At 34.4% G+C, this 72089-nt stretch overlaps 1 protein-coding gene and 1 long non-coding RNA gene across 3 annotated transcripts; both read right to left on the minus strand.

Annotated features, from left to right (window-relative positions):
• Positions 1-37185: 37185 nt before the first annotated feature.
• LOC141716813 (uncharacterized) lies at positions 37186-41012 on the minus strand. The gene is made up of 8 exons (XR_012573377.1): positions 40762-41012; positions 40400-40513; positions 40206-40273; positions 39350-39649; positions 38903-38997; positions 38172-38707; positions 37582-37949; positions 37186-37487 (listed from the first exon to the last, which is right to left on the minus strand). It is a non-coding gene; the product is annotated as an uncharacterized LOC141716813 (long non-coding RNA).
• Positions 41013-51077: 10065 nt separating this feature from the next.
• On the minus strand, positions 51078-54213 carry LOC141718351 (EID1-like F-box protein 2). Of its 2 annotated transcripts, none has more exons than XM_074520733.1 (3): positions 54007-54213; positions 51755-52542; positions 51078-51435 (listed from the first exon to the last, which is right to left on the minus strand). In XM_074520733.1, exon 2 carries the CDS (start codon positions 52533-52535, stop codon positions 51789-51791), a length of 747 nt encoding a protein of 248 aa, XP_074376834.1. In that variant the 5' UTR covers positions 52536-52542; positions 54007-54213; the 3' UTR covers positions 51078-51435; positions 51755-51788. The 2 variants fall into 2 exon arrangements, with proteins under 2 accessions (XP_074376834.1, XP_074376833.1); XM_074520732.1 differs by having other exon boundaries at positions 51751-52542; positions 54007-54209.
• Positions 54214-72089: the final 17876 nt, after the last annotated feature.

Genomic DNA, 72089 nt, shown 5'->3' on the forward strand with positions numbered 1-72089 from the left:
TTAAAACACTGTTTGAGCTGTACGGGTTTTGATATAAGATATATAACTTGCGATAAAACATTCAATAAATATCCAAAACACATTCGGATCATAACATACAACACGTAGCACATAACGATTAGGGTTTAATGACTCAACACAGTTAATCACATAATAATACACACAATTTATCTTTATTATGATATAATACAAGCGTAATTTCTCGGTCGTTACAGAGGCCCACCCCCCGGCAGTTCCAGCTGAGAGTATTCATAATGATAGGCAGGTCTGTTTTGCAGAGCCCGCCATAATTTAGTTTTTTGAATTCAAGTTCTCCAGCTTAACTTTTTCAGTCATGTCTGTATCTTCTGTATTGTTACTTTCTCCCAGCCAAACTTCTATGGGCTCTTCAATTCGGCGTCTTTTTGGGTCGATAACTTGCAGCCCATTGTCTTCATTTGAATAAACATTTTCCTTTGTAAAAATATTATTTGAGATAATAGCATATTATCTCCAAAATTTTCTCATGTACCAAATTTTCCTCCAATCGTTATCTTTTCTGAATTAACTGCCATATCCGGTTTTTTACCGTCTTTAATGAGAACAGGAATAGTTACTGCGCTTTTTGTGGCAACAATCCCTCCCTCACTGTCAGCTGTCGTTGCTGCCAGAAAACTTGTAACGTCCCCAAATCCGGGGTCAGGAATCTGGGTCGTCACGCAATCCTTCAATCATGTGTAACCTGCATTAACTCAATAATCCAATAATTCCATATCACAGACCCCCAATCTCACACACTCAAAAGTTATAGCCTTAGAAACGACGTACAACAAGTATCATCTGTAATTAAAACTCAAATGTACTTTACGGGATCTTAAACAATTATTCGTAACCTCTACATGAAGTTACAATAATTACTACTAACATCTTATACCTATATGGATACTCTGGTCTAGCTTTAGGAGCCTCAATCTTTCATGAAAAATCAAGAAAACAAGTTAGTGATTTTCGGAGTTACTATTCACCCTCAACTTAAAACATTTTTATAAAATTAAAAAATTCATGTATGGGCATCAAATTTGGGGTGTGACTTACCCATGATATGAAAGAGGTTTGGTAAAAATTTGGTGAGTTTTGAATGAGTAGATCATGAGATATGAATTTTTCTTTCCATGGTGTTCTTGAAAATCAGCATGGTGTTTTGTGAGAGAGAGAGAGAGAGAGTTTGTTACTTCTTTAATGCTTCTCTTGGAAGATTGTATCATGTGACTTGTATATCTTCTAGTATATATCCTAGGAATAGATAATGTTGGCAAATCTTTGGAAAATTCTAGCTAGCATTCCTAGGCTTTAGCTCACTATTCTTAGCCTTGGATGATCATTCCTACATCTCTAGCTTACTATTTGATAAAGTAACCATGGTTAATTTTCTACCATGGTTAGTTAGTACGATACGTTTATTTATTCGTTTACGCGTTTGTTCGGTCGCTTAATCATTTTCGTAATGATTTCTCGTAAACGGTTCGCAGCGTAAATCCTTTCGGATTTATTCTTTATATTTTGAATTATCATTCTTGGATATAAATCCGTAGGGTTTTAAATTTGTAATTATATTATGATTCCCGTAATCCTCGATGGTTCGTGAATACGGTCAATTTTCAAAGTTCATTTTCTTCGAAAACTAATAGCGTTTACTTACACTCATTTGGTACGTATAATCACAATATCAACTCAGAATCTTAAATTAAAAACTCGTATAGAGTGTAGTCACAAAAATTTTTATTAAACCGCAAGGTTACTATTCATAAAGGTCTTTTACCGATGTCAAAATTTTGGGTTCTTATAGTCTTCCCCCCTAAAAGGATTTTGTCCCGGAATCAGTTTCGAAATAGGCGGGGATACGCTTCTCACATGACCACCTCGAGTTCTCATGTTGACTTAACAGTATTGGATCTCTTCATAAAATTTCTACTAGTACGTCAAATATATTTTCGGATACTCGTCTTATAGACCTATGACCTCTACACGTTATTCGACATACGCTAAGTCTGGTTGTAAGTTTATTAGCTTGTTTTTAATCATATGTTTGGCGTTGACGGTTAAATTTCCTAACCTTAATTCGTGGTACTGGTTATAAACTTGGCGACCGTTCGACGATGGTGCTAATTTATAAGCCACTTTTCTTAGTCCTTTAAGGATTTCAACTGGCCCAATAAATCTTGGGTTCAACATTTCTTTCCCTTTAGAATCTCATCACTCCCTCCCCGGGAGGTACTTTCAACAATATTTAGTCCGTTATTTCGTACTTTCTGACTTTATAGCTCTGGTTCGTATATCGTTATTGTTTATCCTGGGCTACTACTAGTCGGGGTCAGGAATCTGGGTCGTCACGCAATCCTTCAATCATGTATAACCTGCATTAACTCAATAATCCAATAATTCCATATCACAGACCCCCAATCTCACACACTCACAAGTTATAGCCTTATAAATGACGTACAACAAGTATCATCTGTTATTAAAACTCAAATATACTTTACAGGATCTTAAACAATTATTCGTAATCTCTGCATGAAGTTACAATAATTACTACTAACATCTTATACCTATATGGATACTCTGGTCCACCTGAGACAAAGCTGTAAGGGATTCTCCCCACAATTTCAAGTGACTAAGTCCCATTCCGGCATACTGGTTATATGTTGTGTTGTGACATTTAAAAGAAAGCAAGAGTGAGCAATAATGCTCAGCCATAATAATCAATAGTATGAAAAGACTATTAAAGGAAATTATATTACTCCGTACAAGGATACGTATTTATTCAAAGTAGTTTTCTTGGTGATACACACCTCTTTTCAAAACAATTCTTTGATTGACTTATTAGTCTGCAAATACCTTAATGGTAAACCCAACACCTAGGCTTGGGTTACGGTATTACATCTCAATTCCAATTGGAAGAATAGGAAATTCACTGAAGCCACCGCATACGATGATCAGTCGTACTGTGGAAATAGTAACCTTTTCTACTAATCAGAAGGACGACACTTTCGTATCCCGGTTATCACCCTTGCCGCATTCGGGCTTTATATGCTTCCCCATTCAGCCCGAGTATATTTTGCATACTTCGTATATCCTTCAGTACACATGGTACCTTCTCATACGGAAAATAAATATGGCAGTCTCCCCAGTCCAAGAAGTACTGGATCTCTACCCCCCCCCCCTTGTCCTCTTAAGAATCCTATCATATAGTTGGAATCATCGAAATATATCGAAGTTCCCCAAGCATTTTGCTTGTTGATAGGCACAGCTTTACCTCATATATATATATGTACTTCCGAAAGTTTTCGGAGGAAGTACTAAGGATGTGAGTTGACCGTTGTCAACAAATAAGTAAATAAGGGGGAGTTTCTTTCGAAACTATATTCAAAATATTTAAAATAAGTCGAGATAATATTCTCCGACGATTTGAAATTATTCTAATGATTTTCCAAAAATCAGGAAGTATTTTAGATCAGGTTTTATGATTTTTAAATCATAAATAAATCCTTTAATAAAAAAATTAATAATTAAATATTAATCATTAAATATTTAAACCTCGAATAGTTATACTTTTAAAAGAATATTGAAATAATATTCCTCAACTTATTTATATTTAAGTAATATAATAATCTTTAATATTTGGTAGAGTTTGAAATGAATAATCGTTGGAGAATACTTCTCCTAAATTAAATTAATAACAGAAATAATATTCGTTGTTCAAGTAAAATAGGGTTCAGGGATTACGATCTTTGGGAATAGTTCTAATAAAAGTTTGAGATATTTAATATTTCGCAAATGGACATCGAGTCCCTTGGAATAAAATAAGTATGGACTTTTAATGGTCCAAAACATCTCCGGGATGATTCCCGAGTTTGTACTTTATAAAAACTGACCGACTCTCGGTCTTATAACTATATATCACGCTCTACTATAGCGTTTGTATTCTTAAATAAAACACCTCCGGAATACTTCCGAGTTTTCATAAAATTATACTGACCGATCATCAGTCTAAAATATACTCCTCATATATACAACGCTACTCTCTAGCGTTATCGATTGAAATTCGGTAATATTCATACACCAAAATCATTATCATATCGTATGATATTATATAACATAATTCGTAAAACATCGTAAATATAGCATCATGTATATATCGACATTATTTGAAAACAAACACAACACAACAGTTTCAAAAAGGTAGGGTTTGAAAACTTGCATGGAGTCCAAGATACGTTTCCTGACTTCCTCTCGTTCCGGGTTTTCTAATCAACAAACTTCATAATCTTAATCAGTATCCCTAATCTCATCACCAACTTATATTCCTAATAAGTTCAATACTTCATAATTTTCATTATTCCGATCATAATCTTACTCTCTTTAAAAATTTCATGATTTTTAAATATTTTTAAGTCGATCATTTATATTTAAAAAGTTCGTAATTTGTAGCAGTTTTGTCGCGTAAATCCCTTTTACTAAAACGGTCATAACTTTTGATCCGTAAATCAGAATCAAGCGATTAAAGCGTCTAAATGATCCTCATAACATTGTCTATCATAATAAAGAGTTACTTTTTAAGAAACTACAGTTTATATATTCGGGAACTTCTGCAGAAACTTAAGTTAAGTTTTGTTCGTTTTAACGAGGTTACGATTACGATTCGAGTTTCGTTTACATCTTAAACCATTATACCACCATTAACAATCATCAAATCATCATCTCAACACTATATCCTCTCTATAACATCATGTTCTTGAGGCAACAATCATCAACCTTAAAACTAATTAACTAAACATCAAGATAATATCAAATCAATAATCAAAACCATACTTATATCCAAGATCCTTACTTTTCTTAAAACTTAAAACTTAAACAAAGTTTGGATGACTGTTTATACCTTTATTAAAGCTTGTAATACTTAATAAAGTCCTAAGATCCTTGATGAAGCCTTGGTCTGGCGTTAGGAGCCTCAATCTTTCATGAAAAATTAAGAAAACAAGTTAGTGATTTTCGGAGTTACTATTCATCCTCAACTTAAAACATTTTTATAAAATTGAAAACTTCATGGATGGGCATGAATTTTGGTGCGTGACTTACCCATAATATTAAAGAGGTTTGGTAAAAAGTTGGTGAGTTTTAAATGAGTAGATCATGAGATATGAATTTTTCTTTCATTAAATTATCAATTTCGGGTGTGTTGAGCGTTTTAAAAATATATTTCAAAATTTTGAAACTTGTATTTTATTAGTTTTGAAATATTTATAAAATTTAGAAATTATCTTGATATGATTTCACTGAGTTTTTGCACGCATACACCGTTAAATTCCCAATTCCGTAACAGAAAATAGGATAATAAACAAAAGAAAAAAAAGAGAAAAAACAAAAAAAACCCTAATTCTACCCCCCCTTCCCCAGCACCGTTGTAGTCTCTCTTCCATTCTTTTTCTCTCTTATTCTCTCAAATCTCTCTCTCTCTCTCTCTCTATCGACCTTATCTCTCTCGGTTTCTCCCTTATCTTTCCCTCTCTCCTCCTTCTTTCTTTTCCTCCGCCCCGTTCTCTGGTTCCGGTGAGTTCACCGCCGTACTTCTTCCTTTTTCCGGCGTCTTGTTTTCCGAATTAAGTATGTCTCGATTGTTGCCGATGTAGTTGACTGTTAATTGCATATATATATACATATAACTGTATAAATATATGTGTGGTTTTGCGGTTTTGTGTTACCTGTGGTGCTGTCGCCTCTCGAATTTTTTCGAGAGGCATGGTGGCGCGTGGTTAACATGCGGTTGCGTCTTGCCCTGTACTGTGCTGCCTTGGTTCAACTGTTCTGTGAAAATTTTTATTTTATTAATTTAATTTATTGATTTTCTGCAGAAACTCATTGATTGCGATTCCTAAAATGAAATATTTTGTGCGGGAATAAATCATTTTAATCGATGAAATTGCGAAGGATGTCCAATATAATCGGGAACCCACAAATTTTATTGTTGTCGGCGATGAGCCTCGGCGAGCCGACGGTGGACAATGATGATTTTTATCTGAGTCCTATAATTACAAATAAATGAAATTAGTGTGTAAAATTAATTTCGAAACGAAGAAAAAAATATAAAATAATACGAATAACAATAATTAATAATTGAATACGTATCAGTGATTGGGATTGGTGAATTTGGTTGTGAATTTGATCATTTCGATTGTTTGTTGTTGTGATTGATGTCGATTTGATTTCGACAGGTTATTCCGATAAACAAAGGATATGCTGCCCGATTTTCGGGAAATTAATTCCGAAAATACGGGAACGTAACCTATAATTATCGGAGACGTCAAATAACTATATATAGTTATATTATACGAACTTAATTACGGTTGAGACAGAATAATTTATAAATAATCGATTACCTGTTTTTCAAAACGATGAGTATACGCATTTTCCGAAAATAAATACCGAACCGAGTTTAGAAAATGTGAACCCTAATTGCTATGTGTATTTTAATAATACATATAAATATAAGTTGGGTTATGAAATCACATGGGTAGAAGTGATAGTGGTATTAAGTTGAGCTTAAGCGATTATCTGAATTAGGGTACTCCAACCCTGTAGGTACTAGACGGAAAACCCGAGTATCGACATCGGACTAGGAACGATCTAGTGATTAGACGTCGAGATCAACGAAGTTCCAATCGAAGGGCCTGAGTGTTGGGATCGTATCCAAAATGGGATAGTAGTTTGATGATAAAGCCGAACGTTCAAGTCAAACCAAAGTCAACTAGTAATAGCGATTAAAGCTTATTGAGGCAAGTATTCCTGAACTTGCTTTTAAAATACTGCAAATGTTTCTTCGTTCCTATTCTAAGTTCAGAATAGTTAAATGTTTTACATTTCGCTGCAATTACTCTTATTATCCACGTTCTTTTCATTATTGTTCCTATGATTCGATTGCTCTCTTGAGCAAATACCTATTCTTTCGGGTTATTTGCGAACCCTGAATTGGGATGTTATGAATTCAAAATGATTTGACATCAAAATACTCCATGGACTGGATAGTGATATTGTGGGATTAAGTTTTACTTAATCCTAAGGACCGGGACATGACCGGTGCCTTGAGATAGGCCGTAGTGCCTGGGGACCCGACTGGATCTATACAGGTAGGTATAGATCTGCACTGTATCCTGACTGATCAGCAGGATATAAGTGTGAACTAGTGTCCAGTCTAATTTGTTGTTGATTGCCATTAACGGCATTCTTTCTCGAAAAGTTTATGATTCCAAAACCGGACAAAACCCTGATTCAGGAGATGAATCGGGGAATCGTTTGTCACTTTTGGGTTTATAGTTAAAGGCTGGTGACAGCCAACGTTTATTCGCTCAACTCACACAAATAAATAGAATTGTTCAAATTGTTTAAAGATTTTGTCCGGAAATTTTCCTTTGAAATTAATGCTTGAGACTCAAATTATATACTTTCTGGGCATTTTTGGCTCACTCTTGCTTTGTAAATTCTTATTTCTTTCAAAAGCATATAAAGATAGAAGTGAATAGCTTTTGTTAGACAGCTGAAGTTAGAGCAATCTCCGCTGTGAGAGGACGAAGATGTTAAAAAAATATGACAAGAACATTAGCATAAAGGTATTTACACTTGTATGGTAGTTGTTGTGAATTGTAGAAGATTAGATTCTTATTTTATACCATAACCTGTAAACGATCCGGATTCAAGGGGTTAATGTAATATTCTTTCATTTTATGTAAAGATTGTTTAGTATCACCAAATCTTGACCCCGGATTTGGGTTATTACAAGTTGGCATCAGAGCTACAGGTTATTGGTCACTGAAATAAGAATGGGTGAGGGTAAGATAGGAGTGGTAGGCCGTACAAGATAGGAAAGACCCTAGGCATACTCATATTAAGTGGAGTTGAGTGCGAATTAGGGTTAGCAGGATACGGAATTGGTAAGCCAGGATTATTGAGGAAAGTGTAAGGCGAATATCGCAACGCTATAGGTATATTGAGTTCTCAGATCCTACAGTAATGAGGAATCGACAGATCGACGGAGACTGGGTTTGTTACCCAACTTTTCATGTGGTTTGAAGAAAAATGCAACTGAGTTTTGTGAGAGCTTCATGAGTTTTGGGTACGATTTAACTTAGAATTAGGTAGTAGAACGAGCTCCACACCGAAGGCAACCAGTTGATGGAAGCTGATGAAGAACCAACGTTGCACGTTTTGAAGGCACCACCGTTGCGAGAAGATTCTTATCACTTATCGGGAGCTGCGCAAGGAATGATATTTACCTTACTAGATATAAGTAAGACTAGCAAGAAGGTGCGACCCTATCTATAGATAGAACATCGAATCGCCTGCATGGTTATAAGCATAACGTCAAGAACGATGACAAGAATGTCAAAGATAGTACCAAATGTCAGCATTACGGTAGAATTGCGAATAAAAGGGTATACAACGGTAACTCAAAGTTTCGTCGACTAATTAATACGAACGGAATTCAAGGAGAAGTAGAGAATGTACCAAAGTGGAAGGACCCATACATGGGCATTTCTTTAATTAGATATCTCATTAATGAATCATAAGAATAGCAAGTGACTTATATGGTAATGACGACCAAATATTTGATTTTCAAAATTTTAAAATGAGATTTCGGAGAAGATTTTCTTAATCAACTTTTAGAAGATTTTTTCATGAAATGAGTTTTACAATTTGGTTTTCGAATTACTACTTAAGTTCTTGTTATTATAAATGGGAAACGACCTAAAAGAAGAATGGAATTGGACTCAGTGTTGTTAGTCCGAAGGATCAGGTAGACCCATCAACAGGGAGAAAGTTTAAAGTTCCGTGAGAAACGAACATGAATTTTGTTTAACAATATAAATAACTGAATTAACATGTTAAAACATTAATTACCCAATACATAAGATTATTAAAATTTAACAAGAGTCTAGATTCGAACGGACAGAGGATGTTTGAATGAAATGGAAGAATCTTCCAGATGATTGGAGAAGAATCGTATTTCTATCGACGAAGTTGAGGTGTGGCGTGAGAAATGGTTATTCTACGTGGCATAGATGAAATCAAAAGAAATGACTATAAATTTCATGGGAGCGCAATCATGATCGAATTGTTAAAGTATTTAGTGTGGAGGCATTTCCAGACGTTATTCCGAAGTTGTAATGTGACTGAAGCTGTGAATCTCTCATTCGAATAATTCCTGAGGGCATACGTAAATGAAGCGTAGACAGTGACCAACGGGGACCTACAAGTTCATTCTTTTACAAATACGATAGCATATATTCTTCTTGATTCTTGAATACGTATGGGCTTCTTCTATTGATAAATCGTAGGAGGCGAAAATGAAAGAAAATTTATTGTATTCCTTCTGAATTATTTCTCTTCTCAAAATTATTAATTCCTGATTGAGACAAACAGTGTTGTGGTATGACGCTTTGTCGAAATAACGAAGAGTCAGGTGGGACGCCACCTAATCATGTGTTGTATGCCATATAGTATGAAAGACTGGCCATCTTGTGTACAAATATGGTTGTCTCACTCACATCTAAATCTTCACTTATTCTTCCTTCTTTAATTTACTGATTTACAGATTCTCACAATCATTTGTTGCATCATTATTTCTTATTTAGTTTTTTAATCAAAATCATATTCACAAACTCCCTTTTTGCGTAAAGTTTGTTTTTTGACAATTTCAAAAGAAATGGAATAGTCTCGTATAGCAGATAGGATAACATGCCAAATATAGATACGAATGCAAGCCGATAAATGGTAGACATCTGCGAGCAAGGAAGAATAGATACACCGCCAATGTGAATGTGGTGAAGACATCAAGTCATCCATTTGTTCTTGTTACGAGAATCTCATCAGTATGGTAAATTACGTTAACGTGCTGCACTTCAAATCAAAGGATTGTGACGTGAAATGAATGGTTAGGGAACCGTAATAAATAAATTAGTTATAAAATAAGAAAGTAAGGCTGTATGCATAAGACAAAGAGAACGAGTATCTGGACGACAATCGAAAATCAAGGGAATTCTGAACACTGACTCAGACAGGCAAATAATACGTGAAACATCCCTTTGTCGCGGGAAGATAATTGTCGTGAAGATTCAAGATCGAAGAAATCTTAATGGCAACCAAATTTCGAACGTGTTCTTCAGGAAATTGTGAGGTTCTCTAATCTGAGTAAATAAGTTATGATAAATTTAGCACCATAGCCGAGCCAGTGACGAAAGTTTGATATGGGAACATAAGTGGAGATGAAACAATGATGATTCGACTGTGAAACCTTTTAAAAAAATGATTTGGCAATTGAGTTTCCACCAGATTGCGAAATAATGGAAACCCTGCATAGTTATTAAAAGATAAACAGATTAGTTAAGGAAATTGAGTGTGTAACGTCAAAGATAGATGATTGGTATGAGTATTTGAAGGATGCAGCATAATTCTTAAAAGTGAATATACATAATTAGTAATGACAATAAATGAGTTAAAAGAATCGTGAAATAAAATCCTTGAAAAACAACAAGATAAATTTTAAGTTCACTAAAAATATTTTGTAATATTGTGAAAGAATTGAGGAAAGCATGGCTATGTTAATCCTTGTTGGTTTAAGACCTTAGTCCAATTCAAAAGATATATGCTATCACAGTCAGATGCTGATCAGAATGATATAGTTTGAATTATGGTGAATGAATGAATTGGGTTAATGGAAGTGGATGAATATGATTGTGGACAATTTGGTTGATTGATGGTGTCGGCTTGAGTCCGACTGGTAGTCAATGATATAGGGGAAGTTCTGCCCAAATTTTCAGAAATTACCCTATGTTCAAGAATAAAGAAGTATATTGTCGTTTTTATCAGTACTCCAAATGATTGCGATCTCGGTTCTCGAGAAAGAACGTTATGATCAAACCTACTTTAAGTAATTGGTCTTTGATTCTAATTAGCTAGTCAGCACTTGGTTTAAGTGATCAGTTAAACGAGTTAATTGATTAACTTTACCAACTAATGGTTAGTTAAATGGAGATCGATTCCAATTAGATTAAGTCAAACTCTGACATGATTTCAGTCCCGAAATTGAAGCGATTAGCAATTTGAAGGAAGTAAGGGCATTAGCAGAAATTGAAAGTCTAGTAGAATTAGCAGGATGTTACTGCAAGCCTGTGCGAGGTTTTATCTAAATGTTGCGATAAACAAGAAGAGCATTTTCAAGAACTGAAGGTGTAACACAAAATAAAGAGATTTATCATCTATAATAATGTTCCAGGAAGGATTTGAATGTATACCCATGTCGAATGGCGATTGAATGGAAATTGCTGTAAAATAGTGGGAAACTCGAAAATCCAAGTATCCGATGTAAGACAGAGACTGATGAAGTCCGCATGTGAACTCAGGAAAAAGAAACGTTGATCAATGGAGGAAAGTCAAATACCGATCCGTGATGATTTAATCAAGGCTAAGAAAATAGCTACTGATAAATTCTAATAATTTTGTTAGTGAGGATTTAAACATTATAAATAAAGGCCTTCATTCCAGTGTGAACTCCAGAAATAACCTATCTAATAATGAACAGATTAGTATTATCAAGAAAAAGAAATTCTTTATATTTAAAAGAGATAATGAATAATGAGAATGAAGAACTAATGAAGAAAAGAAGTGGAATCAAAAGAATGATAAAGAATTTTTTTAAAATAATACAGGATATATGCAAGTTGCGAACGTCAGTTGTGCCAGAACTGATAGGAGAAGGAAGTGAAACGCCGATAATTGAAGATAGGGATTTCATTCAAAGAATGAATGTAAACCGGGGAAAATTAAATAAAGGTATTAGTGGCAAACTGTTACAGAAGAACGATACAATGAATCTCATATCGGAATTCTTTAGAATTAAAGTGAAGTCCCGAAGGTTCGAACGAATGATTTACCAAGGTTACCTCAAAATATTTGGTGAAATTTCTCATTGGTTACTGCACAGAGTCGAGCTGGTGTCAAAAGCCCTGTATCGTATGACCCAGTAGGCATGAAGTAATGAGTGGAGGAAACTTCAAGAGTATGGAATGAAAGAATAATGAGATCAAGAATATTACGCGTTATGCATGAATGTGGTTATAGAAAAGATGAATAGAAGTATGAAATCACGCATTGTTCATCAGAAGTTGTAAGATGGAAGTTACAATGAAGACTGTGTTTGGAGTAAGGCATGAGTATTATGAGTTCTAACGATATTATGTACCCGCCATTTCTGAGGACTACATGAACATAGTGTATACGGAGTATTTGGATAGTGTAATTATATTTATTGTTAACATCCTCGCCCATTCATGAAATAAGGAAGACCAAGCTGAACACCTGGAGATGTTCGTGCGAAGGGTGAAAGGTAGCAACTGCGTTTTAAGCTTCGAAGATATGGATTCTGGTTATAATTAATTATGAGCTCCAGTTGTGTGGTTAACTGCCAAACAGGAAAGCTCCATTTAAGGACAGATGTCTTGAGTGAAAAAGAAAGAGTGAATATCATTAAAAATATCGGGGAATAGGTAAAGGAATTTGAAAAGTTAGAAATTGAAGAACAGGTTTTGACCCGGCTTCTGGATTATACTGATACTTACTTTGTTGTTAGATATCAAAGGTGGTATTAATATAGATGATTGATGTTGACTTCAGTATGGAATGTTGTGAGTATCAAAGTTCATATTAATATCTAATTTGATGTGACAATAAAATGAGTATTATTACCAAGAATTCGGTTTTGAATAAAGTTATGATTCATCCCATTCCAAATTAATATATTTCTTTCAGATAGTAAAATATTCTCGCGGTAAATATCCTTGATAGTGATTGAAAAGAAATTGAATTATGTTACAAAGTGGTAAGTTAAGTGCAATTGCCGAGATTTTCCTTTAATTTTTAGTTTTTGAATGGATATGGGACATTTCGAAGCAGAAGATGCCATGAGCTCAGTATATCGGACGCAGATGAATGAAAAGTACGAGAGATCGATAAAAGATTCTCAAATAGGATTAGAAAATGATCATAGGCTAGACTAACCGAACATAAAGAGACATGAAAAGTAAATTAGAACAGTCAGTGAAAACAGAAAGTTCATGAACACGAACTATTAGAATTGGAAAGAAAAGAAGGTTAGTGTAAATTAAGTTAGTCCTTTGAAACAATGAGATAGATGGAACGATTGCGAATGAGTTGGTCTTGTTGTCACAAGTATAACAAGTTCATAAGACGTTCATGTGTGTATGACCAGGAAGAGTGATTTAGCTCCATAGGTATGAAATGGAGATGTGATTCAGGCTACGTGAGTAACTGATAGATTTGATGTCGGAAAGAGACCGTTGAGTGGTGATTAAAGTGATGAAACCTGAGAAATTATAAGAGAGATACTTGGGAGTTATCATGGTCTGTTCCTTAGCATGATTCTGAGGACAGAATCCTTTTAAGGGGGGAAGGATGTAACGTCCGAGAAATATTATGTAATTATTTTTATCAATAAATAATTATTATATGATTTTTATGTGAATTTTGGTGAATTATTTGATGAGTGATATTAATATTTGGATGTCTATTTTTGATAAACTTTAGACATTTTAATCTTTAATTATCCAGGATAAAATATAGATGGTTTTGGTATTTTTCTGGTAATTTTTTTGAAGTGTTACGTGATTTTATATGGATTTATAGAATCAATAATGATTATATTACGTAATTATAAAATTACTTTTTAGAATAAAAAATCGTCCCACTTCAACCGTTTTTACATTTTTACAACCCGAAACTCTTCCGAAAACTCCATCCTAACCTAATCTGATAATTCTGAACACTTTTCATGTTTTGACTTTTTCGATCCGGGATACGGTTTGACCCGTATGAGTCCCGGCGTAAAATTTTCGATACGCAAATCATTTTATATATCGATAAAAATCCGTATTCTCAAAAGACGAGACATTATTACCTTATTTTCGTATAAAGTATTTTATAGGAAACTCTGTTTTGATAATTATCCAAATTTAGTATTAAAATCGTATCGTCTTTTTAGTTACTTAGCGGCTAAGTAACCTAGTTTCGGATCTGATATGCACATATAATTATTGAGTATTAAATGAATAAAGTATGTGATGGTTCTGTCAGCCATGCGTTGCTATATTATTAATTGTTTGTGATTTGTTGGATGCGAAAATTAATTTTATAACTAAGTATCGAGCTGTATGAATTTAATTTGTTTTTAAAGTGATTTTATGGAATATTTATTCTTATAAATGTTAAAATTGTTTCGAAAATTATTTTTATTGTTTTATAATTTTATTTATTATTTTTAGGAATTTATAAAACTCAGAAATCAATATTTTACTAATTATATATCTCTAAATGATTTTTTCAATTTCATTTAATTGTAAAATCAGTATTTAATTCAAGAATGCTTCAAAAATTATGAAAATTTTATTTTATTAAGTTTGGAATATTTCGAGAATTTTAAAATTATTTCGGAAATTTTCGGATTAAATCCACCTGCAAGTTCATTCTTTAAACTATCAATTTCGGGTGTGTTGAGCATTTTAAAAATATATTTCAAAATTTTGAAACTTGTGTTTTAATTAGTTTTGAAATATTTATAAAATTTAGAAATTATCTTGATATGATTTCACTGAGTTTTTGCACGCATACACCGTTAAATTCCCAATTCCGTAACAGAAAATAGGATAATAACGAAAAGAAAAAAAAAAGAAAACAAAAATAAATAAAAAATGAAAACCCTAATTCTACCCCCCCCTTCCCCAGCACCGTTGTAGTCTCTCTTCCATTCTTTTTCTCTCTTATTCTCTCAAATCTCTCTCTCTCTATCGACCTTATCTCTCTCAGTTTCTCCCTTATCTTTCCCTCTCTCCTCCTTCTTTCTTTTCCTCCGCCCCATTCTCTGGTTCCGGTGAGTTCACCACCGTACTTCTTCCTTTTTCCGGCGTCTTGTTTTCCGAATTAAGTATGTCTCGATTGTTGCCGATGTAGTTGACTATTAATTGCATATATATACATATAACTGTATGAATATATGTGTGGTTTTGCGGTTTTGTGTTACCTGTGGTGCTGTTGCCTCTCGGAAAAGGTTCTGCGTTACCTTTGGTGATGTCGCCTCTCGGATTTTCCGAGAGGCATGGTGGCGCGTGGTTAACACGCGGTTGCGTCTTGCCCTGTACTGTGCTGCCTTGGTTCAACTTTTCTATAAAAAATTTTATTTTATTAATTTAATTTATTGATTTTCTGCAGAAACTCATTGATTGCGATTCGTAAAATGAAATATTTTGTGCGGAAATAAATCATATTAATCGATGAAATTACGAAGGATGTCCGATATAATCGGGAACCCGCAAATTTTATCGCTGTCGGCGATGAGCCTCGGCGAGCCGACGGTGGGCAATGATGATTTTTATCTGAGTCCTATAATTATAAATAAATAAAATTAGTATGTAAAATTAATTTTGAAACGAAGAAAAAAATATAAAATAATACGAATAACAATAATTAATAATTGAATACGTATCGGTGATTGGGATTGGTGAATTTGGTTGTGAATTTGATGATTGCGATTGTTTGTTGTTGTGATTGATGTCGATTTGATTTCGACGGGTTATTCCGATAAATAAAGTAGATGCTGCCCGATTTTCAGGAAATTAATTCCACAAATACGGGAACGTAACCTATAATTATCGGAGATGTCGAATAAATATATATAGTTATATTATACGAACTTAAATACGGTTGAGACAAAATAATTTATAAATAGTCGATTACCTGTTTTCAAAACGACGAGTATACGTATTTTCTGAAAATAAATACCGAACCGAGTTTAGAAAATGTGAATCCTAATTGCTATGTGGATTTTAATGATACAAATAAATATAAGTTGGGTTATGAAATCGAATGGGTAGAAGTGATGGTGGTATTAAGTTGAGCTTAAGCGATTATCTGAATTAGGGTATTTCAACCCTGTAGGTACTAGACGGAAAACCCGAGTATCGACATCGGACTAGGAATGATCTAGTGATTAGACGTTGAGATCAACGAAGTTCCAATCGAAGGGCCTGAGTGTTAGGATCGTATCCAAAATGGGATAGTAGTTTGACGATAAAGCCGAACGTTCAAGTCCAACCAAAGTCAACTAGTAATAGCGATTAAAGCTTATTGAGGCTAGTATTCCTGAACTTTCTTTTAAAATACTGCAAATATTTCTTCGTTCCTATTCTAAGTTCAGAATAGTTAAATGTTTTACATTTCGCTGTAATTACTCTTATTATGCACATTCTTTTCATTATTGTTCCTATGATTCAATTGCTCCCTTGAGCAAATACCCATTCTTTCGGGTTATTTGCAAACCCTGAATTGGGAGGTTTTGAATTCAAAATGATTTGACATCAAATACTCCACGGGATGGATAGTGATATTGTGGGATTAAGTTTTACTTAATCCTATGGAGCGGGACATGACCGGTGCCTTGAGATGGGCCGTAGTGCCTGGGGACCCGACTGGATCTATACAGGTAGGTATAGATCTGCATTGTATCCTGACTGATCAGCAGGATATAAGTGTGAATTAGTGTCTAGTCTAATTTGTTGTTGATCACCATTAACGGCATTCTTTCTCGAAAAATTTATGATTCCAAAACCGGACAAAACTCTGATTCAGGAGATGAATCGGGGAATCGTTTGTCACTTTTGGGTTTATAGTTAAAGGCTGGTGACAGCCAACGTTTATTCGCTCAAGTCACACAAATAAATAGAATTGTTAAAATTTTTTAAAGATTTTGTCCAGAAATTTTCCTTTGAAATTAATGTTTGAGACTCAAATTATATACTTTCTGGGCATTTTTGGCTCACTCTTGCTATTTAAATTCTTATGTCTTTCAGAAGCAGATAAGGATAGAAGTGAATAGCTTTTGTTAGACAGCAGAAGTTAGAGCAATCTCTGCTGTGAGAGGACGAAGATATTAGAAAAATATGACAAGAACATTAGCATAAAGGTATTTACACTTGTATGGTAATTTTTGTGAATTGTAGAAGATTAGATTCTTATTTCATACCATAACCTATAAACGATCCGGATTCAAGGGGTTAATGTAATATTCTTTCATTTTATGTAAAGATTGTTTAGTAACACCAAATCTTGACCCCGAATTTGGGTTGTTACAGTTGTTTAGTACATATGACTGGAACTAAATCCCTGTGGTCAGAATATGAGGAGAAGGCTGGCCCAATGGTTTCCTATGGAGATGGAAATGTAGAAAAACAATGGGATATGGCAATATTATCATTAGAAATGTCATCTTCTCAAACGTAGCTCTAGTAGATGGACTGAAGCACAACATGTTGAGCATTAGTCAAATAACTGACAGAGATTTCTATGTCGTGTTCTATGATGCTCACTGTGAAGTAGTTCATAAGATCACAAAGAAAATTGTTTTCAAAGCTTACAGACATGGAAATATTTATGAAGCCAAACTTTATGCAAATACTGATGGTCCTGAAACATGTCTGGTAACCAAGGCATCAGTGGATGAAAGTTGGAATTGGCACAAGAAGCTTTCTCATCTCAACTTCAATAATCTCAATGAATTGGTGAGAGAAGAATGCAACCTTGAAAATTTTGGACAAATGGACAAAATCTTAATCAGGAAAGAAGGCAAATCCTGATAAAAATGCACATGTTGAGGGGGAGAAACTTAAAACTATCAGGAACTGACAGCGCAGTTATAGGGGGGCTTTACATGGAACTAATCATGTAATTCTCATTACTAATGATTTGTCAATTTCTGACAGATTGGTCATTGGAGAAGAGATTCTTGATTTTGCTAATAATTTCAACAATGCAAATGCTGAGGAGGAGAAATCATGATTAAATTCTTGATTTTGGATTATAAATTTTATCTGAGCAAGTGATGAACAAGACATGCTTTTTCTTAAAAAGGTCGGTAATGTTATTTCTTTCGTGACTTTTTAAGTGTTACAAATTTGTTTTATTCTATTTTGAATAATCATGTTAAACTTATCATCATTATTTGTTTTATATTGGGAATAGGTGCATGTAATGAGACTTTGTTTTATTTTTCTAGATACGTGTAATTTTATGCATGCAGTGTTCATTATTACACGGTTAATCAAAGTGTCTCTTTAGATTCGCAGTAGGATTTGGCTATAAAATCACTTATCCTACTTCTCATAAACCTCATACGCTACTCAAACGTCAATCTCTCTCATCAAAGCTCAAATTATAAATCTAATTATTCAACTCTACACACATTCTTTCAAATGGCTCAAAATCAATTTTTCAGAAGAACCAATGGCGAATATCTTCCTATTTTCAACTTCGTCGATGACATGATGTACTTCGACCCTGTCAGACTCTAAATCCGAATCAGTGGTCAAGTCTTTCATCCCACGGCAGTATCTGATTCGATTTTTGATGATCTCTCATCGATGATCAACTTGAACTGCACTTCTTTACTATGGAGGTTCTTCTTGAAGAAGAATGTCGAGCTGAGTTAGCAGAGCGTCAACGCCTAGCAGCTCTAGGGCTGCAAAAGAATATCATTTTTCTCGCAGCCTCTATGTCCCGTATCTTTCACCATCGGGAGGCAAAAAAGGAGCAGGAGAACAAAAAGGTGAAGAAGGAATAGCTCTAGTTCTTAGGAGTTAGGGTTCATTTTCTTTTGTAGTCTATATTGTAATGAAATTTTTAAATATTATTAATAAAAGTTCTCTTTTCCTTATTCTCTTGTTCATAACTTATACTGTTCATTATCTTAATATTTGCATGTGTAAATGTGTGTGATTTTGAATTCATATGTTTCGTGTTTCATATTTTACATTTGCATAACTAATAGTTCTCGAGATATTTTCATATTAATGATATTGGAACAGATCAAGAAAATAGGTCTTTGAGCAAGAATGAGACAATTTAACAAAGTGTATTCTGATAAAGAAAAATGGTATTGCATACACAATGTTTAATTTTCACTTGACAATAAATTGTATTTCCTCGGGAATTGTGGGTATTTTTGTCTAACAAAATACATGACATATATAATTTTCTAAATCCTGACGCTGTGGAACAGGGCACATCCAACCCTGTTTCTGACCAAAGTGTCCATTTTTCTTCACTTAAATCGAAAGACAATATCACCTCTGGTTCTTTTCAAAAGGAATCAGTTGCAAAATTAAAAACAGTGGCTAAGACTGATGTGTCTCAAAGAAAATCAGGTATAAAGATTGTTTCACATTCACCTACATCTTTGGAGCAAAAAGGTGGATTAAGGAAGACAGGTGGTTCATCAGTAACAAAAATCAAGGAGATTCAAGAAAGAAAAAAAAAAGGAAAGTTAGAGCTGGTGTTAGGCTGGTTGATGAATCATCAAGCACTGAAAGTGATAGTGATGATCCAATTGTATTCAAGAAGCCTGCTAGACCAGTGGAAGTTACTGGTGCTAATGCAGAAGAAGACCAAAGTTTGATTGTAGCTGCTAAACCTAAGAAAAGAAGACTAATGAAGTTAGCAGAAAAGGTTCACAAGAAACCAGATGGTCTTATAGCGTTGGCTAATATTGCTCTGGATCAGGAATATACAAATCCTGAGAAATCATTGTCAACTCCTGACAGGTCTCAAGCAATTCTTGAAAAGATAGTGACAATTCCTGATCAGACAATTACTACATCTCACACAGCCGAGATAGTTGAAATTGCTAGGGAAGTTGATCTGCAGAAGTCTATCAAGAGGAAAGCACAAACTTCATCTGTTTCTCAAAGCAAGAAGATCGAACTTCAATCACCACAGAAGGGGTACAGTACACTAGAACCATCTTCTGAAAATGAAGATGCGCCTGTTAATGCCCTGGCTACACAAGAACAACCTGTTCAAAGTGTACGTGCAATCATAACATCACATCTGACTATTCCTGACATTGCTCAAGGAAGTCAAATTTATGTGGTTGATGATGTTCTGAAGACAGTACAAGAAAGGGAAGTTCATCAAAAGCACATTGCTGGATTGGATGTTGTTATCAATGATCCTATCTTTGAGGGAAGCACACAAGAACCTTCAGATCAAAGGGTTGAAGAAGCTTTTATACCTCAAGTCACACAAGAACCAACAGTTCAAAGTACTGTTGTAGCTGTTCCTGCTTCTACAGATGTCCTGATCATTTCCTGCTAAAGTTGTTCCTACTTCTACAGATGTTCTCATCACTTCTCAAGATAAGATTGAAGCAATCTTGGTACAACCACTCAAGTCTATACTAATAGTTGATACTCCTCAAGGTATAAATCATTTACACTCTATTTTATCTGATGATATGACTATGATTAGACCTTTACAAAGGAATACCTCTAGTCATATGATCACAGAAAACTCTTCGCAGCCACCTTTTATTTCTATAGGACAAACTTCTCTAAGCTTTTCATGTGATATTAAGAGAAAAGATTTAGTGAAAAACAGAATTCAAGAGAGGCGGAATTCTTACCTGGCAAAAGGAGATGTAGATGAGAGTCAGGATTTAGTTAATCCTTGTGGGGAAGCTCTGAATATTAAAAGTAATGATATGATTGGTGTGAGAAGTGATGAGATCACTTTAAAAGAACAGAGAGATTTAGGTACTCATGGTTCTTTTCTTACAGGATCTACACAGGTAACTAAGCCTTCTAAGTCAAATCTTGATTTAAAGCTCAAACGCATAGTTCCTGATTTTGATGTTAATTTAGATATTCCTGAGAAATCTTCTGGTGATCAAGATGATTCTGATGACTCTGATGATGAGAATCCTGATGATGCTATTTTGAAAGCTGGTATTGAAGCATCTAAATTATCTACTTTCGGTTCATCATCTGGTCATGTTGTTGTTCTACATCCTCATAGGGCTTATGAATGGAATCATTCTTAGAGATTACCTAGTGAGAAGATATCTATCAAATCTGCTCAGACTTTAGCTGGTCATGTTGTTCAATTGGTTTCACTACTGATATGAAAGCATCTATCAAATCCACTATAGTTTTAGTCAAAGGACCGCATTCTTCTGTCTCTGCATTCAAGGAAGATACTGTTAAAATTAGAGAAGAGCTTGATGATCTTTCTGTGACTATTCAAGGTACAAACAAACAAAGTGGTTTGCTAAAGAGAATATTTAGCTTGGAAGCAAAACAAGATCATATGTTTGAAAAGCTGATAGCTTTGGAGGCTGGTCAGAATGCTACAAATTCCAAGTTGGATGTTATTTTCTCTCTATTATAGAGTCTAGATGCCAAAAGGGGGGAGATAGTATCAAAGACAAAATGTCAACCTGAATCAGTTTGGAGGAGAAATACAAATTCTGATGATGATGGTGATGAACAAGAAAAGGAGACCTTTGATGCTGTGAAAGTTGATGTTGTGAAAGTTCAAACTAGAATTGTAATTCAAAGTCAAAAGAAGACATAGTCAACTCAAGTCACTGAGGATATATCACATGAATCTAACATGGAAGCTACTCTTGTTACTCCTAGTTCAATTCCTGATGACAAAGTTACAAGTTCTGATTCTTTTCCTGAAACTGAAAGAGTGATAGTGATTCCTGAATTTATGAAGACTGAAGAAGAAGAAATTCTATTTAGAATGGATTTACAGATTTTCTATGCTTATGTTTAAGCTGTTAATGCTGAAAACTTCAAGGAAGACGAAATGGTTTTTGACAGAGAAGAAAGGGCACAGGAAGGAAAAATCAGAATAGTTTTTGAGAAAGCAGATCAAGAATACAAGAATATTATTAAAAGATCTGAGAGGAATAGATATAGGAGTACAGATATGAAGATGTTGCAAAAAAAGAGCAGAAAGGAGAGCTCAAGTATTTCCAAAGATCAAGAACAAATACAAGTGGAGAAAAATTGTTGATCTTAATTGTAATGATAAATTGAGCTTTACTCCTAGAGGAATAAGGATGGTTGGTTTACTTCGTTCTAATAACATGGGATACAAGAAGCCTTGGTTTGTACAAGCTAAGAATCTTAAGTTGATTGAACCATTCACAAGAGCTGGAAAAAGGACATCATGAATCTAAACTTGCCAACTTAAAGTTGTTGAACTTCACACTTGCTGATAGTCCTGGTCAGGAAATAACTGTTAATCATCTGGATAGACTTGAAGTTGTGAATATTATTCTTGACAAACATGATGGTTCTGAATCTAAACAGATTATCTTACTCTTATTGCAAAATGATCAAGTTCAAGTTCTTTCACTTGATGAACTGATGATCATGTATATAAAGGAATTAAAGTACATTCACTATTTTCTAAGAGTTAAAGATGGAACTTCTAGGTTATGGTCAAACATGATTCTTGCCAATATCAGAATAAGGATACTGAATGATGGTCTATACTATTTTGGATCATATGTTCCTAAATACATAAATTTCAGAGGGCAAGAAGTCAACATGAAGAAAGGAGAAATTGTCATTGAAAATGTTTTGACTCAGAGGCATATAACTATAAATCTTGATGGAATAAAAACTTGATATATTTCAGTGGAAGACATGATGACAGAAAGAGATCAAATCAGAAATTTGAGAGTTGTTATCTATCAATTATCTAACAAAACAGAGTATGAGAAGAATTCAAAGATCAAGTTAGAAGATATTCTATTGAAAAAGATTGATGACAGAGTTAAAGCTTTTGTTCAGAGATATTGCAGAATTTATCAAGAAATATGAAGATCAAAGTCTGAAACAAAGTATGCTTTACACTACTTATTTTTTCTATCTGGTTTTTGGCACTAGACAATTCTATTAGAATTCATGCTTATTCTGTAAAGTATAAATTGGGGGAGATTGTTGAGAAATGGCTAAGTCAAAGATCAGAATCTGTCTAACGATCATGATATGATCAACTGCTATTATATGATTATCCGTTGAAAGCTTTGTTATCATCTGTTGACAATCTTTAGTCATCCGTTGATATAAACAAATGATTATCCGTTGAAGTTATAGCATATATCCGTTGATCAGGTTATCCGTTAAGAATGACTTGGATGATAAGTTAGGACTGCGAGATAAATTAGAAGGTGCTGATTTATAGGATCGTAGTTGATTTAGATATGTATGGAAAGTGTTAGAATTATAGTGTAACATATCTTGTAATTGATTGAGGACTGATTATAGTTGTGTAGTATATAAACACAGAATAGGTTATCACAATGTGGAGAGCAGAACTCAAGTATTTGTATAACCTAGAAGCTCTTAAGAATATTGTTCTTGAGAGAGTTTTGTAATAGTTTATTAAAGATCATTATAAACTGTTATTTAATTCATCTGTTCTTACTTTACTTTCATAATACATCGATTTGTTTAGTTATTGTATCCAACCCCCCTTAACAATTACTTTACTCGGAAACATCTCACTTTCTTTTCTGAGATTCTCATCAACCCATTTGTTGTGACAGTTCTAGGTTTTGACCACTGTCACGTCACGTCACTATCAATAGCTGTGTATATTCATAGCCATTGAAAGTTACCATCTACAGAATAGCCATTGGAAGTCTCTTCACTACGCCATAGATTGCATATTGCAACTTCCAACAAGTGTTGCTAAAAGCTAATAAAAGGTTGCAATAGGCCAAAAAATGGCTATTACAATGTTTTTGGGGGGTTACAATTTTAGCCGTTGCAAGAGAACCCTATTGCAACACCAGTCTGCTCTATCGCAACACCTGGAAAAATGTTATAGAAATATCCTACTGCAATTTTAACCAGTGTTGCATTAGGGGGTTAACCAATGTTGTTGTAGGTGTTTGACATTTTAAATAATATTTTGGGCCCCACTAGTGTAGCCTAGTTAGCTACATTTTAAAAATGAAAGATTGGTTAGAACCATTTATTTTATATGCATATTTCAACCAAAAAATAGAACAAGTTTCTTTATTTCGTCAATATCAACCAATTTTTACATCAATAGCACATACACGGAAATATTCATCTAACCTAAAAATACTAGTTATACACTTTACTACTAGTACCAGTATGAGAAATACTATATTTAAAACTTATGAATATCCGACTAAAAAGTGATGCATCAGTCTTGTACTTGCAATCATTTATTTATGCGCAAGAGTCTGAACAAAAGTGTTGCATCTGATTCCTTACTCGGCCTAGGCACAAAATTCAGATCAAATTTTGTAAGTACTTTGTGACAAGACTAATGTGGCCTGTTACACTAAAAGCAAACCACTTAGAAGACATCTTATATAAATAACACATTGCAGGCTATGTACTAGATGTAAAAATCGTACATTTGTAAATATGTGTATCATGTATGAACAAATTATACCTCATGGAAAATAACATAGATGAATAAAACAATTAGGAAAGTAGCATAATTACATAAACATATATACTAAAGATTAAATACATACAACTCAATCAATCCATAAATAATCTACTCTACTATAATTAAAAAACATAAATAATAAAATACACATGTATATTCAACCTTTTGTTCCCCATCGATATACTATTGTACACCAGGAACCAATCTGTACCAGAAAAAAATCAATTAGATATAAGAAAAGATAAAAAAAAAATAGAGAAACATATATACTAAAGCTTAAATACACACAACTCAATCAATCCACAAATAATCTACTCCACTACAATTAGAAAAAAACATAATAAAATAAACATATATATTCCATCTTCTGTTCCCCATCGATATACTTTTGTACACTATGAACCAATCTGTAACAGAAAAAATCAATTAGATATAAGAAAAGATAGAAAAACGGAGAACAAAATGAATTAAAAACAGAGAAAAGTATAATTAGAGGAGAATTGAAATTAATACTTGAGAATCGAAAAATATAAAAATCGAAACAACAAAAAAAAAGATTAACCATATTATCACCAAATACACAAATGCATAAACATACATACATTAATATAATATGAAAGAGGGAGAGGGAGTGAGCCAAAGAGAGGTAGAGAGAGAGGGTGTAACGCCCCCAAATCTGGGGTCAGGAATAAGGAAGTACTCAAAAATTTCTTTCTTACTTTACTTGTTGCTTGTCAGTGAAAGCTTACTTAGTCTGAAGTAAAGATAGACATGCAGCTATTCGAAGTTCAGATTTGACTGTTTGCAGCATGGGAGCAGATTACCCAAAAAATACATGGGAACAATGAAAAAGAAGATATCTCGGTAACGAAAACTATAAGAGTCATCATGAAGTTACATTAAGAATTGAATATACAGAATTAATAAAATTGTCATATCATGTTTGTTCTCTAATTAAATCATTGGGTTTGACAAGGCACTAAGTTCTTCAATTATTTCAGTCCCTCTTAAAGATTTCACCAGTTTCATCCATTCATTTACTGAGTAACTGTCAAGATATTTTATCATGTACCTTGATAGTTTATGAGTCTTGATATTCATAAATACACCATCTGGAGAAACTCTACTCAACCCTTTGGCTTTTAGTTCATTTTACCTCTTCTCAAACACCTCTATCTCCTTAGCCTTTTTTATATCATTTGCCTCCCTCTTAGCCTTTAGCCCTTGCATGCATTTCATCTCTTTCTCTTAATCTTCTAGCCAGTTCAACCTTCCTCATTTTTGTAAATGCATCCTTCCCAATCATCAAACTAATTACTCATTCAAGTTCTACCACCGAGTAATTTTCAGTCACTTCTTTGTTGAGCAAGTTGAATGTGCCATCTTTGAAATAAATTTTCACCTTTCCTAGAGTTTTTACACAGACTTTGACTATTTCTTCAGCTAATTGCTTGTTGTAGTCATCATTTGAAATCTCATCTAAAATTGGTAGAAAATGATTTTGATTAAAGCAGTTCCATAGAGCACCCATTTTAACTTTTATTTTCTTTGATTTTCTCCCAGTAGATTTGAAATGAGTTTTTATTGGTGGTTTGAATGATGGGGTTTAATCAGTTTCTTCAAGGAGGTTTGGTTGTCTAGAATATGGATTTTAAGTAGAGAGTTGGTTGTAGGTTTCTAAAGATATTTAGGCTTGAGGGTTTGGATGTTTTGAGTTTGTGTTTGGCTGGGGATTTGGGTTGAGGTTTGTAGAGTTTTAGATGCTTGGCTTATTGGTGTTTTCTTTGTATCTTTACCATCTCTTCCACTCTTCTTCTTCTCTCCATCTTTGTCACCTCATTTCTTCTCATCTTTTTTCTTAGAAGCTTCTTTCAGGTTGGCAGTACCTTTTCTAGATTGACTAAGATTTGAGCCAAAATATTTAGGTTCCCTTTTCTTTTTCTCATCATCATCATGATCAACATCTTTTGTGTGTATGTCAATTTTTGGTAGGAGGGCATCAGCATTGTTTACATATCTTAAAAAAATATTGATCATCTCAAGATCCTCTATAGTATTTACTTTCTTTGTCCTTAGTGTTGACTCAATCATCATGATAATCTTCTTATTCTTCATGACACAATGCTTAGGAATCTAAAAGTATCTGCATTTCTTGGTAGTTGGGCAGATGTAGGCCACTCTTTTGTCAGGTTTCAGATATGCCTCAGGTTCAACTAAGTGTCCTCATGGGTCACCACTTTAACTTTGTTTATAAATATGTCCAACTTTAATGCTCTCCTTGATTTGAGAAATGCTAGTGAGACTTGCATACATCTGTCAACTCCAGAATAATTTATATTGATTACAACTCTCTTCTACTTCAGCATCTTTCTGGTGACTAGTACCACTCTCAAGAAGTTTACATTGTTATTTACAGCCTTTTTGTAAGAGAAATGATTAAAATTGGGTGAGACTCTTAGGTCTTCTAGGAAGTCACCAAACTTTTTGTCAAGAGAACGGCCTTCAACTATCATTATGATTCTCTTCTCCAGTCTAACATCTTCATTTTTACTTATGAATTTTAATTTGGATTCCATCTCCTCCTTAGGCTTGATAGCAGGCATTTGAAAATCCTGGGGGATCTGTGTCCTATTAACATGTGGTGTTTCTTGAAGAGGGACTTAGAGTACACCCATGATAGCTCCCAAAGACACTCTTGTCTGCATTTGATAGTAATTTTGGGTGTCTATCAATATTTTGATGTCACTCTGTTGACTGTGAACTAGTGATATGAGTTGAGTGACCTAAGAGACAAGAGAATTGTTGGAGGTTATAAGCTCATCCACTTGGTTTTGTAGAGCTTTAATTTGAGCAGATGAAGAAGTGGATTAAGAAGGCATTGAACTGGTAGATACTCCTCCTAAAGTTTCTTGGACTACCCTTCTAATCTCTTCCATCATTAAGGCATATGGTTCATACCCGGCCTTGTATAGCTGATCCAGTTTGACCTTGGTCATTATTTTGAGAAATTTGATTCTGGATAAATGTATGAAGGGCCACAAAGGACTCTCTTAGTTGCTTTATACTGGTTTCCACAGATGTGAGATCTAGCTTGGCCACCTTATCTGTAAATTTGCTGAAATTATTCTTGATTTCCCTTTAACTAGGCAGAATCTCATCTATTTTAGCATTCACCATTTGCTTGACTTGTTCTTGATGTCTATCCATTATTTTCTCTAAGGCTTTACCTATGAAGTTGAATGTCTTGGGTTGAGCTTTGTGAATCTCTGTGACAGGATCATAAACCTCTTGAGGTGTAAGCTCTCTAGCACTACTTCCAAGAATGGTGATGTAGTCTTTTCTGAACCTTGTGAGAGCTTACTCTATGTCAATAGTGAAAAATTTAGATAACAAGCATCCATATTCCCATCTCTCTTAGCTGTATCCACAATCTTTTCTTGTTGGTCTTCAACTTCCTCTCTGTAATTAAGATGAATTGCTTGGTAGTCCTGGTTTGACATATTAGATGTGAGTAATTATAGAGCTATATTTGCAAACCCTTCTATCTGGTCTACGAATATTTCATCTACAGTTTGGGATTGAGCTTGTGTATCTTGAAACCAAGTGGTAAGAAGATGTGATCTTGGGTAAAGCTCAAAGTGATTAACACACTGTGATAACCATAGTTCCCACTGTGAGTCAAACTGTGACATCTGTCACATGTGCACCATCCACATCAACCATTTTTTTTGCTCAAAAAAAATGGTTAAGGTGGATGGTGCACATGTGACAGATGTCACAGTTTGACTCACAGTGGAAATTATGGTTATGATAGTGTATTAATCACTTTGAGCTCCATTTGAATTGGAAGGGAGTTGACCAGGTTACTGTCATGCATGTACCATGGCCTCAAATCATTGTTCTTCTTGCAAAGAACTGGCACTTAAATGTGTTATTGTACTTGCCTCCCCAGTAAGTGGATCCTTGGAAATTGAGCACCTGACTTCAATTGTTTGTGCACTTTCGGCTAGGGTTTTGAGGGGAGTTGTTCATGCATGAAAAACCTCCAATTGAATTGGAGAGGATTTGAGTAGCTCCCCCTCAGAGTACTACCCTCAAACCTTATAGTCCGTGAAGACTGTTGTGCACATGAAGGTGCATAAGTAACTGTAACCACAGGGTCTTTAGTAAAAAATGATGGAACCCCTGTGTTGGTGATAATGTCATCAAGGTCTACCTCAGCATGTAGCCTCTCACCATCCAAATGTGGGTTATGAGTGGTGATCACAGTTTCAAGAACTATGTCACTTAATTTTGGAAGAGCTTGAGAGGTCGATGCAAGCTCTTCAGTATATGAAGAAGAAATTTTAGAAATAAAATTTGATGTTTCAGAAGTGAGTGTTGGCAACTCCTCCTGAGTAAAAGAGGGAGTTCCAAATGATGTGCTCTCACTCATGTGTGTGCCTTCCAAGATTCTTCTTTATGATTTAAAGTAGACAAAATTAATTTAGAATAGAATATTTCTTTACCTATATTTTCCAAAGGCATGGTCATCCTTGTGCTCAGCTCTCCAAGAATCAGACTTCCAACATTAAGGTGTTTATCATAGGCCATTGAGTACACCAATTTATGGACCATACTTGAAATGTTGGCATAGCCTGTCTTCCTGCATGTGAATGTCCTGATAATAGTGTCAAATAAAAAGCTCCATTCTTTCCTCGGATACTTCTTATTGAGCCTGGCCAAATCAACTTTGTCATTGTAATTAATAAAGCTTATGAACTCCGAAAGTTCCTCAGAGCTATAAGCATCACCCATTCTTTCTGTAGAGATGCCCAGTGCCTTATTGATGTCAGTTGCATTAAACTCCACAACCACACCCTTGATTGTGCAAGTGACCGTCATGGAGACTGTTTGATTATCATCAATATTGGTGTGAAGAAATGCAGTATTCCAGAATTCATTGAGAACATCCAAATATAGCACAATATTCGCTGTTAGGGGTCCTGCAAGGTAAGAATCAACCACAAATTTCAAAAAGTACATGAAATTATCAAGTGCATGTGTTGGGTTAACAAAGGCTAGATAGTTGGTTCCATCCTTGGGGATTGTTGCTCATACAGTGTTGGTGTTTGATGCTATTTGATACTGTTTTGAATTTGAGTGGGTAAGTATTTGTGAGAGAGAAAGCTTGAAAGGTTTGAGAATGGTGAAAAATCACAGTAATTAAGTTAATTGACATCTCGAAAGCGTAAAGAGGGGTTATGTCAAGATGTCTGGGTATTTATAGTGTAGAGTTCTGACTTATCGACAAGAGAATAATGAACAATTGGAAAGTTATGTAGAGAAGTCACGTGGCTTATACAGACCACATGTCAAGATGTCATTTTCTTGACTCTTATCGAGAACTAGAAAGTGATATATCGATATGTTGTACAAATACCCAGTTTGTCCTTTTTGGACTAATTTATTCTAATTATATTAAAAATTTAACATATAATTAGAATTGATTTCATATCAAAAGTATTTTACTAAAACAATTTATTGAATTAAAGAAGTCTAAAATTTGAATGATAGAGAACTCCATATCGAAAAGTATATTGAGATCTCTACATCACTTGTTGAGAAGTCATGAAAAGACTTATCGAGAAGTCTATCGAGAAGTCATGAAAAAGATTTATCGAGAACTCTGTCAAGAAGTCATTTAGAGACTTTTTGACAAGTCATTTAAACTTATCGAAAACTCAGTTCTCTACATATTTTTGTTCTTACTAGACATTGTCTTATATCAATTTCTCATATCAATAATGTGAATCAATATTTAGACAAGTGTTTTTTCTTAGAATTAGAAAAATTCCAAGCTAGATTTATTTTGAGAAATAAACATACAGAGAATTCTGAAATATTTATAAATCATATTCCAGTTAATTCCTAATTAAATCAAATTTATTTTGATTTATTAAAAATTAATCTGCTGTAACATGTTAGCTGAGTTCTTGCTTTAGGATGAAGAATCTAGCATACTAATTTCACTTACAAGCCTTGTGAAAGTTGTTTAATCCAAAGGTTTAGTGACATATCAGCTAACTATTTTTCTGTTGGAACAAATATTAGCTCAATGGTACCATTTGCAGCATGTTCTCTAATAAAATGGTACCTTACATCAATGTGCTTAGTTCTAGAATGATTAAATTGATTAGCAATAACGTATATTGCACTAGTATTGTCACACATGATCGGAATCTTTTGTAACACTAGGCCATAATTCATTAGTTGATTTCTAATTCAAAGCACTTGAGCACAACAACTTCCAGCATCTATGTATTCAGCCTCAGCTATGGAAGTTGACATAGATTGTTGTTTCTTACTATACCAAGATACAAGTCTTTGACCAAGGAATTGACAGCTTCCACTACTGCTTTTTCTCTCTACTCAGCATCCAGCAAAATCTGCACTTGTGTATCCGACGACTTCAAAACCAGTTCCCTTAGGATACCACAATCCTAAGTTTGGTGTTCCCTTCAAATATCTAAAAATCCTCTTGACAACCATTAGATGTGATTCTTTAGGATTTGCTTGAAATCTTGCACACAGACATGTAGTAAACATGATATCTGGTCTACTTGTAGCCAGATAAAGTAAAGATCCAATCATACCCCTGTAGCTTGAAATGTCTACATTCTTTCCTTTCCTATCTTCATCCATTTTGGTAGATGTAGACATAGGAGTAGATGGAGGTGAACAATCCACCATTCCAAATTTCTTTAGTAGATCTTTGACATATTTTGTCTAACTAATGAAAATTCCATCACTTTTTTGACTAACTTGAAGGCCAAAAAAGTAACTTAGTTTTCCCATCATGCTCATCTCATATTCACTTTGCATGAGTTTTGAGAATCTTTGACACGGCTTCTCATTTGTAGATCCAAAGATGATATCATCCACATAGATTTGAACTAGGATACTATCATCACCAGGTTGCTTGTATAATAGAATTTTGTCAATTGTGCCTCTAGTGAATTCATTCTTGATTAAAAATTCTGACAAGGTATCATACCATGCTCTTAGTGCTTACTTCAATTCATAGAGAGCCTTTAATAATCTGTAAATAAAATCTGAAAATTATGGATCTTCAAAGCCAGGAGGTTGTTGCACATAGACTTCTTCTTCTAGTTCACCATTAAGGAATGCACTTTTCACATCCATTTGATACACCTTGAAATTTGAGTGTGCAACAAATGCAAGAAAAATTCTTATTACTTCAAGTCTAGCAAATGGAGCAAAAGTTTCATCATAGTCAGTTCATTCTTCTTGTGAGTAGCCTTTGGAAAATAGCCTTATTTTGTTTCCAGAGGCATTTCATCCATTTTGTTCCTGTACACCCAATTAGTTCCAATGATGCTTCTTTTTGTTGGTGTAGGAATGAATTCCTAAACTTTGTTTCTTTGAAATTTATTTAGCTCTTCTTACATAGCAGTTAATCCTTCCACAAGAGAGATGTTTTCAATGATGACATTCCCAATTTTCAAATTGCCATATCCCTTAGTAAATCCTTTTCTGTCATCTCCAAAGGTAACTATAGGGCCAACTTTCTCAACCACACCAGTGAGCATGAACTTTTCTCCTGTCATGTGCCTAGAACACCCGCTGTCCAGAATCCACATGATCTTTTCCTTTCGAATCTTACCCTGCATACACAGATAGATTAAGAAGACTATGGTACCCAAGTTTTCTTGGGTCCTGAAGGTTTAGGGGTAAAAATAGAATCAGCAAATAAAACCTTAACAAGCTTAGCTTTCACCTTGACTGACTCCTTCTCAGTGCTTGTCTCAACAGAGTTGTCAAACTTAGAGGCGGGAGGTACTACAGTTTTTTCATGTTTATGCTCATTACCTTCCGAGTGTTAATCAGTTTTGTGACAAAGGATACGATATTGACTTCAGACCAAAAAGGTGTTTGATCACTCACAGGAAAGATGAGAAGCTTGCTTTACAGAGAGTGAGAAAAGGTAATTTGTTCGTAGCTGACTTAAAGTCTACCTGTGATGGAGTAATGAGGTGTTTCTACAGTAAAGATTCATCAAAACAAAGTTGTCTATGGCATAAGAAGCTCTCACACATGAATTTCAAAACAATGAACTCTTTGGTAAGAGGGAATTGGTGAGAGGTTTACCACAGATGGAATTCTGTCAAGAAGGACTCTGTGAAGCAGGTGAAAAAGGGAAGTCAAAGAAAGCATCACATAGAAGCAAGGAAATGACAAGCATAACTGAACCTCTTAAGTTAATTCACATGGATTTGGTCTAGTAAATGTGTTGTCATTATTAAGGAAAATATATGCTTTACTGATAGTCGATGATTACTCCAAGTACACATGAGTGTTGTTCTTAAAATCAAAGGATGAAGCACCAGAGAAGATAGTTGATCACATAAAAAAGATTGAGTTGGAAGTGAAACTATTTTAAGAAAGATCAGATCAGACAATGGAACAGAGTTCATTAATGCATTTCTAAATGAATTCTGTACAGAGAAAGGTATTTCGAACAGTATTCAGCACCAAGAACTCCATAACAAAATGGAGTAGTAGAAAGGAAAAATCGTACCTTGGTTGAAGCAACAAGGACTATGCTAAGTGAATCAAGACTTCCTACCTACTTCTGCGTTGAAGCTGTCAACACAGCATGTTACACTCAAAATCGTACCCTGATTAATAAATATCATGACAAGACTCCTTATGAGATTATGGATGACAAGAGATCAACACTGAAATACTTTCATGTGTTTGGGGCTAAATGCTTTGTGCTAAAGGAAGGAAATGAACATCTGAGAAAGTTTGATGCTAAGGCAGAAGAAGGCATGTTTCTTGGCTACTCTCTTAAATCTAAAGCTTATAGAGTTTTTGTGATTGTTAATCAGAAGGTGATTGAAAGTCTTAATGTAACGTTCGACGACACCAAGTTAGCAAGCCTGCAAAGAGAAAAGGATTCTGAATCTCTGAAATTTGAAAAAAAAATTAGATGATCCTTTGGATGAAGAAGAACCTGAGATTGCTCGTGTTATACCTACAGTATATGGCAATGATGATCCTGAATCAAGTGGTGGTAACGGTGGAAATGGTGGTTATGATAATCATACAGGAACTCCTTCAATAACTACTACTCAAATATCAGAATCATCAAGTCATGGTGGTAGCAACTTAGGGGGAGCAGGAAGAGGATCTACAGTTTACACTCAACATCATGCTGAACAAGGGGAAACATCAAGATCTTATCTGCCTCGACAAAGAGTTTGGAACAGAGACCATCCCTTTCAACTGATCATCGGTAATCCTGACACAGGAGTGAGAACTAGACATGCCACACAGAATGAATGTCACTTTCCAGGGTTTCTCTCAGAAATGGAACCTAATAAAGTGGATGAGGCACTTGAAGATCCATATTAGGTTATTGTTATGCAAGAAGAACTCAATTAGTTTGAGAGGCAGAAGGTGTGGAAGTTGGTACCCCGACCAAAAGACAAGTCAGTAACTGGCACTAAACGGGTATTCAGAAACAAGTTAGATGAAGACGGCATTGTAACGAGAAACAAGGCCAAACTGGTAGTTAAAGGTTACTCTCAAGAAGAGGGTATAGATTATGATGAAACCTATGCACCAGTAGCTAGGCTTGAGGCAATCAGGATCTTTCTGGCATTCACAGCACATTCAGACTTCAAAGTTTATCAAATGGATGTGAAGAGTGCATTCATGAATGGGGAGCTAGAAGAAGAAGTGTATGTGGAACAACCTCTAGATTCTGAAAATCCAAATCTGGCAGACTTTGTATACTTTCTATTCAAAGCCCTCTATGGACTCAAGCAATCTCCAGGGACATGGTATGACACTCTCTCAGAATTTTTACTTGAAAATGGTTTTACTAGAGGTGTTGTAGATAAAATTCTGTTTCATAAAATGCATAAATCTGATATAATATTAGTTCAAGTATATGTTAATGACATTATATTTGGCTCTACTAATGATGATCTTTGCAAGAGATATTCTAAGCTAAGGCAAAGTAAGTATGAAATGAGCATGATGGGAGAGTTAAACTACTTTCTTGGATTACAAGTGAGTCAAAGGAAAATGGCATATTCAGTTGTCAATCCAAGTACATCAGAGAACTTCTTAAGAAGTACAATCTGGAAGATTCAACTAGGCAAAAACTCCAATGCCAACAGCCTCTAAGCTTGATCAGGACAAAACTGGTTAGAAAGTTGACATCACAAGCTATAGAGGTATGATAGGCTCATTACTATATCTTATAACAAGTAGGCTAGATATCATATTTGTAACTTGCTTATGTGCTAGATTTCAAGCTGATCCTAAAGAGTCTCATCTTATAGTTGTTAAAAGGAATTTTAGGTATCTCAAGGGGCCTCCGAATCTTGGTATTTGGTACCCTAAAGGTACAGGTTTAAACCTAGTTGGCTATACAGATTCAGATTTTGCAGGTTGTAAGATTGACCGGGAAAGTACTTCAGGAAGCTGTCAGTTTCTGGGAAGAAGGTTGGTATCCTAGTATAGAAAGAAGTAGCACTCAGTATCCATATCAACTGCTGAGGCTGAATACATAGCCGCTGGAAGCTGTTGTGCTCAAATCTTATGGATGAGGAACCAACTCTGGGATTATGGTCTATTAATGTCAAAGATTCCAATATTCTGCGACAATACTAGTGCCATAGCAATCTCCAAAAACCCAGTTCAACACTCAAGAACATAGCATATTGATATAAGGTATCACTTTATCAGAGAGCATGTCACAAATGGCACTGTGGAATTATATTTTGTACCCACGGAGGATTAAATTGCAGACATCTTCACAAAATCACTTGATGAAAACATTTTCCCTAAGTTAGTTAGTGAACTTGGGATGTTAAATCTTTCTAAATAACTAAATTAGAAGTCAGTAACTCCTCTTTGCCTTGGATAAATTCACTTGTTATTTAATTTCAATTTTTAAGGACGTGTGAATTTATTTTCCATGATTTATTTCTCGTATTCCAAATATTTGTGTGCTTGTATCTAATTGATAAATATTTTAGCACATTTATATTTATAATCTATTTAAAAATAATTTAATCATAATTGGTTAAGTTATAAGTAAAATAATGCAACATAATTTTGATTTAATAAGATTGAGATATTATCAATTCAGTGATAAAAGTTTTTATCTTAATAATCAAAGTTGTGATTTATTAATTTTAGTGGACTCTAAATAATTCAATATTTAAAGGATTTCATTAAAATTAATTTATAGATTGCAGCATAATTTATTTCATAAAAATATAATATTATCAAGTTAATGATAATAATTATATAATTATGAATAAAATTGTGAATTATCAATTTAATAAATTTTAAATAATTTCATATTTTAAAGTATTCAAAAAATTAGTATAACAGAACCACACTATTTTTTTGGATTTATTAAATATTTTTATTTATGAAAATATTAATCATGTTAACATCCAACCAAATTTTGTGGGTGTCCAAATTAGTCAAGTGTTTACTGTATTACAGGTGTTTTAGTCGCAACTTAGATTTTCTAAGGCAGACTCAACATCTTGTAGTCGCAAGTTAGCCTCTACAAGGGTTGAAGTCACAACTTAGAAAATCTCTAAGGCAGACTACACACCCTTATAGTCGCAACTTAGATGTCTTTCTAAGTACTGCAACTGATAGAGTCGCAAGTAACTATTACAAGAGGGTGTAGTCGCAAGTTAGAAACTTAGACATTTTTCTAAGTACATAACACCCCCCTTCGTTTGTTATCGCAAGTAAGGACACGGCTTACTCACTTGCGACCTGTCCACCCCTGTGGTCGCAAGTAAGGCACTTAAAAAATTTTCTTGTTGTCTATATATATAAGCCCTCCATTTCTTTTTCATTATCAATATATACACACAGACTTACAGTCGCAAGAGAGAAAAGGTTTTTATATTTTTTAATCGACTAGAACCCTACCAAAACTCTATCAAAATCTATAAATTTTATAAATTCTTGAAGCCCATAACAAGGACTACGTTTTGATAGTAATCTCTCTGAATTTCACCGAATATTTTTAGGGATCCAAATATATGGTTTTTCCTTGACTTTACGCCTCATTTGGTTAAGTAATAATTGGTTTCAATTGGTTAATCTATTAATTTGCTCTCTAGGGTTTATTTCAAATATTTTGTTCATTGTTAATTTGTGTGTTGGAATTAATTTATCTATTTTAATTTGTGTAGATGATTAATTTATTTTTCGATCATACACTATACCATATATGGCCTCTAGCAACACCCAAAAAAAGTGTAAAAATGGCCAAAAAGTGTTACCTAAAGCAAAAAATTGGGCTATGGTTACACTTTTTGAAAATTTGGTGGTGTTGGATTTGTTCGTGCTACAATAAAGGTCTATTGTAACAATTTTTCAACTTTTGCTAACATAGTTGTAAATGTAACCATAGACCCCATATGGTTACACTTTCAGTATCTATAGTAACGACATACAGGTTTAACCACAGTTCTATTGCAACACCAATAAACCTTTTGTAACACCAAAAAACGTGTTGTAATAAACTCTTTTGCAACATCATTTTTGCTATTGTAACACAATATTGTAAAATAATTAAATTCTTTTGGTTACATGTTTATAGCTTATTGTAACATTTTTTTAGTAAACACTCTTATATCTACTGTAACACCATTTATTTATCGTAACAATATTTCCAGTTTTTGCCAACATAAAAATATAAATTGATTATATTTGTTAATTTTTGAATTATAATAAAATTCAAATCAACTTGCAACATTAAAACTTGAATACATATTAATTGAACTTGAGAGCTATTATCAAAAGTACGAGTTCATCCACCAAATACAAAGTTCCTAAGCAAACCAAAATAACCACACTTCTAAATTACATCCAAAAGCTATATGTACTGGTTCAAACCAACTTCAGACAGTGTTTTCACAGCGTTAAAGCAGGCTTCCAATATTTTTTTTGTCTCTGCATCTTTGTAGCGACTGGAACCACTATAACTTGGATAAATGCCACTTTAGGTGGATAAACAAGTCCTTTGTCAACTCCATAAACCATAACCATCACCCAATCTACAAAATAATAGTGCAAAGGAATTTAAAGACCATGTAAATATATAGTGAAACAATAACTTGACCAAGCTAATAAAAAGATATAGAAAATTACTGTTCTTTTGGAGATTCCCCATGAGTTCTGCCACACCAGACAATTCTTTCCATTCTCATCTTGGAATTTTATATTAAACATGTTTGCAAAATTTTGGCCAAGGCAGTGCGAGGTGGCAACTTGTATACCCTTGCCAGTCTCAGGGATAAAAGCATATGATGCAAAAGTTAACAAATAGTTGTAAGACTCGTTAACGATATTATATCAAATACAAGAATGTATTTTTCCCAAGAGACACATTTTACCTCCACAGATGTTGTGTAAAGGCCACCAGCAAACTTCTCCATTTCGCTCTTTTTACCTTTCACAACAGGTACTGCTAAGTACTCTTCATATATCCTTCTATATATTTCCAATATCTCAAGTACCTGAATATAATATAATGGCATCAAGTCAACAATATAAGATTAATGCAGATTGAACCCAGAACTTAGAAGTTGAAGGCCAACTTGTGAAATGTGAAATCATTTCACAACAACTTGTGAAATGAGAGAGAGAGAGAGAGAGAAAGAGGGACGGAGGGGGGGGGGGGGAGGGAGAGAGAGAGAGAGAGAGAGAGAGAGAGAGAGAGAGAGAGAGAGAGAGAGAACCAAGTTAACCGAAGTGCTTGATTCTTGCAAGGGCTTTTGAGATTTCCTCTGGTCTCTTGAGGGTACAGGAGCTGGCTTTCTGGAACCAGTATTTCTTCTGAAACCATTATACAATTGTTCAACTAATTTGATCGCCCAAGAGAATTATATGGATAAATTGTGTTGATATCGATTTTATATTCCCAAGGTTCATTGTGGCATGTACGGACTCCAAGGATGTTTTGGTTGTCCTCAGCTCAATAGTCAAGTTCTCAACTGTCTTCTCAACTTCCTTTGAAGCTGAAACAGTCTTCTCGGCTTTCTTTACAGCTATATCTCTATCATTTATCATTGAAGCATGATCCTTACGCAGTTTATTCAAATCATCTTTTAGAGATTGTAAGTCTAGTTCGGCCGCTAAAGCCCTTCCCTTGGCTAACATAAACTGTGCCTTGGCTGTAGCACTAGCCTCTTGATTCTTCAGACATTTCCAATGGTATTTTGAGAACAGGTAATTTCGTCGGCACTTTCTCAGATTCTTGAAAACTTTCTCGTCTCTGTATGGACCAAGTAGAGAGTGTTGCCTTAGTAACAGATAAGTTAAGAATGCAAATTATTCAAAATAATCAAAATTATGGAAGTAACATTTATCATACGAAGGAAAAGAACTAGGGATGTAACATTACAGTGGTTCAGCGCTAAGAATTGAAATAATCACTACAATCTTACTAGAAGACTATGGAAGGGGATACCTTGTGTTATCGTGGGCCTTCGCATCAATCTCTTTGCTAGGTGAGTATTTCGGCAAGCTTGATGGATCACACGCGTAAGGTGCGATTTTGAAATACTGATGGAAGGTGCAACAGTGTACAAAAAGGTCTCCAGTAAGTATATTATTCTTGAAATATATGTCAGCTAATATATGAAACTCATGATCATGTAACAATATAATATTCTCAAATTTAATATTCAATTATCACAGTAGGTTTTTGGCCAGGAAAAAGAAGATACTTGCCCAAATATAAAAGAAACAATGTTTTAGCAGTTCCCAAAGGGTTTAGGGATCTAACGAGAATCCTTAATCAGGACAAGCAGCCACTAAACTTAAGTTAAATTTATTGTCATTAAAAACTGAAGGCTCTCTTTTCTTTTCATTTTTCTGTAAAAAACGGAACAAAATTGATCTATAAATAATTGACCTGATTGAGTTTCGGAATCATGAGGCATCATACAGAAATACTGTGCTCCAATTAGCCAGCAAGGGAAGTTCACTCTTTAAGATATACAAGTAACGGCTAGCATGGGATAGGCTGCTTTTAAATCAAAGCAGGAAACCTACGCAACTCCAAACCTACGGAATAACCATCAACATCCTTGCACACTTTATGATTTCATATAAACGCCTACATAACTCTATCAGTGGGGTCAGAAACAGGACCTTTCTTTGGATGTTACATAAATTCTGATACTTCTGCATCCAGGGATTGTATATGTATATCCTGCCAAGGGACAAGAGTAACCATTACCAGCTTCATCTTCCCATGGGAAAACGACGGAAGTTAAAAGATTATAACCACCCCCCCCCCCACACACACACACAAAAAAACACCATGAAAAGTTTCCAATTGGCAAATAATTTCATACACCTACCAAGGAAACTTTCCCGAGTATTCATAAACCATATTCTATTTTCTAATAAGCCCCTAGGCAACGACAATAAACCCCGCATGAATCTTTGGACACACTGACAAACTTGACCCTTCCAATATAATAATTAACATGTGCAAAAAAAAATTATCCCAACCCATTAGCTCTGATGTTGGTACATTTGAGTGAAATAGAAATGTATTCGCCTTATAGATAGGATCAAACCCCTCACTTTTGAATTGTTAACCAATATATACATTACACACACATTTGAATTGTTAACCAATATATACATTATACACACATTTGAAACTGCAAAAAAACTAAGGTAAACTGCAAAAAACCTAAGATAACCTATACACACAACACAACAATGGGGAAAATCTGAGAAAAGTACTAAAGTAGTACCTGCATTTTCAAGGTCTGGAACTGCAAGAACATTTTGGCCAAGATATAATACATGAAATCAGCTATAACTGTGAGAAATCCAATTCATTATATTATACTTCATCGAAATAGACTCACCAGATGTTATTCACTTAAAATTATAAATAGATTATATACATTAATACAACACACATGTAGCTAGAGAGAGAGTATACCAGACTTAGGAGGAGAAGGAGAATTGAAAGCGATAGTAGGAGAATCATCATCATCTAAATTAAGACTCGATGAAAAAGCCTTACTGGGATTCACCTTAGATTCGTCTTCATCTCCTATATAAAATCAAACATCAATCCAATCACAATACAATAACACAACTATCAAATCAAACACAAAACACACACGGTAAAAATATAATATGAATCACTTAATAAACAACAATCATCAAAATAAGTAAATCTCTCTCACACACACGAGAGAGAGGGAGAGAGAGAGAGAGAGAGATTCAAACATTAATGATGATAATAAATGAATCTCTCTCACAGAGAGAGGGGAGAGATAGAGAAAAAGCGGAACCCACATCAGAATGAGAAAAATTCGGCGATTCAATCGCGATTGAAAACCCCAATTACTCAACCCCTAAACCCGACTGAGAAAAGCTCTATTAAAAAGAAACCCGCAATTACTCAACCCCAAAACCTAACTGAGAAGACTCTGATTAGCTCAGAACCCTAATTCATCTTCTGCAATAGCTATGAACCCAACTGTTTGTGTGTGTGTTTTGATGTGTGAGAGTGTGACGAGAGTGTTTGTGTGTGTTTTTTAGATGAGTTTTGGAGATGAGCGGGGTATTAGTTAGTTTTGGGCCACCCAAAAATAAATTTGGTCCAAAAAAGAAGCGCCTAAAACGTTGTCCAAAGGGAAAAAAAAGAACCGTCTAAAATTTTAGTTCTATGGTAATACATTTTTTGATATCAATACTAACATTTTTTTATGTTACAATAGCAATTTGCTCCTGTCAATGGTAACACTTATTAATCTCTACTGTAACGTTATAAAAATATGTTAGCTTATATCAATTTTGGGGAATGTAAGGTAACATTTTTGCTTGTAACAGCAAAAAAAGTGTTGGGAGAGGCCATATATGGTGTAGTGATAATTTATTAACCTTTTTTAAATTAAAATGGCGGATAATATTAACATATTAAAAACAAATTATGTCTCGGTTATAGAATGTAATCCAGTTAAATAGGTGATTTTGAAAAATGGATTTATTTTCTAAACGAGCACTCGATTGTGCACTATGCTTTAGTTACTAATGTCTAATTGAATGTTGAGCTCCTCATATATATACACACTACAGCTGAAGACACATTAGATGACGATAAGCTAGGTTTTTCTTTCTTCATTGGTGATGAATAATTCAAATCACTGAGGATGATTTCAATGAATATCTTCATCTTCCTCGAGATAATTTCGATAAATTACCACAGAAATGGGAACTGTATAGCTTCTTCAAAGCCATCAAAAGCACCATGCCCAATGAAACATTTCCAAAGCACTTCAACAAAAGTCAGCTACCCAAACCTTGTCACTTGTTCTTTAACATTTTGTCTTACTGTCTGGCTTCCAAGACCGGTGGATTCTATGGACTAACACAGTTCAATCAGAAAGTTGGAGTAGCTATTGCTAATAAGTTTCAAATCAACTTTGGACGTATGTTCATGGCGGAGATCTTAGAGAACCAAGCTCAGAAACAAGATTACATCTTGTATGTAAGGTTTCTCCATATTGTTCTAAATGGTAACCTGACAAAAGATCAGAAAGCCCTGCTTTACGGTGATAATTTGGAAGATTCTCAAGTTTTGTCCTAACAAATGGTGGTTAAGCTGCCCAGACAGACTCCTTATGTAAACAAAAACCCCATTCATTTGACAGACTTCATACAAGAGTACTTTGCTTCCATTGCTCCACAACCTGTAGATGAGCATGACAATGTTCAAGAACCTGATGCTGGAAATGAAGAAGACGCAAAAGCTGAAGCTGATCCATAGCCTAACCCTGAGGCTCAATCTATGGATATTGACCAAGAACCTGTTATTGCTGAACAGCCAGAAGAGGTTATTCAACCTGAAGCTGCTGAACAACAAGAAGAAGCTGAGCCCACACAATCAGAGACAAATATTTACATGCCAAACTTCACAGGTATGAATAAATCTTCTATGAGTACTACTTATGATGAGTTAGTTGACATTGATTCATTTCACCTTAGTGACTTTCACACACAACTTGCCCAAGATCAAATAGTTAGAAGAGGCAGTGAGTTTGTTTTCCCGCAAATTTATAACCATCCTCTAGAGCCAATAAACACAACTCCAACCCTCTTAGCCCAATCCCTGGAGTATAAGGATCCTATGAGTATAGAGGGAGAAACTGCACTCGATGCAGCAAATAAAGAATGTACAATGAGTGAACCCACAGCTCTGTCTCCTACGAAGTAAAGCAGTACCCCCACTGAGACAACTGTAACCTCCTATGTATCTTCCCAAAAGGATACACTGGCTGAAACGGAACATAAACAGTTACTAGATCCATCTTCTCAAAAAGGTGGGTCTATTAAAATTCGTCCATCAGCCACGACATCCTGTATTGAGTCAAACACACTCTCCAATATTCAAGCTCTTGAAGCTTTAAATGAGTCAATTAGAAGAGCGTTATTTGGTGAGGTTGAATTGACGGTAACAGGGCATTCAACCATATTACGGTTAGAATATCTTGTTCAAGGTCCTTCAATGGATCAACTGCCTTCACAGGTGTTAGGAGGGAGTGTTGTAATTGTTGCCACATCTAGCACAACACTTACCTCCCCAGGACTAATAAACCTGGATGTATCTGCGAATAGGGAATCCGACATAGGTGCGGATTAGCAACCCATTAGCGATGAACCAGATTCAACTGGTGAGCCGAAAGGAAAAGTATCTTCACCGAAACTAGAGGAAGCTGAGGAACAAATGCCAGATGTGACGGCCTCAGTGATCCTCCCAGAAATTCCAACTCTGGACCATTCATCTCATGATGACATGCAACTTGTCTTGAACAAGGATCGGGAATTGTGAACTCCCATTGCACCACTGCTGACCTCCTTAAGGATGGCTCCACTGTTTCTTGCAGGTATTTTTTCTGGATCTCGGAGCTATGAGCGGAGTGTATCCGTGAGGATGAGTGAAACACCAATCCTTGAGCCGAGTGACAGAGAGTTGAGTGAAACACTGCAAGAAACCCGTGAGATACCTACCTCTCAAACATTACCTATAGACATGTCACAGTACGTAACAAAATCTTATCTTGAAGAGCAGTTGGCATTCAAAGACAGCTATCTCAAAGAACAACTGGCTCTAAAGGATCAATACCTCAAAAATGAATTGTCTATCAGGGATCAATAGATTGCACGTCTTTCCGAGCAGCTTGAACTTCAACAAGCATCATTTGCAATCTTATGGGAATTTGTGGAACAATCTCTCTCACAATCAAGGAAGGGAAAGGCAATTGCCAATATTGTGCCAAAGATCTCAGTTAGCAAGAAAGTGTCAATCCATGTCTCCTATGAAATCGTTCTTGTCAGTATTGGGCCAAAGACCTCAGTCAGCAAGCAAGTGTCTATTTTAGAAAAATTTATTCTAGAGATCCCTGCCTTGATCTTGCCCGCTCAATCAACCCCAGCTCTGAAGGATAACACAACTGAGGGGGAGAAAAGGGTAGAGCAAGAAAAAGTAGTTGTTGCTGTGGATTTAATTCAAGATGACTTTCAAGCAGCTGGCTTTGTATATGATGAGTTTGGAGATGAGCTGGTAGAAGAAAAGGAAGAAGAGAGTATTGATGAAAGGGTGATAATCAAATCAAGAATTATTGAGAAGAGTTCTACGACTCAGGGGGAGCAATCAACATCGAAATAAGATCATCTGAGTCAAGTCATTAAAGCTTAGAGAATCTTATATCGGAGATATATGCTCCAAAGCCCATATTCTCAGAGTATGAGGTGGAGGAAGGAGAGATGGATGAGAGTGACATTCCTAAGGGGTGTGAACCCAGATTTGAAGAGGTGGTGATAGATGAGAGAAAGATTTCTCTGAGGATGAGGAATATGAAGATGAAGATGCCTTCTCAGATGACTATTTGTTCTATGGATTGCCAGAAAAATTTAACCGATCTTATGAAGAAATTCAAGAAGAGATAGAACGATCAAGAGCAAGAGTACGAAGAGATGTCTAGAGAAAGGAATCCAGAGAAGCTAGAGAATCATATCTTCGGGCAAACAGGAGAGGAAGTAAATGGGATGAGATAAAAAGGAAAATGGACAAACTGAAGTCTATCATAATTTAGACCCTGGCAACAGGAATTTCTGAACATTGTGGAGAAGTACAGAGGGGATTATCTCAATATTCATGAGTTCTATGATCAGTTCAATAGAATAATCACTGGAACCACTGTGAATATTTTAAAGAATGGATGAAAGACACTGTTAATCGCATTAATAGACTATAAATGAAGATTTCCACAAGTGTTCTGAAGAAGCTAAACATTGTTGAACTGTTTGTCCTTACATCAAAGATTCCAGGGTTGAAATCAAATGAGAATGAATACTTCAGAGACAAGCTTCGGAAGATGATAATGGATGTGTCTCCTCAAGCATTTATTTATCCATTTGTGATCAAGGTATTTGTAGATGGCAGGATACAGAACATCACCATGTCTGATCAACATATAAAATCCATTCTTTTTTTACAACTCAATTTCCTGGAAAGTCAACTCGGGAGCAAAAGAGAAAAACTAGAAGCCCCAGGAGTCAGGAGATCAGAAGCAGACTTGAAAGCTGCTGAAGTTCTATATGCTTACAGGATCAATGGAAAGATGATCAGGGACTCATAGATGGACATGAAGAAGGTAACCAGAGCTTATCATGAGATGGTACTTACAAATGGAGAGGAAAAAATTAATCTTCTAAAAGATAGGGAACATAATATCAGCACTGATCATGAAGGGGATCTAGTCTTTGAGATTAAAAAATGAAGATTAAGATCAAGGGTTTCAGAGCAAGCAAATCAGAAGCGATACAACAAGCCTTGTTGGATGTCAAACTTTGCACATGTAAAGTAGACAAGGTTCCTCTAATTTTTTATCATAAAGATACTTAATGAGGTATTAGAAGAGGAATTGATCAACGACACTAAGAGAGTACGAGGACATCTCAAAAGGATAACAGTATTTGTAATGGCAAGAAAATCTACTATGTTGTTTGAACTTATTCATAAGTGCTCCAAAATCAGATATCTCCAATTGATGTTTAATGAACTGAATAATCCAACTCCCATTAATGCACTTGAAATAGAAGCTCGTGATTCTGTCCAAGCTAGACCGAATGACCTTCTGAATAGAAGTAAAAGATCATCTCTTCCAGATTCAGCAAAATCAACATACCCCAGAAAGAAAGATACCAATAGAAAGTCTATTCATACTCAATGCACTCAAGAAGGAGAAGGTCGTCAAGGCAAGAAGCTGAAGAAGACAAAAACAAAGAAGACATAGATTATCTGTTCAGGCTAGAGGAACACTTCTTTGTAATTTGTAATTTAAGAAATCTGGAATTGTATATTGATAGGGAATAGAATAAGGCCTGAATATGTAATTAATATGGCATTAATTATATCGGAATTAGGCCAATAACCATGCCCATTTGAGAAGGCCCGAAACCCTGAATATTAATTAATTTCGTAATTAATTAATAAGGGATAATTCAGCTGATAAGATGAGTCCTAGAGGGGAAATAAATCCTTGTAGATTGGCCTCCAAGGAACCTCGTGGGATAAGAAATCAGCTTCCTACCTATTAGGACTTCAAAGTACATTCTAATTCTGAGACTTGCCCACCAAGTCTCCTAACTCAAGTCCAATTCAAGGACTCCCAACATCTATATAAGGGGCCTCACCCCACGAATCAGAACTATGTTTTTGACTTGATTCTTGGCAATCAACAAGGTATGTAGGCATCTTGTTAAGGTAGATCGAGTCACGAAACACAAGATCAGTCAAATCGAGCCTCAAAGCTCACGTTGCCTAGTAATAAATACAGCAATTATTATACCTTAGTTTTTGATCCATAACATATATGTAATCCAGAATGCATTTAATATCATTATCTATTTTCAGGTTGTACTTTTTCTTATTGTTAGTTGAGTTATCCTTAGGGATTTGCTTGTCGAACTCTAACAATCAAATATGGGAGATTGTAAAGCATAATGTAACGTAATATGTAATCGAGGAATTATAACTCAACGTGAAACATAAACAGATAAATAATATTAAACTGTGAAGCACTAGAACCATGAAGATGAAGACTGGATAAATACAAAGAATCAAAAGATGGAATTAATGCTCTAATTCTGTAACCAGGTCATGGGAAGAAGTTCATTAATATATTCAAGCCTCCATGTAGAATAAGATGTCAAAGGACTTCGAGTGTAAATGAAATGGTTTGATTTGAAGTATTACATATCAAGGGTTTAGTGTTTGAAGCAATGAATATCCAACCAAGCTGTATTAACTCGGTATTGCAAAGGAAACTGGATTAAATCAATTCATGTTAGTTGTTTGTGAACCTGACCAGTGCACCAAGCATCAACATATCATAAAGAAATTATTTCAGTTATACAATAAAAATATTTTTGATACAATTATTGAATACAAGAAGTGAAATCTTGTCTAAGGCAAATGCTTGCCTCATGGTCGCAAGGAAAACTCCTACTTGCTAATAGGAGTCGCCAGTAAGACCCTTGAAACATTTCAATGTCGCAAGGTAGGAGGCACAAGGGCTCATAGTCGCAAGTTAGGAAATTTTCTATGTCATGGAAGACTTGCTTGTGGTCGCAAGTCAGGGAAGACTTGCTTGTGGTCGCAAGTCAAAAATTGTGCAAAGTAAATATTCAAGGGAAATCCCTTATTGTGGTCGCCAATAACTTACTTGCCTATTGGTCGCAAGTAAACAAGGTAAATGTTTTTCTTGCAGTCGCCAGTAATGGAAATGGCTCTAAGGAAACTTACTTGCCTTGTGGTCGTAAGTGAGAAGCAAGGGAGTTAAGGACAATTCCTTATTGTCGCAAGTAAGCTCAAAGGCAAAGCAGCTCACTTTCCTCTAGTCGCCAGTAAAGTGTTGGAGATTTCATTGATTATCAGAAACAAATGAATTTAGTTTTGTGGTTGAAAACAAGCCACCTGTCCAAATCTTTTGAAGACTACAAAAGCAGGAGAGTGAATTAATATTCACTTGGTTATCTTCCTCAGCAACTACATTGTTTTTACGAGAGCTCCATTAAAGACCTCATTTATTAAGCTTGTAAACACAACGTTGTGCTGTCAAATTTATTGTAGCTAATCACTTATTTGATTAGATAGTGGCAACCTCAAATTTATATTAATAAAATGATATATTCCTCGAATTATTTCATGTCTATTTGATTCCGTATATATAACGAAGAACTTGAAATGAATCGAATAAGATTGTAGGTATCGTATTCAATCCCCCCCTTCTACAATACTTTGGGACTAACACTATTATTTAACATAAATATTTCAAATATGAAATTTCGATTATCTGACATTTCATTAATTAAATCCATTTCATTTATCTCATATTATAAACAATAGTTAACCAATAATTTAAATAGCTTGCGATTAATGGAAACTTACATTGAATATCTTCTTCTTCTTCTTCTTCATCTTCCCCTTCTCCTTCTCCTTCTCCTTCTCCTTCTTCTCTACTTCTCCTTCTCACCAATAAGTAAAAACAAGACACAAAAAATAAAGATGTATATATGATATAACTTTTTGGCACAAAAAATTTTCTACCACTAGTTGGTAGGAAATATCCCTCATTTCCTACTCTTATTTGGTAGGAAATAACTCGCAATCGATCAGCCAATCATAATGCAACACATAATGTTACCATATTGAGTGGACACACCAGTTCCTACCGATATCAGTAAGAAATGGTTTACACTAAACCTACCAATAATCGGTAGGAAATGAGTTATGTAAAATGGCGTCGGTTCAGTGTTGACGCTGATAATTACAAGGTGGTATGCGGGTCCTACCATATACATTTCCTACCGATTTTGGTTGTGTCTTTTTGGTTCCATGTTTATGTGTTTAGAAACAAGAATCAGATTTGAAAGCTGCAGATTCAATATGGTTGCATCAGGCATTCGGCTCATACCTTAAATCCAAAAGTATCTATTCATGTAATATTTAATTTCTAGTGTATTTATATTAGATTGATACATCTCTTTGTTTCTTCTTGATTTTTTTCTCATTAGACTATAGAGTTGTGTTCAATTCAGTAGAATGGAACGAATTTGGGTCTGAACTGATGGCCCATTCCCGCTGGAATGAAAAATAAGTTGTTTAATTGGATTGTAGGAATGGAATGACTTATTATTAGCCCATTCAAATACCCGAATAAACCCCCACATCCTTTCATTTCAATACATGCGGGACAGTTTCATTTCAATCAATCCCAAATCTATCATTTCTTCAACGACCTCAAATTCTCGCATTTTATCACATCATCTCCTCTTTATATAATCATATCCATATCTACAATTAGGGGCATATGCACGAGGACTTGGGGCTTCATTAATATTTTTTATAATAGTTTTAAAGTTCTCAAATACCAAATAATTCTTAAAATTATTTTTATACACTATCATGATAGGTTAATTGAATTTTTCGAGATGCTATCTTTTGAAAATAATAAATTAATTCATGATCAATATTTGTAAATACATCACTCTCGATATATATCACCAAACTATCATTCATCCATTCATCTCCCATTCGATTTCGCATATCAGTCTTGACAATATTCATTGCAAAATATATTTTTTCAACAGAAACGGTTGTCACCAGTAGAAGTAATGCTAATTCAATCAAGCGATACATCAATGAATATGTGCAAGACTTCTTAGTTGCAACCTTTTTTTACGTGATTTCCCAAATCTCAGTTGGTTAAAGAGAGGATAACTATCCTCTTGGTCACAGGTTCGAATCCCATGAGAGAAGAATTTATGATTATTCCTCCTGAGTCAGAGCTTGTCGCTTAAATGCGGTATACCTTGGTTCACGTGGTTTGCAGGTTATTGCGTGAGCCCGTAGGACTTACCCAGTGCGCACCCAAAGGGTAGCGGCTGCGGGTTACCTACGATAAAAAAAATCTTAATATCTCTTGACATTATAAATGTACATGTCTAACTAATTGCGAATCATTAGAAGTTCTATTCATGAAAAAACTTTCGGATAAAAATTAACAGATGCACTAGTTTAGCAACGTGAAGGCATAATATGTATCTCTAGGATCAAGGCAAGCTATTGAGGGAAACAAATATGTACTTGTTTCTCGCTGCATAATATGTATCTCCGGCTACAGAAAGAAACAAACATGTACTTGTTTTTAAAAACTGGTTATCGAACTATTGTGAAATTAAATCAATAACCTAAATTGCAACTAAATTGTAAACGATAAATACTAACACTAGTAAAGAGTTAATGTAATAGAAAGAATATAACTAAAATGAATTTTGGTAAATTACCTCACAAAAAATTTTGACTTGATAATAATGATAGTTGGTAACACTTTATCCATTTTTCTCGTTCGGGTACGAGATTGTATAATAATATATATTTGCATATTAACGATGTTGATATTATTTGACACAGAAAAAGTTGACCTCGTCTAAAAAAATATTTTATCTTCTTTCTGGTAAAAAATTCAGTTGTTAATTTAAGAGGCTACCACTAAGAGATTGCCGCTAATTGTCAAATAAGGTCGTGGTCATAACTTGAGTCTCGAGTAGTGCAGTTCGAAAAACTTATTATTTATCAAGTCGTCTATTGCAGCTGAAACATGTTCAAAAATGGATCGTAGTGCACTTTGCATCTCTCAGCATATCATCACTTGCATTTTAGTATTCAATATTTTTTTGTAGGCACTTGGCAACCCCCAGTTTCATAATTTCAGGAGTTTGCATCCTCAAACACAATTTTTGCCCAAAATCAGTAATTCCTATTTCATTTCCTTTTAAGAGGAAAGGCTGCATAAAATGGATTTCTCTTAGTAGCCCCCAGATAATTTAGACAACGTTAGTTGCAATCAAAACTAGTATACTAAACTGATAAGGAATATGAAGTGCATTTTTCTCAAGATCAGAAGATGTAGCTTTAAGTCAAGGATGTTGCTAACCAACTCCTAGGAAATCTTGGGTGTGATCCAAGCTATATGGTGCCAGAGCAGTGAAGCAAGTGATTCAACAAAATGTGAAGAACTAGCTTGCCGATGGCATCTTGAGGGGACGGTTTAAGAATGAACAGTCTAAATAGACACAGAGCTCACAGCATTCCTATACTACAAGCTTTCTCACAGTCTGTTTGATGTCTTGGGCACTTGCAGTAACATTTTTAAAGTTCATATGCCAACTTTAGCTGAAAATGCTTGTGTTCTGGCAACAAATTTCTTTGATCTGGTACGGATTTTGTTAAACATGAGCTTACATCTACAACATTTTGTTATTTTATTAGTTAAGGTGTTCTAACAATCAATATGCTGGGACCAATTGTTATATAAGGTAAAGATAAGCAACTTCATGCCTCAGGGTCTATACAAGGTTATACATGAAGACGAAGTTCTGAAATATCCAAAGTACAAATCTAAGGGCATCAATTTAAAAACAGTCTTGACGGGTTTGGATATTGATTACTCTAATTTTCTAAACATAAGCAGCGGTTAATTTTAAGGCCAAAGCAACTGTTATATGCCCTTTATTGATGCCTTCACTACAAATGCACACATAGCCTAGTTTAAGTATAATGATTTTATGTAAAATATATACAAGTCAGCGATTGATGAGAAACCAAAATCCTGAATTATCACTTAGTTGATTTAGTATATAAATACACATGTTGTTGCATACTTCTACACATTTCAGGCAACAAAAGTCCAGTGATGAGTGATGAAACCAAAACATTGGCTAAATCTTCAAAATCCCACAGCCAGCAACAGGTGGTAAACAGCATACTTGCTGTAATTGTATGGCATCTCTGACTGTTACAGACTTACAGTGTAGCTTTTTAAAGTTTAATACAACACTTTATCTCCCACTTGCACAAGTCCTCCATCCGACAAACAAATGAAAGCTTAAATCTCTTGAATCCTGTCCAATTAAAAGATGTAATATATCAGCCGGACTCACAGTACATGATGTGGGGAAAATGTGAGGTGCAAAACCAAACAGATGTTTTTCAACTACGATAAGCAGCTTAAGGATGTTTAGAATCATGCTTCTGAGCTAACTAGGAAATATACCATAATTTCTATCTTGAGTATGACTAGGAGCATCACTTCCATGATTCCATCAGAAGATGGTTGATCAGATTTTCAAATTATAAATATCAGATAAGCCAACACAGAAATATCTACTTGCATGTATGTAGAGCTGGACTTAATTTGTCAACGGACTCGAGCGTACCTACATGTGCAACCACAAGTCCTGTTTCCACTGAGCAGTCACTCTAAGTCAGATGCCTCTTCTGAATCAGACAACGGCAATAATGTGCAAATTCCAAGAACATGTCCATTGAGACACACATAATACTCAATTGCATCATCGTAAGAACCTAACCTGCAGCTAGCACTTTGTGGTATCATCTTTGCTTGCAGCATGCTCCACAGTTTTGCCTTGCAATATGGACACACTTCTGTTGGATGAAGTCTAGCCCCTCTTCCAATTAGCATCTTCCGAACTTTTGACACTCCAAACGACTTGAACACGCCCCTGAAAAACCCAACATCTCCCTCTTCCCCTTGGTCAAGATGTTCACAAGGGTCGGAAACATACAAAACATCTGATCTGCATTTAGGTAAAAGAAAACTTTTTCCTGAGGTCCGAGAGAACCGAGTTCTTTGCGCAAAGTGGCCAGGTATATTAGTGTTGCTAAACAATCCACCCTTGGTACATCCTGAGCAATATATAAGCAATTTTCCTAGTGCCCTCCAGTTCCCATCAATACTGTGACTCCCACTAGATTGTAAATCAAGCATCATTTTTGGAGCTCTTGTCCGGCAAAATTCCTTCCAGAGTACTCTTTTAGCCAGATCGTCGAACCATTTGCATACACGAGAAAGACTTGCAATTATCTTAGGATTCCAGTTTAAATGCTGAAGTAGTAAGAAAATAACTTCTTCACTTAAATGTCCTTTTGTACAGACACAGCTTGCTGAGTGTACACAGCGATACACCTTCATTATCGTCATGTCGTACCTAGTAAATAGTTGCACCCAAAGTAGCTATAAGTCTAATATCTAATAATATATATGTTACATAAGCTAAAAAATTCAACTTTTTAAACATATACATAAATGTAACCATCAAAACCTCAAGCAAACAAGTGTATGTCACTAATAAGAGCCAGTAGATAAATATTGCAAAAAAAGAGTTAACACGCACCAATCATGTCACAAAAAGAATTTTCAACTCACGAAAACTAAGTTTTAACTAGATGGGGATAAGTAAGTGAATCAATGACTTGAGTAGAGTAAAAAAGGCTTGATTCAACTTCAAAAGCACTAGGCAAGTATATTACTAAAACCTTTGATGATATCCAATTGATCAAGAATTGAATATTGTATGAGAGACTATAGTTTCATCTCATAAGAAGAAATCAGTGATGTCAAGGATATAGTAGGTCACTAGGTGAAGGTGACTAAGCAGAGTAGATAGATGTGATGGAGAGGTTCGGCACATTTTCTGAAACCTGCAGTAAAGACAACTATAAATTGGTTTTGTTCTGTGACTCTGTTCAGAAGACCTACTAGCCAAAGCTATGTATTAGCTTCCTGCTATCAACAAACTGCAATGGTTCTATCACATGGTTATGTACTCATGTATTATGTATTTGCCTTTTCCCCTCACAAATAGTGGATGCTTCACATAAAAGTAACTACTTAGTAAACACAAAACTAAAAGATCTATAAGGAAGTCATTTGAAAAACACGTCGAGTTCTCAGCAATGGTCTCAAGAAATACCTTCAAAAATTGTTTTGAGTCAAAAATAATTGTCTAATTTATTTTCCATCAAACAAAGGAAACTGTATAAAGGTTAAATAAGAGTTTTTTATATTAAAAGATACAATCAAACTTAATTCTGCTAAGCACGCACTAAATAGTTGATACGTCATTTCCATGTAAAAAAAAATTGTATACTTCATGATATATAAATATATTCTCAACTATGCCAAGAATTTGAAAATTTTCTTTAGCGCGTTCCAGATCATCCTCTGCTTTTTTTGAAACAATCTTGCTTAGGCGAGGCTCGTGTTACATAAACTAAATGGGTTTTGATTTGTAACAAAAGCAGGTAAGTTGCAAAGAATTTCATTATATTAGAATTCAAAAATCAATCTTTTTTTTGTAGAAGAGTAGAAACCAACTTATTACTCATTTAAAGATCAACTAAAATCAACCAAAGACCATTAACATCCACATTCAATCAAAACATAGCATATAAAGCAAAGAAAAATCAAGAAAATCATACAAACACAACTCAAATCCAAAAACAAACAACCCAACAAATGAAATAGATAAAAATAGCATTAAAGCTAATAACTTTACACACCTCAAGTCATACAAACTTACTTTCCTATATCACCTATTAATTACAACACAAGCAAATATTAGGGTTCTAAGAATCTTGAAATTTGACCCAGAAAAGCAAGAAAAAAATACCTGAATTAAATAGCAAATATTGTAGCTTTCAAGAATCTTGATTTAAGAGCTAGGGTTTGTTTGTTTGATAAACTTGAAGAGATTTGAACAGTGAAGAAGAAAGGGGGGTTTCTTAGTATATATCTACAAGGAGAATATATAATATAATAATAGTAGTTTATTATTTACAGAGAAGGCTAATATTACAATACGACATTTATGGTAGACCAAGACAGACAAATGAAATGAAGACATATCAGCAGCATTTGAGTTGCATGCTTGTGGGGATAAATGAATTTGATGCGGCAATTTTGTAAACTTTGAAGCACATATTTCTGGCATGGGGCTTTTGGCCGTATTTAAAGAGGATTAACATGTATGAACCAAAAACAAAAGAGGATTAACATGGGTTTTAACTTTCTCAGTTTTCTTTTTTTTCCTTTTTATTTTTTCAGAAAGATGGTTTTTTTTGTGTTTTTTGGAACCTGGTTCCTGGCAAATATTTTTTAGAAAAATATATTTTTGCGTTACTTGTGTTATAAATAAATTATAAACTATAGAGTAAGAAATGGTAAGGGAAAAAGAAAGATTTCAAAAGTATTATTACTTTTTCTGTGATTGTTCAAATACAATTGACTAGGCAAAACTTTTATTTATAGTAGAGTTTTATCAACTATACTAAAAAAACTTCTCAGATTAACAAAATCTTGATTTTCGTGACAAGCTTCCAACATTAAATTAAGTCTTTCTTGATAAGTATCGCGAGTCTTTCTTAGTAAGTATTGTGAGTCTTCCTTAGCAAGATTTGACAATCATTATTATAACACTCCCCCTTGATTGTCAAATATGAGTATCTCAAAGATTGACTGCCTCGTTAAAACCTTGTAAGGAAAAACCCGGTGGTATAAAAACCTTGACGAAGGAAAAAGAGTACAATCTCCCCCTGAATAAAATATCTCACATATTGACATCTTGATGTAATATGTTCTTTAATCTTCGCATTCCGATGTTATTTCGTAGCTTTTCAAATATTGATGTCGGTAGTGACTTTGTAAGTATATCCGCCAGATTATCATATGATCGAATTTGTTGTACCTCAATATCTCCATTATCTTGTAATTCGTGAGTATAGAAGAATTTTGGTAATATGTGTTTTGTTTGATCTCCCTTGATATATCCTTCCTTTAACTGTTTAATGCAAGCTGAATTATCTTCAAACAAAATGGTAGGGCTGTCTGTAACATTTGATAATCCACATGAATGCAGAATATGTTGGATTATGGATCGTAGCTAGACCCATTCCCTACTTGCTTTATGGATTGCTAGTAATTTTGCGTGATTTGATGAAGTTGCAGACATGGTCTATTTTGTAGATTTCCAAGAGATAACAGTACCGCAAAGGGAATAAGTAACATGTCTGTGATCGTCCAACATGAGGATCTGACAAGTATCCAGCATCTGCATATCCAACCAGCTGTGATTTCGAATTATTTAGAAAGAATAATTCAAGATCAATTGTCTCGTGAAGATATCTCAATATATGCTTGATTTCATCCCAATGTCTTGTAGTTGGATCTGAACTGAATCTTGCTAATAGATTCACAGCAAAAGCAATATCAGGTCGTGTATTATTTGCGAGGTACATAAGAGCGCTAATTGCACTAAGATATGGAACTTCTGGTCCGAGTGGATCTTCACCTTCTTTTCTGGGACGAAATGGATCCTTCTCAACTTCAAGTGACCAAACCACCATTGGTGTAATCAGAGGATGAGATTTGTCCATGTAAAATCGATCAAGAACTTTTTCTGTGTAGGTTGATTGATGAATAAATATTCCTGAAGATAAGTGTCTGTAAACCTAAACAGAACTTTGTCTTTCCAAGATCTTTCATCTCAAACTCATTTTTCAAATAATTAGCAGCATTAGTAATATCTTCAAAAGTACTTACAATATTCAAATCATCCACATATACAGCAATAATAACGAAACCAATTTGAGATCTTTTAATAAACACACATGGACATACTTTATCATTAACATGTCCATCATTCAATAGGTATTCACTAAGCTTGTTGTACCACATACGACCAGATTGTTTCAGTTCATATATTGATCGTTGTAATTTAACTGAGTATAAATGACGAGTCTTAGTCTCATCCAATTTTAATCCTTCAGGGATTTTCATATAGATACACTATCAAGTGATCCATATAGGTAGGCTATCACAACGTCCATCAGAAGTGTTTCCAATTTTTCCATACAAGCCATACCCATAAGAAAATGAAAAGTAACTTCATCCATCACAGGAGAGTAAGTTTCCTGGTAATGAAATCCAGGACTTTGAGAGAATCCCTGGGCTACGAGCCAGGCTTTATATCTTACAATTTCATTTCTCTCATTTCATTTTCGTACAAATACCCATATGTTCCCAACGGAGACCACACCAGCTGGTGTTCGGACTGCAGGTCCAAATACATTTCTCTTGCGCAAGGATTGCAATTCTTCCTGGATTGCAATTTTCCATTTTGGCCAATCATCTCTTTGTCGACATTCTTTCACATTTTGTGGTTCTGGATCAGAGTTCATAATAATATCACATGCCAAGGAAAAAGCATATACACCATCAATTTAAATACTCCCACAATCCAATAATTTTCCGTTATGTACATTACTCAATGAGATCTCATAACTTTCAGGTACCTTTGCTTTTACGAAAGCATATGCCACTTAAGGGGCAATATCCTCTTCTAGAGGCAATACCACTTCTGGTGGTTTTGTCACTACCACTTCAGGGGTTTTAACCTCTTCAGGAGGGGATACCACTTCTGGGGTATTGTCTGGAACACTTGCCACTTTGAGGCATGTCCAATCGTTTTCCGTTTTCGTGCTACAACATCTTTTGCACCAACTGGTCTACCGTGCTTCTGGCATAGTTTTAAATTACTAGTCAATTCTTCGGGAACTGATTTATGAATAGGTATTTCAACCCTTGTTGGGGCATTAATGGCAGGTATATGTGATTTAACAATATGTCTAGAATCACTAAGAGCATCTGGCATTTGATTAGCAATATTTTGCATATGAATAATTCTTTGAACTTCAGATTCGCATTGATTAGTTCGCGGATCTAAAGCATTTAATCCTGATATATTCCATGTCAAGTCAGGGTTTATCTTATGCAATAATTTGTCTCCCCCTAATGTCGGAAATATTGACTCAGCAAAGTGACAATCAGCATAGTGAGCAGTAAAAAATCCCCAGTTAGCGGTTCAAAATATCTTATAATAGATTGTGAATCAAAACCGATATATATACTCATCCTCCTTTGCGGTCCCATCTTTGACCTTTGAGGTGGGGCAATGGGAACATATACGGCATAACAAAAAATTCCTAAAATGAGAGACATCAGGAATTTGACCAAGTGCTAGTTGATGGGGAGATTGTTTATGATAGGAGGATGGCCTAAACCTTATTAATTTTGCAGCATGTAATATAGCATGACCCCAAACATATGTAGGTAAGTTAGCTCTAAGAAGTAAGGGACGAGTGATAAGTTGAAGTCTTTTAATCAAAGATTATGTTTGTATGTACGCTACTGGATGTTCGACTGAGATTCCTACCGTCATACAATAATCATTGAAAGTTGAGGATGTAAATTCAGCAGCATTATCTAAACGAATTGGTTTAATAGGATGGTCATATTAGTATTTGTGGCCTAGAGACGACACTATGATGTTTTAGTTTAAGATATTTAGATTATTAATATTTATGTTCTATCGATTATTCTTTTTATAATTTATTAATTCTTAATTTACTGCGATATGAATGTTAGATTAATAAATGTCCTTGGAATATGATATGAATTCTATACCTCTAAGTACATGACTTAGAAATGAGATTATGAGAATAGTATCAATATTCCTAAAGGTCCCTAGTCAAGTATTATAATTAAGGGACAATAATAATACATTAAGACCGGTGTGTTTGTTGACTGATGATCACATCTCATTGATCATAGGTATAGTGATACTAAAGTCAAAAAACATAGGCATATGTAAATGTATATGATGTTGGACAGACCCAATGTGAGATTCTACATGACTGTTGTGTCATAAGTAATTCTCACAGTGATAATGATGTAATGGTTCTTAGACCTGAAGTCATTATATTTCTATACGAGAATTAATATACATTGTTTCCAATAAAAGTTTTCCTTGGCTGGGTAACGATAAAAGTGAACATTGGTTATATTATGAATCGTATGAGAAATATAAATGATCCAGATGGGATTTAACCCTCCTATTTTATGAGTGATATTATTGGCCTCTTATGTGAGCTAGACTATGAAATGTGTGGTCACGCTCAAATATTGGTTTGATATGTTAGTCTACTCATTGATCAAGGAAATTTGGATTAATTTATGATGACGATGACACATTACATGCCTCTAGTTTAATCTATAATATTTGGTTAAAGGGATTATATTACATTGTACATTATTCATGAAAGGTTTAATCGATCACCGATTGAATTATTATTACTTGGGTCCCAATGATATGTCGCTCATTGTTTATGATTTTAAATTAGATTTAAAATTCATTGCCAACGTAATAATAACCTATAGAGTCGTACTTACAATCTTACTCAACTTATCTATAATATAAAGCTCTTGCTAGCCTGATCCAACTTAAATGGAAATCCTAGCTCGCGCACTGGACAGGGAATCCTCGTTATCAACAATTTCCTTTTCAACTGTTGAAAACATAAAAATTTTGCAAGAGTGAGCTTACTAGCTCAGCAAGTAATAATAGCAGCACTTGAGGTAAACAATCACCAATTGAAATGATTCAGAAGAATCAAGCTTCTGAATAAGCAATGATTAGAATTGGATATTCACTTTTCATTTTAAAAAAAAACCAAGGTTAGGCTGCTGATCAGTCACGCACTAACCCCGAGCAAGGCTCCCAGCTTTGCTCTATATACTGGATCCAAGGCACGCATTGGCCTACTATGACCACGAATCTGGTCTGACCACAAATCTGGTCCACATTTATAAAACCATCCAATTCTAAAATAATTCAATATGATAACCAATGTAAATCAATAAGCTAAATCATAAACAACATTTATCTTGAAGCATAGGGTGATTCATAACACCCTGAAGGCACAACAGGGAATTCAAGAAGATTGGCTTTCAATCAAGGAACGATTTAGAAAGTAGAAGACCAAGGGTTCAAGGGTTCCAAGAATTGGTCTTCTGTTAAATAAGGAATAAGGGTTGGTATGTCAAGCAATTCAATATCAGAAATTAGCATGTGGTAGATATGTATTTGTGAAGTAGTATCGTATGTGTATGGCCTGTATCTGGGAATTCAACAATCAATGGTTTATGAAGAACAAGGCTTCTGGCTCAAGATTAAGAAGAATCAGGGTTCAAAGTTAAAGTTTAAAGCACTTGCAATATAAAACAAGAGTTATTTTGAATAATAGCGACATGTTATAAAACAGTTCGAAAATATTTGCAGTATATAATAAAGAAAGGTTCAAAAGTACTTGCCTTATCATCGACGATTTCCAGTTTACTTGTATTCATCTAACAGTTTTACTCATCAACCACTTTTCTTCTCTTTCTATGCCTTGCTTCTATTTATCAATTATTTTCCTTCTCTTTCTACGCTTTGATTCTATTTATAGATCACTGGTTTCCTTTTCTATGCCTCGTTGATTCTGCTAGGCATCACAAGTACCTATCAATTATTCATACTCATATTATTCTAATCATCACATAGACGTCATAAGCTTTTATCTACCCTTCGTTTTACCCAAATCCGATTTACGGATTGAAAGTTATGAATAAAACAGTCAAACCATAACCACATAGGAATATAACGCATCAATCAGTGAACACGTAGAACATAACACGTAAGGCATTCGATCAAAATAATTTTTCAAAGAGGATTCGGGGTTAAAATAATTTTCCAGGTATTTATTACAAATTTTTGAACATTTTTCGATATTAAAATTGGACTCCGAATCATTTTAAAATTAAATAATAGAGTTCGAACACCCGAATCTGACTTTAAAATAATTTTATAATAATTATCGAGCTTTGAAAATAATTTTAAATAATATTTTGAAGTTCGAAACTATTTTTCAAAATTTTAAATCAATTTTAAATAATTAAATCCAATTAAATAATCAATTAAAATTAATTAATAACTAATTAAATAAATTAATAAATTAATATTTAAATTAATTGACTAATTAAATAATTAATTATTAACTAATATTAATTAATTAATTAATTAATTAATTAATTAATTAAGATTAAATTTTAACTCAAAAATAATTTTCAGAAATTATATACTCAATTTTAGAATTTTAAAAATAAATAAAAACTAATTTCTGAAAATATTATAAAAAGAAAATACCTTTTCTAAAAATATCAAATCAAAAATCTGATTTTTAAAGATTTTAAAAACTGAAATCTGGTTTTTAAAAGATTTTAAAATAGAAGTCTCAAAATTACAAATTTTATGAAAATTCGGGGGCTAAACTGTAAATATTACAGTCACCCCCTCCACTTCGCCGGCCGGAGTTACCGCGCCGCCGCCGGCCGTCGCCAGTCGACGTTTCTTGCCCAGAAACATTCGGTAAAGTGCAGATTTATTCTTCTGAGTGCCAGAAATTCATCCTCGTAGTTGGTTTTTACCAACAATCAACATAGCCACCGGAAAAATCATTCGAAAATCCACCGCCGCCGTCGAGTTCAAGAACTCCGGCGACGCGGTTCCGGTCCCTTTCCGGAATCGTTTTATATATATTTATATACGAATTGATTGTATATTTTACCAGGAACCTTAATTACATATCAAAATCACCCAAAAATCCTAGGAAGAGAAAGCCCCAATTCCAATTAAGAATGTTCATGTGAGTTAGAACCCTAATTTGATTAATTCGAAGATCAAACATAACTTCCTATATGATGTGAAGCTTAAAATCCAACATATGATATACCAAAATGACCAGGAAGAAATAATCTACACGATTATGCCATCAAATCATACCAAAAACATCAAGAACAAAAATTCATATTTTAATCCATAATTAATTCGAATTTAAATTATTAAATCAGAAAAATACATTGATTTCTGGGCAAAAACAAATGGTTGATTCAGAAAGAAAATTTCGAGAGCTTCGTTTTGATATGCTGCATGCCCGAATCAGAGTTCGGTAACGCCTTCGTTTGTGCGTTTGATTTTTAGGAACGTATCGGTTTCTAGGGTTTTTCTCTGTATTTACTGTATTTTTACTGGTTGTAAATGAATAAACGAATAAAATGAAATGATAAAAGGGCTATATATATTTTTGGAATATTGGTTCGTTCTCGATCGTTTTGGACCGTTAAATTAGTTACTTAGCCGCTAAGTAACTGCAAAAACGATCCAGTTTAATATCAGTTTTGGATAATTATCCCAACCGAGCTTTTTATAAAACACTCTATACGATAATAATGTAATAATATCTCGTCTTTCGAGAATACGGGTTTCGTTGATTCACCGAAATGATTATTGTATCGAAAATCTTGCGCCGGGCCGCGCACGGGTCAAACCGTAATCCGGATCGAAAAAGTCAAAACACGGAAAATATCTGGAATTACCAGATTAGGTTTGGAAAAAGGTTTCGGTAGAGTTTCGGGCTGTAAAAATGTAAAAACGGTTGAAGTCGGACGATTCCCGGCTTTATAAAATAATTTTGTAATTATTCAGAAAATAGTAAATAAATTCATAAATTAATATAAAATTATATAACAACCCAAAAATTACCAGAAAAATACCGTAATTATCTATATTTTATTCTGGTCATAATAAAATTAACATACTTATACTATATCACATATAAGCATTCACATATCCACACCAATCATCAGATAATTCACCAAAAATCTCATAATAATCATATAAAAATTATTTATTGATAAAAATAATTACACGCGATATCCCGAATGTTACATCCTTCCCCACTTAAAAGGATTTTATCCTCAGAATCATACTAAGGATCAAATACTGATATATTCAAGTATCTCACTTCCATTTTCTCAGGTCGATCTTTCAACCCTACAACTTTTCATAAACTTTTACTCGCAGCATCACTCACTACTTAACAGCCTCTTATTGGCATCATAATCTATCTGATACTCATATAATTCAACTCTAATCTCCATTTTATATATAATGGAGCTAAATTACTTTTCCTGAGTATACACGTATAAATACCGTATGAATCTACTAAACGTGTGGCGATGAAGCCAACTTACTTACACTTATCCTGACTATTTTACAGTCTCAAAAGGGACCAGCATAATGCTTACTAATTAACTTTTCTTTGTAATTCTAGTAATTCGTGCTCAGGAATGTTTGCAATAGCTACTGGTTATTGAACCTCATTCCCACATGTTTCTCTATTCAATTAACTTAGTTCATAATCACTTCGAATCGCATTCGAAGCACCTTAGTCGTTCTTTTAATTTTCTCGTCCATCTGTGAATGATATACTGGAACTATGGCGTATTCGATTTCTAACGTTCTCGAGATTATTCCAGAGTTAAGAATTAACGAGAAAATCTCGACTAAATATGATTGACGCATAGACTTATCACCATATTTTATTTTCCTTGAAGCACAATCGAGGATGTTTATCGAGCGAAGATCTCTTACCATTTTAAAGAAAGTACACTAACCTGGAGGCATCACCGGCATACTTTTAACCTATATTATCATTTATTTTGGTTCTAAAGAGTTCTCATACGAGACTGACTGCAATGCGTTCCTTGACGTCTAATCACATATAACGTTTATTCTTTCTTTATGCTATACTATCAGAAAATTTTCTTTGACATCTATGTCTCGTATCATATCTTCGGAGTAGCTTTAATCTCTTGAGTTATTGTCGTTTAACCATTTTCCAATCTTTTTAGTTCCGCCTTACTTAATATCTGTTCATCTAGGAGTATTACATACCATTCTTGTTCGACATAATTTATCGTATTCTGAATACTCTTGTCAAATTTTAAATTAGACCATATTGGTTATCTACAATTAGTTTCTGGATCCGATGACATACCACCATTTCTTCAAGCAGCGACTAACCTACTTATGGGATAAACTGTTTATCATTAAATGAAAATGACCAGGTTTAAATAACCTATTAATGATAATACAATTAACGTTTTCCTCACCTTTGGTTCTCAGGTGGCATCACCATGATGTTTCTTGGATAAATATATCCATCTAGTCTTTGATGTCCCACCTTAACTCCTTGATACGTGTAACATTTGCTAATCTATCCCACCATTTCTTTCTTCATATCTGGCCACCGATAATTTTCCTCTAAATCTCTATACATATTGGATCTTCATGGATGGATTGAATATCTTAGGTTGCGAGCTTCTTGTAAAATTCCATTCTTCAATTCGGTCACTGGTGGAATCCCAAATTCTGAAATAAAATCTGGGAATGCCTTGATCATCCTTTTGAGTATATATATATATATATATATATATTCTCTAATGTTAATATCTTGATCTATTATTTCCTCTTGACGTTTCTTTACCTTCTCTAGCAATTCTGGCTGAAAGTTATACTATACATCTTTGCATTGTTAGGTTTGCAAGCTCTGGCTTCTAATTTCAACTTTTGAAATTCCTTGTATAATTCTTCTGACACTGTCAACACGTTCAGTCCTTCCACTCTGAAGTAAACATCAATCATCTGTATTAACACCACTTTCGATATTTAACAACAACCTAAGTATCAACATCAATCGGAAACTGAATTAAAACTGCATCTCACACTTTATCCCAAAACAGAAATACTTGAAGACTCATTACTGTATGATTATCATAAACAAGGTGTCCTTTAATAAAACTTTGTTGCAGATGATAACATCTCCTTGATTGTCTAATGAAATCCATATTGGTGTAGTTATTAATCTCTGCTTTATTCCATCTCCCTTCTTCCTTTATTCTCGTTGCTTCATTTTAAATCTTTAGCTCTTGAAAACATACTCCTCACTTGTCCATACAAATGACTTTTTATTTCTCTTGTTCATTATGACAGGCGTATTTACCCGCGCAAAAACTCACACATTTGCGACAATTTCTGAATTCTGCCAGCGTCCTTACTTTTCCCCAATTTCTCATTATTTTGATTTCGAATTTGAAAGTCACATTAAAATTTGGCTTAATCTAATTGGAATCGATTGCCATCTAACTGACCATTAATTGGTAAAATTAACCAATTAACTTACTTAATTGATCAATTGTACCAGGTGATGACTAGCTAAATGAAATCAAAAACCAATTACATATAGTCGGATTGGATGTAACAACCTCCCTCGAGAGCCAATATCATAATTATTTGGAATATCACAGGAATATCAATAACATATGAAAGTTTACATTCTATCTTTAAAAGTAGGGTAATCTCTGAAATTTTGGGCAGCATTTCTTTTATATTATTGACTACCAGTCGGACTCAAGCCGACACCAACAATCAAACAACCAACAATCAATCCTTAAATATACCAATCCACTGCCACCTTCTAAATTCATTATGTCACCACCTCATATAATATTAACCAGTGCAACCCATAATTTAGTTTAACCTAGGATTATAGCGAACAATTCTGATGATACCATGTCATTTCTCATATCTTCTGATTATAACGGAATATCAATACTGAGTATAATTACAAATTATTCTAGAATTCTTCTAGTTCATGTTTTAAATAAAGCTTTCAACTTAACACTTCGTTCATCATTGGCAATATACACTTGTTCTTATTAATTAACTTATTCAACCACTGATGACCAACACCTGGTCTCAACCAACACTCTTAAAATCTTGCGATTGAGTTCATTTGATTTTAAAGCTTCATATCTTAAAAATTATCGCAGTCAAACCACCATACCTTCATCTCCCCTTGTGTATTTCCATATTGAACCTTCTTTGCCGACCCTGCTACAAGCGTAAATTTTACCACAACGCACTTTCTTGAGTGGGAAAGTCCAACCATCCCTTGATGAACACGCTTAAAATTTAGTCGTATCTATCATTTCTTCGATTTTGAATCTTCATGACGAATATCTCCCACATGATCGAGATATCATTTTTGCAACATTTTAATCGATTATTTGGTTATTATTAAGAATTTCTTCATTCGTCTTCGTTGTCCAATCGATCATTCACCTCACCTGATATATACAGCTTTATTTTATTATTTCTCTAGTTAATTTATCTCATACGATTTGCTAATTACTCCGATTCATGCTAAAATCTCAGACTCGAAGCGTATCATGTATGCAGATTTCCGCCTTTGATTTGATGCTCTCGCAACTATCCCGTTATCGGCATAATGACTCTTTTCTGCAAGTAAATGTTCACCATTCATCGACTTGCACTTGTCCACACTTGTTACGTAACTCCGTCTGCTACACGGGTTCATTTCACTTCCTTTTTAAAACATTCAAAGAGTAGACCATACACAAGAAGGAATTTGTGTATATGATTTTGATTGAAACTTTCTGCAAGGGTTAAGAGTACAAGGAAACAATCGGAGAAATTCATGAATCAACAAATTAGGATTTAAGAAGAAAGAATGAATACTGATTTAAATAGGAATAAGACAACCAAATTAGTACTCAAGATGGCCAGTCTTTCATACCATATGGCACACAACACATGATTAGGTGGCGTCCCACCAGACTTTTTATCATTTCGACAAATCGTCACACCATAACACTGTTTATCCCAATTAGGAAATAATGTTTTGAAGAAGGAATGATTTGAAAGGGATTCAACAATCACTTTATAAAGCTGATCATGAAAGAAGTTCATACTTTACTCGAGATTTATAAGAATGATAAGAAAGAATGATATCATTGGTCGCCATTCACATTTTATCTATTTACAGCTTCATCTCTTTTCCGATCAATAGATCCCATGCCGAGTCGTATATCAACTTTAGAAAGTTGTCAGAAATGCTTTCTTGAGTCGATTATTAAAATAATTTCCTACTTATTAGGTCTTGTATCTTTAGCGTCACGCTTCCATGTTCATATATGATTTTATTTGCAATCTTACGAGATTTATGCTCATAACTTTCAAATTTTAATTATACTACTAATCGTTCAACTTGTCGCCTCTTTTGCTAATAACGTTCTCCCTTTAGAGAGTCTAGAGATTTTTTTAATCTTCTTTGCTCATACTCAGCTTTCGTGAATCGACGTGTTCTTCGAACTTTAATCGTCTTAGAAATTGGATGAACAGTTTCTCCGTACATTGGTTCTATCATTGAACTTATCAAACAACATTTAGATTCTTCTGCTAGGAACAATCAAATCTTCTTCGTAATAGCGGTTTCATTTGGCCTTCTAAATGAACCATACTAATTTCTAGAACAAGTATTCGTCTGGATAATCTGAATCTTATAACAAACAAGAAACTCAAGAAGTAATTGGACAACCAAGTTTTAAAACTTGTTTTGTTCCGAGAAATTTTAGAAAGAAATTTGTGAAGAAAAATCTCTTTTAAAGACTGTTTAAAATTTTGAAAATCATACACATGGTTGTCATAACTATATGAGTTGGTTGTCATCCTTCTCAACTATCACAAGGAATCCAGTTAGGAAAATAATCAGATAAAAGCCCATTCCTTTCCATATATCTTCTACCCCTTATTGGGTCCATTTTTCCTTTCTTGGTCAATAAAACTCCAGTTACTGCTGCATACTATCTTATTCGTAACTTCACTTTTAGTTTTTCATACTGGTAACATTCCCATCCTTATCTCTTACGGTTACTAAGTATAACAAATCTATCCAGTAATCATCAGATTTATTTTATAACACAAGGTCGATTTATATCACATTACTTCTATATGTATCATGTTTGATCATATCATCATCATTAATTCTGAGAAAACTCTCAATTTCCAATTTTCTCAAATTTCTTTAAAGATTCATCTAGCTCACTCCACAAGATAATCGTGGGTGGCATACTCATTAGTAGCTCCTTATAACCTGGTAGCGGCTATCTTTCGAAACACACGTATCCTTACTCTAGGTTCTTCTAACATTTCTTAATGCCTTGTGTACTCACCGTGTGTTAGAGCTTTCGAATCCATCCTTCTGGGTGTTGTTACCCCATAAGACGAGTTTTGAACGGATGTTATAGAACAGAATGTAGAGTAGACAGAAAAGATGCGCGCACAACTGAATATCCGGTAGAACTAGAATCAGCGTGTGGGGGAAATTCTCGAATAGATAGCCTCGCAACAGGGGATGAGATAATAATATGAAAGGTACAACCGTCACAACAGGAGGTGACATGGCGAATACCGGTAGATGAGCAAGGCGTGAACCAGATGATAGTCTTCCAAATGAAGGCTCCGAATGATCAGACGATCCAGGGATAAAAGAATCTTCCATCATCGTCTTCTGAAAATTACGTCGCTAGATAAGCATATCGAATTTCATCTCGGATCCCACTAAAACCTACTATTTGATCGCACTCAACCTCTCGACGTTCTATCTTTCTATTTCTTAATCATAATCCTAACCCTCTATCCATTCCCGACAATCTAGGCTTGTTTCAGTGACTTATAACCTGTAGCTCTGATACCAACCCGTGACGCCCTCCAAACCTGGGTCAGAAGTTTGGGGCTCACAACAAACACACAATATATAAACCTGTATATAAAATGTTATATGCATTGACCCTTCTTTACACAACCACGGATCGCAACAGGTTAAAGTATGAAAACAAGCCACAACCTTATCTTTTATTACATCGTACCAAATCCCAACTAGTTCAACTTACAATGGTTAAGGATATCGTACTTACAATCTTACTCAACTTATCTATAATATAAAGCTCCTGCTAGCCCGATCCAACTTAAATGGAAATCCTAGCTCGCGCACTGGACAGGGAATCCTTGTTATCAACAATTTTCTTTTCAACTGTTGAAAACATTAAAATTTTGCAAGAGTGAGCTTACTACCTCAGCAAGTAATAATAGCAGCAATTGAGGTTAAACAATCACCAATTGAAATGATTCAGAAGAATCAAGCTTCTGAATAAGCAATGATTAGAATTGGATATTCACTTTTCATTTTAGAAAAAACCAAGGTTAGGCTGTTGATCAGTCACGCACTAACCCCGAGTAAGGCTCCCAGCTTTGCTCTATATACTGGATCCAAGGCACGCATTGACCTACTATGACCACGAATCTAGTCTGACCACGAATCTGGTCTACATTTATAAACCCATCCAATTCTAAAATAATTCAATATGATAACCAATGTAAATCAATAAGCTGAATCATAAACAACATTTATCTTGAAGCATAGGGTGATTCATAACACCCTGAAGGCACAACAAGGAATTCAAGAAGATTGGCTTTCAATCAAGGAACGATTTAGAAAGTAGAAGACCAAGGGTTCAAGGGTTCCAAGAATTGGTCTTCTGTTAAACAAGGAATAAGGGTTGGTATGTCAAGCAATTCAATATCAGAAATCAGTATGTGGTAGATATGTATTTGTGAAGTAGTATCGTATATGTATGGCCCGTATTTGGGAATTCAACAATCAATCGTTTATGAAGAACAAGGCTTCTGGCTCAAGATTAAGAAGAATCAGGGTTCAAAGTTAAATAGTTTAAAGCACTTGTAATATAAAACATGAGTTATTTTGAATAATAGCGACATGTTATGAAACAGTTCGAAAATATTTGCAATATATAATAAAGAAAGGTTCAAAAGTACTTGCCTTATCATCGACGATTTCCACTTTACTTGTACTCATCTAATAGTTTTACTCATCAACCACTTTTCTTCTCTTTCTATGCCTTGCTTCTATTTATCAATCACTTTCCTTCTCTTTCTACGCTTTGATTCTATTTATAGATCACTGGTTTCCTTTTCTATGCCTCACTGATTCTGCTAGGCATCGCAAGTATCTATCAATTATTCATACTCATATTATTCTAATCGTCGCATAGACGGTATAAGCTTTTATCTACCATTCGTTTTACCCAAATCCGATTTACGGATTGAAAGTTATGAATAAAACAGTCAAACCATAACCACATAGGCATATAACGCATCAATCAGTGAACACGCAGCACATAACACGTAAGGCATTCGATCAAAATAATTTTTCAAAGAAGATTCGGAGTTAAAATGATTTTCCAAGTATTTATTACGAATTTTTGAACATTTTTCGATATTAAAATTGGACTCCGAATTATTTTAAAATTAAATAATAGAGTTCGAACACCCGAATCTGACTTTAAAATAATTTTATAATAATTATCGAGCTTTGAAAATAATTTTAACTAATATTTTGAAGCTCGAAACTATTTTTCAAAATTTTTAAATCAATTTTAAATAATTAAATCCAATTAAATAATCAATTAAAATTAATTAATAATTAATTAAATTAATTAATCAATTAATATTTAAATTAATTGACTAATTAAATAATTAATTATTAACTAATATTAATTAATTAATTAATTAAGATTAATTTTTAACTCGAAATTAATTTTCAGAAATTAAATACTCAATTTTGGAATTTTAAAAATAAATAAAACCAATTTCTGAAAATATTATAAAAAGAAAATAACTTTTCTAAAAATATCAAAACAAAAATCTGATTTTTAAAGATTTTAAAAACTGAAATCTGGTTTTTAAAAGGTTTTAAAATAGAAGTCTCAAAATTACAAATTTTATGAAAATTCGGGGGCTAAACTGTAAATATTACAGTCACCCCCTCCACTTCGCCGGCCGGAGTTACGCGCCGCCGCCGGCCGTCGCCAGTCGACGTTTCTTGCCCAGAAACATTCGGTAAAGTGCAGATTTATTCTTCTGAGTGCCAGAAATTCATCCCCGTAGTTGGTTTTTACCAACAATCAACATAGCCACCGGAAAAATCATTCGAAAATCCACCGCCGCCGTCGAGTTCAAGAACTCCGGCGACGCGGTTCCGGTCCCTTCCCGGAATCATTATATATATATTTATATACGAATTGATTGTATATTTTACCAGGAACCTTAATTACATATCAAAATCACCCAAGAATCCTAGGAACAGAAAGCCCCAATTCCAATTAAGAATGTTCATATTAATTAGAACCCTAATTTGATAAATTCGAAGATCAAACATAATTTTCTATATGATGTGAAGCTCAAAATCCAACATATGATATACCAAAATGACCAGGAAGAAATAATCTACACGATTATGCCATCAAATTATACCAAAAACATCAAGAACAAAAATTCATATTTTAATCCATAATTAATTCGAATTTAAATAATTAAATCAGAAAAATACCTTGATTTCTGGGCAAAAACAAATGGTTGATTCATAAAGAAAATTTCGAGAGCTTCATTTTGATATGCTGCATGCCCGAATTGGAGTTCGGTAACGCCTTCGTTTGTGCGTTTGATTCTCAGGAACGTATCGGTTTCTAGGGTTTTTCTCTATATTTACTGTATTTTTACTGGTTGTAAATGAATAAACGAATAAAATGAAATGATAAAAGGGCTATATATATTTTTGGAATATTGGTTCGTTCTGGATCAGTTTGGATCGTTAAATTAGTTAGTTAGCCGCTAAGTAACTGCAAAAACGATCCGATTTAATATCAGTTTTGGATAATTATCCCAACCGGGCTTTTTATAAAACACTCTATACGATAATATTGTAATAATATCTCGTCCTTCGAGAATACGGGTTTCGTTGATTCACCGAAATGATTATCGTATCGAAAATCTTGCGCCGGGCCGCGCACGGGTCAAACCGTAATTCGGATCGAAAAAGTCAAAACACGGAAAATTTCCGGAATTACCAGATTAGGTTAGGAAGGAAGTTTCGGAAGAGTTTCAGGTTGTAAAAATGTAAAAACGGTTGAAGTCGGACGATTCCCGGCTTTATAAAATAATTTTGTAATTATTTAGAAAATAATAAATAAATTCATAAATTAATATAAAATTATATAACAGCCCAAAAATTACTAGAAAAATACCGTAATTATCTATATTTTATTCTGGTCATAATAAAATTAACATACTTATACTGTATCACATATAAGCATTCACATATCCACACCAATCATCAGATAATTCACCAAAAATCTCATAATAATTATATAATAATTATTTATTGATAAAAATAATTACACGCGATATCCCGGATGTTACATATTTTGTGTGCAAGAATTTTACTAAAATCATAGCCACCGAGAGGGAAGATGGAGAGAGTGAGAAGAAACGAGTTTGTGCTAGTACACATCTAATCCTTAAGTTCAAGCATTTGTGTGGATACCGATAGAGTGTAGATCGCGAGAGCGGGATGCGCGGTGATTGAACAATCTTTGGATCTCCATTATTCAACTAATTTGTAAAGTTCTTAAGGTAAATAATCCGATCTACGAATTAAATATTTTTTTTTTGCATGGATCATGCGGTGGGTTTCGAAAATTATATTTTTTCACGTTTTTAATTACTATTTTTGTTGCGTTTATGTGCACGAAACCCTTTAATGGCATCAGAGCTACTTGCGAAAAGTGTTCAATTCATTTATGTGTTTACTGATTTTATGATGATAACATGTATACAATATTCCATGATTGTTATGTATGTGATTTTGTATGTTTTACATGTTGTTATATTTATATATGTGTAAGTATGTATATGTTATGAATATATGATATTCATGAGAGTTGTATAATCATATGACGATTATATAATCTGTATATATACTGATATATACATGTTTTGTGTTTGTTCCTATTATAAGAATTATATTTGATATGATTCTGAATCGGATGCAGCGGATTTGCTGAAATTTGTGTCTGGTGTCCGATTTTGGCAAAAAAATATGCTATTCCATATGGAATCGAGTGTCTAAACGAAACTGATAGCTAAAGCTATCAACGAATGGCGTTTGACGTCGTTTAGGCCCTAAAATCTGCGATTTAATGTTATCAAATTTAATTTCGAATTTTCTAATTTTTTTCATATTTGGTTTTTATGATTAG

This window comes from Apium graveolens, chromosome 4 (genome assembly GCF_009905375.1).
Source record: "Apium graveolens cultivar Ventura chromosome 4, ASM990537v1, whole genome shotgun sequence".
In the NCBI taxonomy this organism is placed as follows: Eukaryota; Viridiplantae; Streptophyta; class Magnoliopsida; order Apiales; family Apiaceae; genus Apium; species Apium graveolens.

Coding starts and splice junctions, on each gene's coding strand:
- LOC141718351 (XM_074520733.1), bottom strand. CDS start 52,535: ATGACGATAATGAAGGTGTATCGCTGTGTACACTCAGCAAGCTGTGTC.